Source organism: Vicia villosa, linkage group LG6 (genome assembly GCF_029867415.1).
Source record: "Vicia villosa cultivar HV-30 ecotype Madison, WI linkage group LG6, Vvil1.0, whole genome shotgun sequence".
Classification (NCBI taxonomy): domain Eukaryota; kingdom Viridiplantae; phylum Streptophyta; class Magnoliopsida; order Fabales; family Fabaceae; genus Vicia; species Vicia villosa.
Window position 1 is genome coordinate 64,257,961 of NC_081185.1, and position 72,089 is coordinate 64,330,049.

General features: G+C 37.1%; 2 protein-coding genes across 4 annotated transcripts; both read right to left on the minus strand.

Moving 5' to 3' along the window:
• Nucleotides 1-1,443: 1,443 nt before the first annotated feature.
• Nucleotides 1,444-5,897, minus strand: LOC131609201 (monocopper oxidase-like protein SKU5). The gene is made up of 8 exons (XM_058880856.1): nucleotides 5,518-5,897; nucleotides 3,950-4,059; nucleotides 3,594-3,864; nucleotides 3,377-3,515; nucleotides 2,563-3,289; nucleotides 2,405-2,483; nucleotides 2,099-2,295; nucleotides 1,444-1,988 (listed from the first exon to the last, which is right to left on the minus strand). Exons 1-8 carry the CDS (start codon nucleotides 5,656-5,658, stop codon nucleotides 1,868-1,870), a joined length of 1,785 nt encoding a protein of 594 aa, XP_058736839.1. The 5' UTR covers nucleotides 5,659-5,897; the 3' UTR covers nucleotides 1,444-1,867.
• Nucleotides 5,898-41,852: 35,955 nt separating this feature from the next.
• LOC131611589 (protein RGF1 INDUCIBLE TRANSCRIPTION FACTOR 1-like) lies at nucleotides 41,853-45,011 on the minus strand. Of its 3 annotated transcripts, none has more exons than XM_058883538.1 (6): nucleotides 44,411-44,987; nucleotides 44,115-44,258; nucleotides 43,289-43,435; nucleotides 42,691-42,888; nucleotides 42,315-42,530; nucleotides 41,853-42,177 (listed from the first exon to the last, which is right to left on the minus strand). In XM_058883538.1, the coding sequence occupies exons 4-6, from the start codon at nucleotides 42,799-42,801 to the stop codon at nucleotides 42,094-42,096; spliced, it is 411 nt and encodes a 136-aa protein (XP_058739521.1). In that variant the 5' UTR covers nucleotides 42,802-42,888; nucleotides 43,289-43,435; nucleotides 44,115-44,258; nucleotides 44,411-44,987; the 3' UTR covers nucleotides 41,853-42,093. The 3 variants fall into 3 exon arrangements, with proteins under 3 accessions (XP_058739521.1, XP_058739522.1, XP_058739524.1); XM_058883539.1 differs by having other exon boundaries at nucleotides 41,853-42,225; nucleotides 44,411-44,984; XM_058883541.1 differs by lacking the exons at nucleotides 41,853-42,177; nucleotides 42,315-42,530; nucleotides 42,691-42,888 and having other exon boundaries at nucleotides 43,294-43,435; nucleotides 44,411-44,495; nucleotides 44,543-45,011.
• Between the last annotated feature and the right edge of the window lie 27,078 nt (nucleotides 45,012-72,089).

Below are 72,089 nucleotides of genomic sequence, written 5' to 3' on the forward strand. Positions count from 1 at the left end.
GCCCTTGATGGACTTGAGGCTTGATGCCTTGAGATTGGAGATCATATGTATATGAATGAAGCATCTTGACCTTTATGATTGTGTTGAGGATCATTTCAATCATTAATTGATCCTTTGCCTGAATTTCCTGGCTTGAAACCCTAATCTGAGTATTTGGTGAACAAGTGACTGCTCTAGGTATCTGCTTTGAGTTGTTGAAGTATGTGAGATGCCATATGATGTGAGATCTTAGGGGGGGTTCAAAATTAGGGTATGACATGTATCTTACAAACACACGCCCTGATATCTCATTTCATGTGCAACATCTTAGTAAATATTTGGCTAATCCTTTTGTCTCTCATTATCAAGCTACAACTTATGTTTTGAGTTACTTGAATGCCTTTCTTGCGCAAGGTATTTTATTTTCCAGCTTAAACTCTCTCAATTTGCATGGCTTTGCTGACTCTAATTGGACATAGTGTCCAGATTCAAGAAAATCAATTATGGTTATTGTTTGTTGCTTGGTAACTCTCTCATTTTATGACAGCTTAAGAAGCAAAATACAATGTACAAATCATCTACGGAGGTGGAATATAGGGCCTTAGCATCCTTGACTTATGAGATACAATGGATTTCTTATCTCAATGGATTTCTAAAAACCAGTTGTAGGCACACAAAAAAAAAAATCCTCCCCCTCTTAAAAGTTGTACCGATGGTTTCTATCGCACACTAACTTGTATGAATGGTGTAATTGTTGAGTATCCATAATTAATTTTTATATTTAGTTTCATAGTAGCTTTTTAACTATTAGTTTTTTTCTTGGGGATTATAGGGATCTTAAAATGACTAAATTAAACATATAACAAACATACCTTAAAAAACATTCTCCATAATCGATTTTCTTTAACAACCTAACCTCATGTTTGTTTCCAATATGAGCTTTAGCTCTTTACAATGGCTCTTTAAAGACTCAAGTAACAAACAACATTAAGATGTGCAAATAAAATAATAGGCTTAAAAACAACACATTAATTTTCAACTTAATAGATCGTTATATTGATCTACACAATAACAACTACTCCAAATGCACTTCTGATATTTAGGAGGGGCACAATAATCATATGGACAATCATTGTCATTAATGCAAGAACGAAATTCTGTTGTGAAAAACAAAAATAAAAGAATGTTATTAGTGAAAGAGAATGAATGATTTCTATGTAAAATCACAAATATGTAAAAGATAAGAAAAAGATCTTACTATGGTTAGTTACAACTAGACATAGGGAGAAAAATAAAATAATTGCATAAGCAAATTTGGGAGTTTGATCCATATGCTTCTTCATTTGCATGTACCATAAAAAAAAAATTGTGCTTGGTACTTTAATTGAACAGTTATTAGTATTTATAGAGTTTCTCAGAAACCTTCCAAAAACTATGTTTATTATGAAATGTCTCTTACATATATTCATGTAGTGTTTGTCTCTTTAACTCATTCAACTGATGAGTACTTACTATGTAACATAAATATTTTTATGCACCTTTTGTTAATATTTTTGTATGTGTTTAGACTTTTCATGATAAAGAATGACAAAATCTTTAAAGAAAATAATAATGTAATTGCAAAGTTAGATGTAAAAATAAATAATCAATGAGATTACAGAATGATTTATCATCATTCGAATTCGAATGGCATCATCTACGAGCGAGTATTTCGGGAATAATAATATGAATAACAACAATGTACTCTTCTAGTTTACAGTTCATGATTACATCTATATAAACCTTGTGCAACATGTTATAGACACAAAATTTCCTTTTCAATGATAATTCTCATATAAATCTTTAAATTCGAGTAGCTTGTTTTAGATGCCACTACTAATATTCAAAATTACACATGCCATACAAAACTTTCAGTTAGAGCTATAAATAATAACATGAATAATATCATTCTAGAATTATTGCTTAAAGGTGATGATCCTATAGAGAACTGGAATTTGTGCGACTGCTCCCTGCATAAGAGAATCAAGCACTATAGTTATTATCAAAATATTCTTGTCCAAGCAAGTTGCTTAACTGCGGAGTTCTGATAAAAAATAGATATGTTTTAAGGCGGTCTTACCTTTGAAGGTTGGAAAGTAGGCCACAGTATATTGCATTATCTGGCAAAATATTCTCGTTACTATCATTCTCCGGGTTTACAACTTGCAGATAGACTTCTTGGCCCAGATACCACGAGTTGAGATTCTCCGCACGAAGGTTCCAAATGCCAGCGTTGTCAAGAGATACTAAAATGGCTGTCCATGCTCCAGGAAAGACCTAAAGAGACAGGTTAAAGAATTTCGGTATTATAAAATGCCTACTCTTGCATATCATGTCGAATTCATGTTTCAATTTAGGGACATAGATAGTATTGAGATAGCAATACCTGTGTCGTACATCGCGCTACACCGTCCCACTTATTGTAAGTACTTCTGCTATTTTCAGTCCATACTCCATAATCCATGCTACAATTCAAATGAGAAATTCACTCACTTTTATGAAAAATAAACATGTTATATCAAAGTTTTAGAATTTAAATCTCACCCAACGACGAAGAAAGCGTAGCCATCCAAATGGTAGGTTTGTACCGTGGTGTCATTGTTTTGAAAGATTATTTCCACAAAACCTTTGTAAGTCCCATTAATGAGTGAAACATCAACCTTAGAAGGCCTGTTCATGAATCTATTTGGGAAATCAAGCTTGTACACTCCGAGAATTTTAAATTGTTGCGCAAGCGTCAAGGGCGTTGAAGGTGGTAAATATGATATACCATTAAGGGTAGTTCGCCATTTTCCGTTTATAAGCTCGGGAGGTCTATTGAGAATAACATATACGTCTGTGACAGTAATGTCGCCGTATCTGAAGGAACCTTGCGGGTTTGGACGTGCAGCACCGGCAGACACATTCCACCTTATAGATCTTGCTTGATTGATAGAGAAAGAAGGATTGTCTTGTTCAGGAAGACTAGGAAGAGGACCTGAAGCGGGACCCTGAGAATTGGAATAGTGCAAAATGGAAACTCCGGTAGCTTTAGCCCATGAAGAATTAACAAACCGAGGACTCGCAACAATATAGTAATCAGTGCTCGCGTTTTGGTCCATTGTAACCAAGAATGAATATGACTGACCAACATGAATATCCATGTTTGTGTAGTTTTGCTGAACTGTGTATGATCCTTCGGTCTCCACTAAAAGCAAGTTGTGATTCTGTATCCTAAAATTCAAGCTCGTTGAGATGCCGACATTGTGAACCCGTATGCGGTATGTTTTCCCTGTTTAAGACAAGATTGTTGTCATGTATATCACGTACTTGTCTCGCACCTATAAAAACAGAAAGTAAAATAGGCCTATATTCTTACCAGGTTCCACATTTATTATTTGGTAAGAAATGCCATTTGGGACGAGTGTGTCATCGTAGCGATAAGGACCTAGTCCGTTGATAAGTACACCGTCAGGAACTCCAAGATCAACGCCATTTTCCACATCCTTCCTGAGATCCTATGTCAGTATATGCAACAGTCAAAACCTCTAAATTGAATTTATAAAAAACAAGCAAGTCGAAGAAAGTGGTAAGACCTTATGACTCTTGGTGTACCAATCACTCAGAAATATTGTAACATCACCATCTGGTAATCCAAAGGGAACAGGAATAACTGCTCGATTGTTTATGATAACTCCTCCGTATCCACCAGAAGCTCTCTGGAAATTTAGCGAAGGAAAGTAGAAAAAACTCCCTATCTGATCTTTGACTTGAAACTCGTATGTCCAATTCCAGCCAGCCGGAATTGGACAATTGGTTCCTGAAACTCCATCTTGCCAGGTGTCTTTCCTATGCTGTACACCGTTCCTGCATTTAACTACCCGACATAATCATCATCATCACCAATATTAGTCATGTATCGTTACTCTAGAAATAAACACAATTTTGCTACCATGTCAGAAGTAAGGGTTCATCAAGATCATTCTTCACATTGACAACTACATTCCAGTTTGTTGTGACATTTAGAATTGGTCCTGGGAATTGCTTATTGATCCCAATTACCTGAAATAGAAATATTTTGTTAAAAAAAACTACATTTCTGACATGTGCATATCTGGTAACAATGACGCGTATGTTTAGTTCTGCAGTGAAGAAAATTGACTTTAAATGAATTGAGTTTGACTAAAAGTGATTCGAAGGTAAATTGATTTATGTTGGGATAAGATTTTGCAAAAATGAGTTGAACAGTCAATGAAGCACGGACACTCTAAAATCTATATTGTATTGTATCCGATACGTACCAATTCGCCGCTGATACATATCGAACAAGTATCCGAAATTTTTAATTTAAAAAATTCGGATACGTCCTGATACGGTGGAACACGTCGCGATACTTTGGCGACACGTCTCCGATACGCTGCGGATACGGCTAGATAATCTCATGACTATTCATATTTCTAGAACATGAATTAATCTTCCTCATCCTTAATTCTTCTTTTCTAAACTTTTATTCCCTCGTCACTTTCATTTTTCTATTGCAAGAATCAAATTTTTCCTTTAATTACTTTTCTCTCAAGTTTAACTATCTTTTCTTTTTCTCATAATTCCTTAACTAATTACTATCAAATTTTGCAAACTCAATTGATTTTTGTTAGAGAATGATTTAACTAATGTTTAATTTAAATTTTTTATATAGGTACCTTAAACTTATCGTATCTTAGTTTTTACAATGACTGACATATTTCCGTATCGGATACATATCGTATCCAATAACCATATTGTGTTCATGCTTCATTGTGAACAGTAAATTTCAGTGTAATATTAATAATCACATTTAGACTCAAAAGCTACAATTCATAGCTCAAGTAAAATCAATTCTACTAGAGAATAACCAAACATCTCAGAATCAATTATGGATGCTCCAAATGTAAAATCAAACATAATCAAGCTAAGCGCACTAAGTACAGTATTCATATGTTTGGTTATGCGATTAAAAAAATTGATTTTGAGTGAATCGATTCAGTAAGATTTATTTTGAGTGAATCGATTTAGTAAAATTGATTCTAGTTAAACGTAAGTTGAATGTGAAGTGATTTATGTTTGGATAAAATCATTTTAATGTAAAACTCACGTTTAAATTCAAAAGTCGAGTAAAATTAATTTTGAAAGAAGAATCAATTCTACTTTATGAGAACCAAACACCTCAAAATCTTTTCAAAATCAATGCTTTTGTCTCTTCCAAAAGCTAAATCAAAGATACACTAGATAAGCAAACTTCAAACAAGTTCAAAAGGCTCTTCTCAGCACCCAGTAGCAGTAAAATTGCAGTATCATAACTGAATTTCATAAATAGGAATAACCAAATAAACAAGGGGTTTGAAAATTGGAATCTTTTTACCCTCCAACTGACAAAACAAGGATCTAACCACCCTTTATCCTAAAAGCAAAACCCTAAACTTAAAACCCTTAATATGCAATGCAAGTAAGAAAGGAGTAGAGAAATAAAAAGAGAAAAGAAACCTGTTGTTTGACTCCAAGTGGGGAGAGTGTGGTGTAGGAAACAGTCCAATCAAAGTAAACAAAAGGGTCACCGGAAAAAGCAGTATCTGAGAAGAAACATAGAAGTGTTGTGAAGAACCAGCAAGAGGATAATGATGGCATTGAAACTGTTTTGGGTGTGTGTATCCTATCTTCTCAAGATGCAGAGAGAGAGAGAGAGAGAGAGAGAGAGAGAGAGAGAGAGAGAGAAAGAGAGAGAAGAAAATAGGGAGGTGAATGGAAGAAAGAAAGTTGGCAGAGAGACAGAGTTGTGTTGTGAGTGTCACAGCGTCGTCAGATCACATGGGGATGGAAGAGAAAAGAAGATGGAGCCACTTTCTGACTTTCATGTCCTGTCTTGGGACCCAATACTTGACTTACTAATAGATTTGTTTCTTTTTTTTTTTTTTTTTGAGTTTGGGAGAATGAGACCAAGATTCATGAATGAATAATAATAGTGTAACATTAAAAAGAGTTTCTTACTTCTAATTTTTAATTTTTCAGCTCAAATCAATAAAAAGAAAATTTGTTTGATAGTAATTGGTACTATATTTAGCATTTAACTTGTAGTGCTTTTTTATTAATTTATGGTTTTTTTTTTCAAAATTATTTCAAGGAGTTTTTTAATGGCAAAATATTTATTTTGATCCCTTAATTATATTCTTAGATTTAATTTGGTCCCTTAACTTTTTTTCGTGCCAAAGTGCCTTTAACTTTTTAATATATGCATATGAGTCCTTTCCGTCAACTCCGTTAGTCAAAATCTGTAATCTAGTAACACCTTGAAGTATCTTTTTCCAAATTTATTTGGTAGTTGTACTTCGATGAGTTATAAGGTGGTTGATATGGGTTATTGGGTTGGTGAGCAGTGGATATGGGATTTTAGCAATGACTCTCTGGATTCTTTAGGGGAGTTACTTGCGGATTGGCTTGGTTTGTTCTCCTTGGTGGCCTCTATTGCTCCTAGACAGGATGTCGGAGATACCGTTGTTTGGTGGCGGAATCATGATGGTTTTTCGGTGAGTAATGGCTTTCGTAGGTTGTAGGAGTTGAATTATTCTGGTATCATGGTGGATAATGGGCGTCTTCAGATTATTAGCACCATTTGGAAGGCGAAAATCCCGAGCAAAGTGAAGATTTTTGGTTGGCGCTTTATGCTTAATAGTCTACTGATCGGAAAATAGCAAGTGTATTATTTTCACCGATGTAGTAATAATGGGTTTTAACCCAAATATCGATCTCGAGGACTACGTAGGAAATACTGCTTCTTAATCTTAATTCAATTGAACAAAAACAATAGTTTGTGGAATATGGAATAAATCCGTACACATAAATAAAAGCGGAATAATAAAGTTGGTTCTTTTTACTGTAAAAAACATGCTAGGGTGAGTGGTTGCTTTGGCTTGCAACAACCCTGAATTCAGATCTCTTCAACAAGTTCATGGTATTCTAATACCAAACCTCTAGGATGTTTTCCCCTAAGTCCTTAGTGGGAAAACCTTTGGTCTTTCAACCTAATACCTAAGTCCTTAGGGAAATAAGCTGAAACCAAGCCTTTATTTTATCAAGATTTAATTGGTGATTTTAGGGTATCCCTAGTCCTAGGTGATATCTACTATAATCAAATTATGCACAAACCCTAACAACTACAGTCCTGTACTTGTTAGCCATTGATTAATCCTTATTTGACCGATAAAGAAAACATTAAGAACATTGCATAATTTCACTGAATAACATAAACCAATGTATTGATGAAATCAAGAATTCAGAGTCATTACATAAACCAAATCAGGACCACCCCCTAGCATTGGGGGGGTTTAGCCTCTCATAATATTCAAGAAACACAAAGCAAAGAATTTAGACATTACAAAGATAACTGGGAACTTTGATCTTCAATGGTGTCCACCGTTGAATCTCTCCGTCTCCGAAACCCTTGATGAAGCTATCTTCTCCTCTTTCTGGAATTCTATCGTCTGATCTAAAAGTGCCTTCTCCTTGTCTCTCAAATCACTTTTAACTTCTCTAGGTTTTCAGATCCCAGCCAGAATACCAAAAATGCCCCCGGGACTTTAAAAGTATCACAACATAAAAAATACAGAATTTCTGTCCGCACAGGCTGACGCGGCCGTGTCACTTGACACGGGCTGACCGTGTCAGCTTCTGCCACTTTTGGGGAGAATTCTTCAGCAGGTTGGACACGGCCGTGTCATCTGACACGATCTGACCGTGTCGGCCTCTGACTTCATAATTTTGATTTGACTTCAACATCAAAGTTGTAGCCCTTTTCGTTAGCGAAATTTTGCCACCGGAACCGCGTCATTCCGAGTTACGAAGCTCCAGTTATGAGATCAAAATACTACACGCTTGTCACGATTTTCAGCTTCTTTTACACCAACACTTGTGAAATTTCCATCTGATCCAGAATTAACCTACAACCACCAAGTAGAGAGATCAAAAGCACCTAATAGACAAAGATAAATGGCACAAAAACAAAATGCCCACAAAATAACTAGAACTAGATGAATCAAAGAAAAACACTTAAAAACAACCACAAAGTGTTACCAAGTATGACGATCTTATGCCGAATTTATGACGAAATTAAGTAGAAATGGTGACCGATCACAACCCCAAAATTATCTCATTGCTTGTCCTCAAGTGATGCAAGAGATCAAACCGAGGTCGCCTTAAACTTTTCTTTTCCACAACATAGTCGATGTCTTTCGCAACTTACTTCTCTTTCTTGATTAAGTTTTTGGGTTTATCGAACCTTGTTGTCCATCACACTTCACAACAGAGTATATTTCACCTGCAAACTTTTTACACTTCTCACATTGTCTTTCGGGGTTAGAGTGATTTTCGCTCAACATCACGATATGCAATATCAACCCTTGACTTTGCATACATCCTACTTTCACTACACACAAAAAATTCACACACTTTTGAGGACTTTTTAGGTTGTAACGGGGCTGAGGTGGAAGGAAGGATAAACAAGAGATTGATATGCAAATGGTTTATGAACTAGCACTTATGTTATTTTTCTTGTCTTTGTGTTCGGTTTTGTGTGAGGGGGTTTCTTCTTAGACTCTCCTTTTTACCTAATTACCGAGTAATCAACATCGTTCGAGTCTTTCAAATCTTTTTAGGCAAGTGTTTCAAACTATTTTTTCCTTTTTTTTTCTTGTGCTTTACACATTTTTCTTATCTCTTTTTTTTTTCATATCACACTTGCCCTTTATTTTCTTAAGCACCACCCCAAACTTACAATTTCACACAAGTTCAAAAGAAACAATAATTACACAAGTGCCAAACAAAAATGATAGAATTATGGTTAAGGATGACATGTGTGGGTTTAAACAAACAAGGGGGAATGGCTCAACGGGTTTAACGAGGGATAAAACAAAAATAAATGAAGGACGGAAAGGCTTTGGGGCGAACAAACAAGTGCCTCAGTGTGTGATTTCATATTTGTACTGTGTCGGTAGGACAAACGCAAAATTAGAGAGACAAACTCATACCAGATTTCACTCTCATGATGATCTTTACACGTGTTTGGCTTTTTATGTTCCTCACCATGTAGGCTAAGCTTGCAGCTTCAACACACCCTTTATGTCATGTGACTTTCCTTTCCGGCTCGATTTCACCACTTACCTTCTCAGTCCAGTTCTTCAAGTTGCGTCCGACACTTTCGGCTATGTCCACTTCCAAAGTACCTCGAGAGATTAAGTTCAGGTTGCACCTTTCATCCACTAACTACCATTCATCATTCATTCGGCATCCATCACTCAATCTATAACACAATGTCAACACAACACACAAACAAAAACAAAAATGGAAAACAACTAAAAGCAAATGCAAAGAACCCCTCCCACACTTGAACTAAACATTGGCCTCAATGTTTTAGAACAAGCCTTGGAGAGGTTACTTACAGAGGGTATTGCACTCCAATGATCACTTCTGAGCTTTCACTAGAGATGCCCTCTTTTATTTCCTGAAAATAAAACAAACAAATAGAGAAATTAATTATTAAAACCGTGGGTTGCCTCCCACTGAGCGCTTCTTTTAACGTCGCATGGCTCGACGGTCCATTACCCTTTATTATGGAGGGTATTTCCTTTTCCAAACCTTGTTGCTTGCCACTTCCGCAACCACGAACTCATGAAGATGAAAAGCATGGACAACTTTTCTCTTCAACTCACTACCCACATTCTTCTTCTCGCCTTGCTCTTTCTCTTCCACCTTCTTCTTGACTTCCTTAGCCTTCTTAGGACTTTTCATAGTTACATAATTTGGTTCCACCCTAGAGGCTATGCTTGAAACTTTTTGTTGGAGATGTTTAGGACTTTTGTCTTCTCCCTCACTTTCGATCATACCAACAGAAGCTTGATCATGTACACCTGCACTTTGTTTCTTGACTTCTAACATCTACAAGGTTACTTCTTCATCAAATGATTTCAGCGTTAGTGTCCCTTTCTCAATGTCAAAGTTGCAACGACTTGTTAACAAAAAGGGTCTCCCAAGAAGGATAGGAGTTTCTTCATCTTCAGGAATGTCCATGATGTGGAAGTCAATAGGGAATACAAACTTATCAATCTCCACCAGTACATCTTCAGCTACCCCATATGATTTCTTGATGGTGTGATCAGCGAACTTTAATTTTGTCTCACTTTCGCTTATCTTTCCCAATTCAAGCTTTTTAAAGATAGATAGTGGCATTAAACTCACACTAGAACCAGAATCAATGAGTACCTTTTTAAACATTCTGTTCTTGATTGTGCATGGTATCGCCACTGCTCCAGGATCTTTCTTCTTGATGAGGATCTTCCTTGCTGGCGAGACTATACCACACTTTTCAGTTGCAATTTCTGGTTCTCCTCCCACGGGTCTCTTTTTAGCAATCACCTCCTTCATAAATTTCTTATACAACGGCATGTGCTCAAGTGCTTCAAAGAAGGGGAGATTGACTTCTAACTTTTTAAACAAAGCTGCAAACTTCTCAAAATCCTTTTCTGTTGAATTCTTCTTTGTCACTCTAGAAGGAAAAGGTAGCTTGATTGCCGGTTTAGCATTTTTCTTATTTTTCTCTTCAAGTTGATTAACCGGTGGTATCACAATTTCGGGCTCTTTCACATTCTCTCTTATCTCCAAATCTACCTCAATCACCAAGGGATCATCCATTTCCTCTTTTTCTTTTTCTGATTCTGCCACTTTCTTACTCCTTGTAGTAACAGCATTAATCTTCTCTTCGTCTTTTGGATTTTTCACAGTTGAACTCGGAAAGGTACCTTGTGTCTGTAGAGTGAGATGCTGTGCTATTTGACCCACTTGAACTTCTAGATTTTTGATCGAAGCTGTGGTGTTCCTGTGGTTGTTTCTGGTTTCTTCTTGAAACTGAGAGCATTGTCCAGCCAATCTCTCAATAGCTATTTCCCACTCTGCCTTTTGAGGATTTTGTTGTTGATCTTTCCAAGAGAAGTTGGGATGATTCTTCCACCCTGGATTATAGGTGTTAGAATACGGATTGTTTTGCCTTAAGAACTTGATTTCTTCAATTTGCTTGGGAGTAGCAACACAATACACAGTTTGGTGAGGGCCATTACAAATTTCACAGATTACAGGTTGAGCGTGTTGGACTTGAGCAACCTGTTGAGTACCTATATTCATAGCCTTTAATCTCTTTTCTACCTCTGCAGCTATAGCATCTTCAACCCGAATTTTGTTGGTGTCTAGATTCAGATCAATGACTCCTTCAGGTTTGCTCGTATACCTGTCATACAACTCCAAATGCTCATTTGCAACTATTGCTTCAATGATCTTGATGATACCAGAGGCTGTTGTGAAATTTGTTGAGCCTCAAGCTGCTGTATCGATCAACTGCTTTGTCTTGATTCTGAGCCTGTTGACAAACATTTGCATCTGTTCAATTTTGTCCATATTGTGTGTTGGACATGCCACCAGAGTCCTCTTGAACCTTTTATAGGCATCGCCTAAAGACTCACCCTCCTTTTGCTTGAAGTTCAGAATTTCATACCTTTTTCGTAAAAAGACTGACGCTGGAAAATATTCATTCAGGAAAGCCTTTTCCATCTCTTCCCACGATGTGATACTACCCGCTGGTAGAGAATAGAACCACTCTTCTGCCTCTTCTGCTAGAGTGAAAGGAAACATCCTAAGCCTCTTTGCTTCTTCCGTGTGACCGTCAATTTTTAGAGTGGTGCTCATGGTCAAAAATCTCTGCAGATGCTTGTTTGCGTCTTCGTTAACCTTTCCGGTGAAAGGTTTTCTTTCAAGCTGATTAATGGTGCTTGGGTGCAATTGAAAGTTGGCAGCATTTACCGGTTGGTTTACAATTGTTTGTCTTCCCCCCGGTGTATTTGCAACACCGTAGTCACCAAGGAGCCTCTCAAGAGGAAGAGGATTTTCACCCATGACTTCTTCTTCACTTTCAAAACCTGAACCTGAATGAACTGTAACAATTTCTTCTTCAGATTCCCGCTTAGCCGACCAAGCTTGTCTACGCCTTGCGTGCAAAGTTCTTTCAATTTCTGCGTTAAAAAGAAATTCAGTTGAGGCCTTACCTCACATACACAGATTAGACAAATATAATAATTAGAAATAAAAAATAAAATAAAAAGTGCAGAAAATAAAATTTTAGGCGCAGAGCAACAAAATTTCAATTGAACTTAAGTTAAAAATCTGTATTTTAGCAGTCCCCGGCAACGGCGCCAAAAACTTGATCGGAAAAATAGCAAGTGTACTATTTTCACCGATGTAGTAATAATGGGTTTTAACCCAAATATCGATCTCGAGGACTACGTAGGAAATACTGCTTCTTAATCTTAATTCAATTGAACAAAAACAATAGTTTGTGGAATATGGAATAAATCCGTACACATAAATAAAAGCGGAATAATAAAGCTGGTTCTTTTTACTGTAAAAAACATGCTAGGGTGAGTGGTTGCTTTGGCTTGCAACAACCCTGAATTCAGATCTCTTCAACAAGTTCATGGTATTCTATTAACAAACCTCTAGGATGTTTTCCCCTAAGTCCTTAGTGGGAAAACCTTTGGTCTTTCAACCTAATACCTAAGTCCTTAGGGAAATAAGCTGAAACCAAGCCTTTATTTTATCAATATTTAATTGGTGATTTTAGGGTATCCCTAGTCCTAGGTGATATCTACTATAATCAAATTATGCACAAACCCTAACAACTACAGTCCTGTACTTGTTAGCCGTAGATTAATCCTTATTTGACCGATAAAGAAAACATTAAGAACATTGCATAATTTCACTGAATAACATAAACCAATGTATTGATGAAATCAAGAATTCAGAGTCATTACATAAACCAAATCAGGACCACCCCCTAGCATTGGGGGGGTTTAGCCTCTCATAATATTCAAGAAACACAAAGCAAAGAATTTAGACATTACAAAGATAACTAGGAACTATGATCTTCAATGGTGTCCACCGTTGAATCTCTCCGTCTCCGAAACCCTTGATGAAGCTATCTTCCCCTCTTTCTGGAATTCTATCGTCCGATCTAAAAGTGCCTTCTCCTTGTCTCTCAAATCACTTTTAACTTCTCTAGGTTTTCAGATCCCAGCCAGAATACCAAAAATGCCCACCGGAACCGCGTCATTCTGAGTTACGAAGCTCCAGTTATGATCAAAATACTACACGCTTGTCACGATTTTTAGCTTCTTTTACACCAACACTTGTGAAATTTCCATCTGATCCAGAATTAACCTACAACCACCAAGTAGAGAGATCAAAAGCACCTAATAGACAAAGATAAATGACACAAAAACAAAATGCACACAAAATAACTAGAACTAGATGAATCAAAGAAAAACACTTAAAAACAACCACAAAGTGTTACCAAGTATGACGATCTTATGCCGAATTTATGACGAAATTAAGTAAAAATGGTGACCGATCATCTACCTTCTAAAGTAGAGTTGTATAGGAGAGGTGTCATTCTCGAAGCTAGTACCTTACTTTGTTCGGTGTGCTCAGAGTTTGATAAGGAATTGAACCATCTCTTCTTTAGTTATGTGGGTGTTAGGCGCGTTTGGGAGCTTGTCTTTCTTTAGCTTTATGGAGACTACACTTCTTTTGGTCCTTTTGATTTGGAGCTTTCTTTGGTTGAGCAGGTTTGTGATAGGTTTTCCACCTTGGTTCATCCTTCTTTTTGATGGTTTTTTGGTTGTTGGTTTCTTGGTGTATTTGGTGGCGTAGGAATAATCTTGTTTTCATTAATAAGAGTTGGGTTATTGGGGATATCCTTAATAGTATTAAATCTTTTGGTTGGGATTGTAACACCCTTCTAAACCCCGCAGAAAATTAACATTAAAATCAGAGTAAAACATGAAGAAGGGTATTACAACGCCAACAAAATAAACAAATATTCATGTCATACCATAAAGGAACAATAAACCAAAAATTATTCAGGTAGCATGTTAACACAGCAGAATATTCTTAACAACTGAATAATCAAACATCTGGAGTCGAAGACTCATAATTCAACCATAAACCATAAACAAAACAGAAGTTTATCAGCCAATTCTAAAATAACGTTCCCGGTGTTACACGACCAGTGCATGACACAGACCCAACTGACTCTAACGAACTACTTGACGAGCTATTCCTCACCAAGTACACAAGCTACTCCTCAATCTGAAAAATAACAACAGTAAGGGTGAGTTTCATTCGCATTAACAAATGTTATAGGAATATAAACAATACAACTTCATCCATACATTATTCACCCAAATCAATTATATTCAGATAATATAGCGACATTCGTCAATTACAGTCATTCATACCAAAATACACACAAATTATAACATTGGATAACTTCCATTCATGTTACAATTATACACAACAACCTAATGCAATGCAGCTAAATGCATGTGGTACCAAACATGGGATAACCCATCTCACCGATCCACCACCATAAAGATTCGGCTACTTCTCTCACCAATTCCACACAATGGGAATTAGCTACCGCTGTCCCACCACCATAAGGGATACAGCCCACAATATGATTATGAAATGCATGCATCACATACCGCATGCTAATCATCAACACCAAACAGCTGAACAATCATAATCATCAACCGATGCAATAACAATATGAGCCACCACAACCAATTAAATCAAGTGTTTTAAATTAAATTCGAGTTACCACTCAAAACTCTATTTTATTGCATAAATCGCTTAATTAGCTTCACTGTGCTCGAAACTGCACATCAAACGGACTAACAGTTAAAAATTTATACATTGTTAAACTTAAAAAAAAATTCCAAACAGCAACAGCACGCGGCGCCAAGCTTGGTTCGCGGCGCGAACTGAGCGTTCCAAAAATCCTTGGCTCTCTGCCAAGCTGTTCGCGGCGCAAACATCTACACGCGGCGCGAAGCGAGGAAAAAGTTACGCCTTCGCGGCGCCAACACAGGTACGCGGCGCGACCTGTGCGTATCAAAACATCCTGACATTCTGCCCACCTGTTCGCGGCGCCAACCCTGTGCACGCGGCGCGAACCGGCGATTTCAGAAACCCCAACCTGCAGAAAACAGCATTCTATACCTCCCAAATGCTCTCAAATCATACCAGTACGAATTTCAGAAAAATAAACCACACATACGACATAAATTGCACGTTTACACATACTTCTAATCATGTTTAACATCATTAGTCATCACCAATCATCATTCACAACCTAAATTGAATCAAAGTTCTATAAACCCCAAAACCCCAAACCCGACATACAATCCAATTCGGAATCCTAACATACGAACTCTATTGAATCATTCATACAACCCATAATAGAGGTTAATGAGAAGAATCCCCCCTTACCTCGATGTCGAATTCTTGGATACCCTTGCTCTTCACACTTGCTCTTCTCCCAATTTCACGTTCAGCTCTTTTCCTTCTCCTTTTTAGTTCTCTTTTCACAAAATCCTCCTCTTTTCTATTTTATGAAAAATATAACCTTGTTTTAGTAAAAGGCTTTGCAATTGACACACCCCCCAATTGCTACTTGCGACACTGGCCCATTAGCCTCATCAGTCCATATTTCTCAAATAATTCAATTAATTCTATTATTTAAATAATAAAAAAAATTAATTAAATTAAGTAAAGAAATTTATGGGGTGTCACAACCCTCCCCCACTAGAAAAGTTTTCGTCCTCGAAAACATACCTTAGGCAAAGAGTTCCAGGTAGGAGTCCTTCATCTGGCTCTCCAATTCCCATGTAACATTTCCACCGGCTGGTCCTCCCCAAGCTACTCTGACCAACGCTATCTCCTTGCCACGCAATTGTTTCACCTTCCGATCTTCAATCCTCAGAGGCAAGACTTCAACTGTCAGATTATCCTTTACTTGTACATCATCGACTTGGATCACATGAGATGGATCAGCAATGTATTTCCTCAACTGCGATACATGGAATACATCATGCAGATTTGCAAGCGTCGGTGGCAACGCAATGCGATACGCCACATCTCCTACTCTTTCTGAAATCTGAAACGGACCAATAATACGCGGAGACAACTTTCTTGACTTTAGAGCTCGTCCGATACCAGTCATAGGAGTAACTCTCATAAACACGTGATCTCCTTCTTGAAACTCAAGTGTTCTCCGTCTCTTGTCATGATAACTCTTCTGACGACTCTAAGAAGCCTTCATCTTCTCCTGAATCATCTTAATCTTTTCCGTCGTTTCTTGAACAATATCTGGTCCAATCACCGCACTCTCGCCTGATTCGTACCAACATAAAGGCGTCCTACACCTCCGACCATACAAAGCTTCAAACGGAGCCATACCAATACTCGAGTGAAAACTATTATTGTAAGTAAATTCGATCAAGGGTAGATAACTATCCCAAGCTTAGTACCCAAAGCCTTCTGCAAAGCTTCCCAGAATCTGGATGTAAACCTTGGATCTCTATCTGACACGATACTCGAAGGAATACCATGTAAACTCACTATCTTCTCAATATATAATTGAGCCAGCTTCTCCATCGAGTAATCCATTCTCATTGGTATAAAGTGAGCAGACTTTGTCAACCTGTCCACAATAACCCAAATAGCTTCACAATTCTTCGCCGTCCTCGGCAAACCTGAAACAAAATCCATAGATATACTTTCCCACTTCCATTCCGGAATAAATAAAGGTTGCATAGCTCCATACGGTTTCTGATGCTCAATCTTTGACTTCTGGCAAGTCAAACAAGCATAGACAAATTCAGCTATTTCCTTTTTCATTCCAGGCCACCAAAACAGCTTCTTTAAGTCATGATACATCTTGGTAGCACCAGGATGAATGCTCAATCCGCTACGATGTCCTTCTTCAAGAATACTCTTCCTCAATTCGGCAATGTCAGGAACACAAACACGACTACCAAACCTTATTATACCATTCTCGTCGATTCTGAATTCACCTCCTTTATCTTGGTTAATCAGAGTCAACTTATCAACCAACTCTACATCAGTCTTCTGGCCCTCTCGGGTTTCCTCAAGAATACCACTAGTCAGCTTCAGTATACCCAATTTAACACTGGTAGGAGTGTCTTCACATACTAAACTCAAATCTCTGAATTGTTCAATTAAATTCAATTCTCTCACCATAAGCATAGACATATGCAAGGACTTCCTACTCAATGCATCGGCAACAACATTTGCTTTACCCGGATGATAATTCAGTTCAAAATCATAATCCTTGAGAAATTCTAACCATCTTCTTTGTCTCATATTCAGCTCTTTTTGATCAAAGAGGTACTTCAGACTCTTGTGATCGCTAAACACTTCAAACCTCGAACCATACAGATAATGTCTCCACAATTTCAATACAAATACCACTGCTGCCAATTCTAAGTCATGAGTCGGATAGTTTCTCTCATGCACTTTGAGTTGTCTCGACGCATAAGCGACTACCTGTTGATTCTGCATTAATACACCTCCTAATCCCAACAACGAAGCATCACAATATACAACAAAAGATTCCGCCGGATTCGGCAAAATCAAGATCGGCGCACTAGTCAACCTCTTCTTCAACTCTTGGAATCCTTCTTCACATTTCGAATCCCAGACGAAAGCTTGACCCTTCCTAGTCAACTTAGTTAACGGAAACGCTAACTTTGAAAAACCTTCAATGAACTTTCTATAGTAACCCGCAAGACCAAGGAAACTACGGATTTCGGAAACTGACCTCGGATCTTCCCATTGAGACACTGCTTCTACTTTCGTTGGGTCAACGGCAATACCATCCTTGGAAATTACATGCCCCAGAAAGCTCACTTCATTTAACCAGAGCTCACACTTTGACAGTTTTGCATAAAGTTTCTTTTCCTTCAATAGTTCCAATACCACTCTAAGATGATCTGCATGCTCTTCTTCATTCTTAGAATATATTAAAATATCATCTATAAACACCACCACGAACTGATCCAGATAAGGATGGAAGATCCTATTCATATACTCCATGAAAACCCCCGGCGCATTGGTTACTCCAAATGGCATCACTGTATATTCGTAATGACCATACCTTGTTCTAAATGCCGTCTTCTGAATGTCGTCCGTCTTCACCCGAATCTGATGATATCCCGACCGCAAGTCAATCTTGCTGAACACACAAGCTCCAACCAGTTGATCCATCAAATCATCAATCCTCGGCAAGGGATACCGATTCTTGATAGTAACCTTGTTCAGTTGTCTGTAATCCACACACAACCTCATTGAACCTTCTTTCTTCTTCACTAGTAACACCGGTGCACCCCACAGTGAGACACTAGGACGAATAAATTTCTTCTCAAGTAACTCTTCCAATTGACTCTTCAACTCAGTCAATTCCGATGCCGACATACGATAAGGTGCCATCGACACAGAACTAGTTCCAGGAATTAATTCAATAGCAAATTCTACCTCCCTCTCTGGCGGTAATTCTCTTACATCTTCTGGGAAAACTTCCGGAAATTCACAAACTACCGGTAAGTCAGTACTCACCGCTTTCTTTTTCACCTCCATGGATGCAATCAACATAAACACGGCAGCCCCGTCCTTCATTGCTTCATCCACCTGTCTAGCAGTCATTGCTAAACTCTCAACACCGACATCTTCCGGAAAAATAACCGTCTTCGTGAAACAGTTGATATGAATCCGATTAAATTGCAACCAATTCATACCCAGGATGACATCAAGTTGTTCCAACGGAAGGCACACTAAGTCCATTCCGAACTCTCGACCAAAAATATCAATTGGACAGTTCAAACAGGCAAACGAAGTAGTCACTGAACCCGACGCAGGAGTGTCAATGATCATACTTCCATGAATATCAGATATTTCCAAGTTCAGACATTTAGCACAATCCAACGAAATAAACGAGTGAGTTGCTCCAGTATCTATTATTGCAATTAAAGGAGTGCCATGGATAAAACACGTACCTTTAATCAATCGATCCTCTGGAGTAGTCTCTGAACCTGATAAAGCAAAAACTTTACCCCCAGCTTGATTCATCTTTGGCTTAGGACACTGTGGACTAATATGACCTTCTTCACCACAGTTATAGCAAGTCACAGTCCTTCCCTTGCAGTCAACCGCAATGTGGCCTGCTTTACCACACCTGTAGCACTTCTTCTCTTCGCTCTTGCACTCGTGAACACGATGTCCAGGTTCCCCACACTTAAAGCACTTAACAGGAGCACTAGAGTCTCCCCCACTAGGCTTCTTCCAACTCCCAGCTTTATAATTACCTCTACCATATGGTTTACCACAGTCCATAGGCTTCTTCCCTTTCTTGTCGACTAACTCGCGAGAGTGAGACGACTTCAGCTTGAGGTTATCCTCTTCATAGATCCTACTACAATCCACCAAATCTGTAAACCGGCGAATCCTTTGGTACCTGATTCCCTGCTTAATTTCATCGCAAAGACCATTCTCGAACTTAACACATTTCGAAAATTCGCTCGCTTCATCATTGTTATAGTGGACATAGTACTTGGCCAGCTCAACAAACTTTGAAGCATACTCCGGCACCGTCATGTTGCCTTGTGTCAGCTCCAAAAACTCAACTTCTTTCCTGCCCCGAACATCCTCAGGAAAGTACCTCCTCAGGAATTCTCGCCTGAATACAGCCCAAGTGATCGCTACACCTGCAGATTCAAGTTCATCTCGACTAGCCATCCACCAATCATCAGCTTCTTCAGACAGCATGTGAGTCCCATACCTCACCTTCAGATTTTCAGCACAATCGATCACTCTGAAGATCCTTTCGATTTCCTTCAGCCACCTCTGAGCGCCTTCGGGATCGTGCGTGCCTTTGAACAACGGAGGATTGTTCCTCTAAAAACTATTCAGCTGCCTGTCAGCGCCAATACCAGCCCCATTGGCATTCCCTCCTAATACACCAGCAATCATGCCCAGAGCCTCAGCAATCGCGTCGTCATTTCTTCCTCCTCTTCCGGCCATTGTTCTGCTAAATATCATACAATATTCATTAGAACAAGAAGTATCGACAGTGTCAACCTTACACTAATCGTATACGAAGGATTAACCGACACTAAGACTCTGACTCAACGACCGACTATGCTCTGATACCACTATTGTAACACCCTTCTAAACCCCGCAGAAAATTAACATTAAAATCAGAGTAAAACATGAAGAAGGGTATTACAACGCCAACAAAATAAACAAATATTCATGTCATGCCATAAAGGAACAATAAACCAAAAATTATTCAGGTAGCATGTTAACACAGCGGAATATTCTTAACAACTGAATAATCAAACATCTGGAGTCGAAGAATCATAATTCAACCATAAACCATAAACAAAACAGAAGTTTATCAGCCAATTCTAAAATAACGTTCCCGGTGTTACACGACCAGAGCATGACACAGACCCAACTGACTCTAACGAACTACTTGACGAGCTAATCCTCACCAAGTACACAAGCTACTCCTCAATCTGAAAAATAACAACAGTAAGGGTGAGTTTCATTCGCATTAACAAATGTTATAGGAATATAAACAATACAACTTCATCCATACATTATTCACCCAAATCAATTATATTCAGATAATATAGCAACATTCGTCAATTACAGTCATTCATACCAAAATACACACAAATTATAACAATGGATAACTTCCATTCATGTTACAATTATACACAACAACCTAATGCAATGTAACTAAATGCATGTGGTACCAAACATGGGATTACCCATCTCACCGATCCACCACCATAAAGATTCGGCTACTTCTCTCACCAATTCCACACAATGCGAATTAGCTACCGCTGTCCCACCACCATAAGGGATATAGCCCACAATATGATTATGAAATGCATGCATCACATACCGCATGCTAATCATCAACACCAAACAACTGAACAATCATAATCATCAACCGATGCAATAACAATATGAGCCACCACAACCAATTAAATCAAGTGTTTTAAATTAAATTCGAGTCACCACTCAAAACTATATTTTATTGCATAAATCGCTTAATTAGCTTCACTGTGCTCGAAACGGCACATCAAACGGACTAACAGTTAAAAAGTTATACATTGTTAAACTTTAAAAAAAAATTCCAAACAGCAACAGCACGCGGCGACAAGCTTGGTTCGCGGCGCGAACTGAGCGTTCCAAAAACCTTGGCTCTCTGTCAAGCTGTTTTCGGCGCAAACATCTACACGCGGCGCGAAGCGAGGAAAAAGTTACGCCTTCGTGGCGCCAACACAGGTACGCGGCGCGACCTGTGCGTATCAAAACATCCTGACATTCTGCCCACCTGTTCGCGGCGCCAACCCTGTGCACGCGGCGCGAACCGGCGATTTCAGAAACCCCAACCTGCAGAAAACAGCATTCTATACCTCCCAAATGCTCTCAAATCATACCAGTACGAATTTCAGAAAAATAAACCACACATACGACATAAATTGCATGTTTACACATACTTCTAATCATGTTTAACATCATTAGTCATCACCAATCATCATTCACAACCTAAATTGAATCAAAGTTCTATAAACCCCAAAACCCCAAACCCGACATACAATCCAATTCGGAATCCTAACATACGACCTCTATTGAATCATTCATACAACCCATAATAGAGGTTAATGAGAAGAATCCCCCCTTACCTCGATGTCGAATTCTTGGATACCCTTGTTCTTCACACTTGCTCTTCTCCCAATTTCACGTTCAGCTCTTTTCCTTCTCCTTTTTGGTTCTCTTTTCACAAAATCCTCCTCTTTTCTATTTTATGAAAAATATAACCTTGTTTTAGTAAAAGGCTTTGCAATTGACACCCCCCCCCCCTTAATTGCTACTTGCGACACTGGCCCATTAGCCTCATCAGTCCATATTTCTCAAATAATTCAATTAATTCTATTATTTAAATAATAAAAAAAATTAATTAAATTAAGTAAAGAAATTTATGGGGTGTCACAGGGATTGGTTTTCAATTATTGCCAAAAGAGGTTTAGATGTGGATAAGGAATTGTGGTTTTCTCACCCGGTGGAGTTGGTTGATGGTTAGGTTTTTTGTCGGCTGTGGCTTTCTTTGTTTGGTTTGTGTGTTTTTTGTATTGGGTTAGTACCCCTTGTGCTATTTAATACAAAAGTTACTTATCAAAAAAAATCTACGTGGCAGTGACAAGTGGATTTGAGCAACTCTTGTGATGGAGTTAACGTTGGAAAAATCGACGCTAAAAATTATTTCTGGAATTTTAAGTTTTGTTCATCTTCCTCAAATTAAATGACATAGGAACATCTATTGTAAGGTTCCTCAAATTAAATTATTTCTGGACTTTTAAAATCTGTTCATCTTCCTCCAACTTTCCTTCATTGATCTGCAGCTCTCTTCCTCCACAAAATATCAACGCCCTTACCTCAAAACCCTTCCATATAAAATTCGGTTCATGAACATGCACAAGTGAAGTCCGCAACACAACAACTCCATCAACAATAACTAAAGAATTTTCCAAATTCAGAATTTGCAGCAACTCAGATACATAGCAAAACCAACACATAACACAACGCAGCCGAAATAGCTTCAACACAACAACCCCACCAGCAGCCAGAATTCGAATCAGAAGAGAAGAGAGAAAGAATAAATATGAAAAGTAGAAGAAGAAGAAGAAAATAAATCAGAGCTTATCGTGAAATCTCACCGGAAAACCGCCGGAAAGTAAAGTGTGGAAGTTGGTATTTCTCTTTCTTCTTTATAATTTCTTGTTACCATGTCACTTGATTTGCTTCACTAAACCTATTCCATGTGCCTATTGATTGAAATCATGCTCTGTTTTCGTTTAATTTGAGTTTTCAACTTAAGAGTTTTGGGATAAGAATTAAAATTAGACGTTACTGGTCTTAAATATGAGGAATTAGGGATTTTTTCGTTTTGGGAAGAAGAAAATGAATTGGATGGTGTGATCACTTTTTGGTGTGGTTGAGTTTCTTCTTTGATGCATCAATGGCGAATAATGTAGTTTGTTACGCAAAGAGAGAGGACGGTCGAGAAAGATGGACCGTATGTTGAAAAACCAAAGTATTATCACGTTTTTCTCTCTTTCCTTTTCTTTGTAATGTTTTTTCTTTTCATTTGTTTTTTAATTCATTTAATTCATAATAACTACTTACATTAAATGTTTCTATGTCATTTAATTTGAGGAAGATGAATAAAATTTAAAATTCCAAAATTATTTTTAGCGTCGGTTTTTCCAACGCTAACTCCATCGCAAGAGTTGGCCAAATCCACTTGTCACTGCCACGTAGATTTTTAACATACTCTGACTAACAGAGTATATGGAAAGGACTTATATGCATCTATTAAAAAGTTAAAGGACCACTTTGGCATGAATAGATGCATACAAGTCCTTAAGGGACCAAACTGAGTCTAGGGTATAGTTAAGGGACCAAAATGAGTATTTTGCCTTTTTAATTTGTGGTTCTTACATTCATATCTCTTATTATTTTAACAAAAATGTATACTTTTCACCTCATTATTAATTCTAGATAACGGCCGTCCACAAAAATAGAATAGCGAGATAATTTTTTGAACTAAATATATGAATACTCTATCTATATAATTAATGTTGATTGTTGGTGCGTGAGGCACTTTGAGTGAGAAGAGAATAAGAGAGAATGAATAATAAGCATTGTTGTATTATTGAATCTTTTTTAATATAAAAGTGAATTACAAATATATATATATATATATATATATATATATATATATATATATATATATATATATATATATATAATATATATATATATACACACACACACACACACACACACACACAAAGTAACTAACATAACAAGCCCTAATCCTAACTAACTTAGACTTGGGCTACAACTTGGATTATCTCACAACATACCCCTTTTATAATTCAAGTCGTCGAACAGACTAATCATAGTTGATCCAAAATATTCCTAATTTATTTCTTAAAGTTAAGAATTTGTTGATCTTCAGTTCTTTGGTAAAAATGTCGGTCAATTGTGCTTCACTCGAGCAATGTCTCACTTCAAGTTCACCCTGATTTACCTTCTCCCTTAGGAAATGAAACATAGCCTCAATGTGCTTACTCCTTCCATGTTGAATTGGATTCTTTGCACAATTAATGGCTAACTTGTTGTCGATCTGCAGTACCAGAGTTTATTCACTTTGACCTTCACCTCTTCAAACATAAATCTGATCTAAATTGCTTAATATGCAGCATAAAATCTTGCTATATACTCAGTTTCACACGATGATAATGCCACCACAGGTTACTTTTTCAAGCACCATGAGATTGGGGTACCAAATACTTGAAAGAAGTAACTAGTTGTACTTCTACAGTCTACCTTATCTCCATACCAATCAACATTTGAACAACAACTAATCGTAGCTTTTTGCTTTCAGAATCTTGTGGAAACAGAATTTCACAATTTATTGATCCTTTTAAGTATCTCATAATTCTTCTTGCAGCCTTCATGTGTGACACACTTAGTTCACTCATGTATCTACTCACCAATCCAACTAAGAAACCTATATCAGGTCGACTATTTCACACATATCTCAGAGATCTGACAATTTGTTTGAACAAAGTGACATCGACTTTGTCTTTCTCTCCATGCTTCTTTAGCTTCAAATTTAGTTCGACAGGTGAGGATGCAGGATTCGAATCATCCATTGTGAATCTCTTGATTATTTCTTTTACATGCTTCCTTTGATGCAGCATCATACCTTGCTTGGTAATTTGAAATTTCATACCTAAGAATACGACAAATTTCCCAGATCCAACATTTCAAATTCCCTCATTATCAGCTCTTTGAACTTCGAAAAATTCTCCAAGATATTTCCATTTACCAACAAGTCATCGACATATAAGCAAATGATTGTTATATCTTGTGTCACAACCTGGACATGGACACCATACTTAAACTTTCATTTGATAAATCCTAATTCGACTAAGTATGAGTCGATTTCTTGTTCCATGCCCTATGTACCTGTTTGAGATCATAAAGGGCTTTGTGCAACTTATACGCTTTCCTTTCTTCCTTCTGTATCACAAATCCAAGAGGTTGTGTGACATAAACTTCTTCATCTAAAGGAACATTCAAAAATGCTTATTCCACATCTAAGTGAAATGTCAACCAGCCTTGCTTACACGTTAGGGCTTCCACCAATCTGACAGTCTCCAATCTTACGGTCGGTGCATAAGCTTTAGAGTAGCCGAGTCTTGCTCTCTAAATAAATCCTCGAGCTACTAAGCTTGCCATATGTCTTGTTATCGATCCATCAGTATTGTGCTTCAACTTAAACACCCACTTCACTTCGATGGCTTTTGTGTGTGTTGGAAATTCTACTGACTCCCATGTGTTATTTCTTTTGATTGCTTGTAACTCTTCAGATGACTCATTTATTGTCGGTTGTCACTCCACACTTCTTCAAGAACCTTGTTCTTCAGTTTCTTCATAGGGCACCTATTTAGAATATAAACAGCAGTGGTGACTGCTTCACCCCATAAGAATTTTGGCAGGTTCTTCTGCTTCAGCATGCATCTAGCCATATCCAATATGGTCCTATTTCTTCTTTATTCTTTTCCATTATGTTGAGGAGTATAAGGAGTAGTTACCTCGTGATCAATACCATGTTCTGCACATAACTCTTCAAATAGCTTGGATGTGTATTCACCACCTCCATGTGTTCACAAAACCTTGATCTTGTTTTCGCTCTAGTTTTCGAAAAGCATCTTGAATATTTTAAAGATTTTAAATACTTTGTCCTTTCGCTATCACATAGATCCAAAGCTTCCAGCTATACTCATCGACAAAAGAAACAAAATAACAATTTTCACCAATGGTATGCTCCTCGAACGGGCCACATACATCTGAATGTAAAACTTTGAGTATGCAGGAGGATCTCATTGGCATAGACGAAACAAAAGACTTTCTGGGTTGCTTCCTTACTAAGAAGCCTTGTTAGCTGCAAATTTAATGCTTATTGAAAAGAAGATTCTGAAGAAAAAAAGGATTGAATATTGTGAAGAAGGACTGGCTTCGACGAGGCTGGAGATATCTTCGACAGGTTACTTGGCGGGAAGATAGTCACATTAATAGGCTGATTGTTCTATTTGGGACTTAAAAAATATTTTAAGTCAATCCGACTTAGAGTTCGACGGAGAGGATTTCAAAATAGGTCAATGACAGGATTTTTGGCCTTATATGTTCCTTGAGAAGGACGCGTGGAGGCTTCCAAGAGACGAAGCACATGCAGACAAAAATGTGTCATCTTATGAGTAGAATACCGTTGTAGTCGAATTAGTATATATAGGAGTCTTAGTAAATAGATTTTGTATGTTCAATATTATACTATACTAAAAAACACTCAAAGTATCTAGCGTGTTGAGAAGCGATTTTCTCTAATAAATTTACGTTTGAAACACCCTTCTTTTTCAGTTATAAAGCAGTTTTATTTACGTTCAAAGTCATTTACATTTTCTTTGTGTTCTAGTCGAAACCTTTACTTTTTTGTCAATTTATGTTCCTTCGCTATTTACTTTTTCCAGCAAACCTTTTACATTCATTCGCATTGCCTTTTAAGTTTATCAAGCACCTTCGTATCTAGAAAACTAAAAAAAACACATTACCCCTATACACATATGTCCTAGGATCAATCTAGTCGATCTTACGAGTAACCAGAAATATTTTGGAAGACTAACGCTTGTTTACAAAAATCAAGGGTAAACAAACCTTCACAGAGTTTGGCGGGCATCACAAGATTTGGTATACCTGTTATCATACCTTGAGTGATAAATTGATTGAGAGAGACCTAAGGTTCAGATGGCCAAAGCTCAAATGCCACAACCAGCTTTTCATATGGTCAACAACTGTTTTCAAGCATTGTACCTCAATCAAGGCCGACCTAATACATCTTAAGGCCTAAGGCGAAACTTTAAATTAAATATTTTATTATGCTAAAAATATTTTTATTTTAAATTAGTTTATTTTAATTTTATGTTTTTTAGATGTAAAAGCATTAAATTGTTCTAATTAATTTTATTTAATATTTCTTTTCAATTGGTATATAAAATCAACACATCTAAACACACTTCTCATCATTTAAAAAGAAATCATAATTGAAAAACATTACCAAAGTTTTTTAAAAAAACCTTAAATTTCAAGTATTTTTTCATTAAGAGAACTTAAAGTGCAAGGAGGACTATCGCACAAGGCTCAAAATATTTTACGATTAAATCGTGGTTAAAAAAAAACCTAAAAAAATATTGATTAAATAATAATAAAATAAGACTTTTGTTTATTTTCCACAGTTAAACCATCATAAACTTACACACAACTTTGAAAAACTTAAAACGACTTTGATTTTTAAATTAGCCATGCAATACAAATTCTAAAGGATTGGTATTATGATAAATTCTTAATAGATATTATTTAAACAGAAAAAATAATTTAATTTTTTTATAAAAAAAATAAATTAAATCAAACCATATAAATATACAAAAAAAATAGGCCCTAGGCAGTAGCCTCGGTGGCCTACCTCTAGGGCCGACCTTGACCTCAATCGAACTATTCGTGGTCTTAAATATCCTATTTTTCGACAGAGAAGATTTCAAGACCAAATTGTTTCAAATGTGAAACAACTCCAAGACTCCATGTTTCATAATCACTTAAAAGGCTTCTTCGACCAATTGTCTAACACTTGGCAAATTGCACTTTATTCCAGATATTTTCAAATATTTAGAGTATATCTTTCTTTTAATACTAAGACATAGGTTAAGAAATCTAAAAATAAAATATAAGTTACGTTTAAAATAATTAAATTTAAATTTTTGAAAAAGTCATTGCACCATTTTCAAAACATTTTTTTTTAAGCAAGTTATATTGAAGAGAACAAAATATTTAGAGTATATCTTTCTTTTAATACTAAGACATAGGTTAAGAAATCTAAAAATAAAATATAAGTTACGTTTAAAATAATTAAATTTAAATTTTTGAAAAAGTCATTGCACCATTTTTAAAACATTTTTTTTTAAGCAAGTTATATTGAAGAGAACAAAAGTTCACAGAACAAGATTACAAAAAGGGGGCTAAAACCCCGGGGGAAAATTATCCACCAATTGAAACCTAACTTAAGTAAAACAAAGGGTTTTTGTCAAACTCATAAAAATTACAATTGGTATGGGGAATATGCCCAATAAAGGACCACCTCCAAATGAGAGCTTTGCAACTCCAAACCATGTCGCGGGAATTCCACACTAAATTCTTAAAAATCAAAACATTCCTACAAAGCCATATACTCCATATAATTTCCAACCACACACATCCCACCTTTCCTTTACTAACTTTCTTTGATATACAAAAGGATCTCCAAATCCAAAAACTCTCCTTAAAATCCACCTCTTTATAATTAGATAAACCAATCCAAATAGCCATTTCCTTCCAAACTTCATCCGCCTTTCGACACAAGAAGAAAAGATGGGCGGGAGACTCTAAAGCATCATCATATAAAACACAACTAAGGTTAGAATTAGAAGGTAAAATACCTTGATTCTTTAACAAAACCTTTGTAGGAATCCTATGCTTGAAACATCTCCAACCGAAAGCTTTGACTTTTAGCGGAAGATCACCCTTCCATACAAAAGGAGCCACAAAGTCAAAACGATTAGGCGGACCAAACAACAAAAAATCTTTCTCCATAATGCTATAGCATGAAGAAACGGAAAAAGACCCGTCAACCAACGGACGCCACACCACACGGTCCTTCACTCCAACCCCTGTCGTCGGAGACACCACAACCGGTCGGTAAGGATCCAACAAAGATCTCAACAAAACCACTTCACCCTCCAAAGCCGAAGGGACAAAAGGGATCCCCAAATCATTCCACACCCACACGTCACCTATCCAAGCTCCCATACAAGCCACGGAAGCATCCTGTAAAAAAGAAATTGCAAATAAAGACGGAAATAACACCTTTAAAATTCCCTCCTCCATCCATAAAGAGTGCCAAAATGAAATAGAAAAACCATCACCAAACCGAAAAGAAACACTATCCACAAAAAGACCAACGAGCATTCTTTTCTCCAAAGACAAAATATCCGACCACCACACCGATTTCGAACTATAACTATCAATCTTTCCACCTTCAATTACCATCCTAAGATTGATGTCCCCGTAACGAGCTTTAAGCATCCGATACCAAATGGAATTAAAATCCTCCAAAATTCGCCACTTCCACTTAGAAAGAAGTGCCAAATTAAATTCTTCTAGTCTCTTAATACCTAACCCACCCTTTTCCGTCGGAACACAAACATCATCCCATCCCACCCAATGAACTCTTTTCTTCTCCTCCGTACCCCCCAAAGAAAATTACTTTGAATTTTATTAATCTCCCGAATAACCTTCTTAGGAGCCAAGTAGAAAGAGAAAGTAAAGATAGGTAAACTTCCTAACACCGATTTCAAGAGAGTTAATCTTCCCCCGAAACTAAGCTACCTCCCTTTCCAAGAACTCAAACGCCTCCTAATATTATCGACCAAAGGACTCCAAAACTTTACCCTTCTAGGATTAGAACCAATCCGAATGCCTAGAAAAGAAAACTCCTTATCTTCCCTTTTGCAAGAAAGGAAAGAAGTTGCCACATCCAAGAAACGAGAATTAATATTTATACCAATAAGCCTGCTCTTGTTGAAATTGATACCGAGACCCGACACCATCTCAAAACCTCTTAACACCGCTTTAATGGCCCACAAATGCTTCCAACTACCATCTCCTACCAAAAGAGTGTCATCCGCAAATTGAAGGATGTCGACAAAACATCCACCTTTTACATCACAACCAACAAAATCCCCATTTTGCACCGCCTTATCAACCATAATTTTAAGCCCTTCCACAACCAAAACAAAAAGAAAAGGAGATAAGGGGTCACCTTGCCGAAGCCCCCTTTCAACCATAAACTCTTTAGTAGGGCTACCGTTAAAAATAACTGACATTTTGCTTGAAAAAATTAAAACTTCCATCCACTTCATCCAAAGCTCCCCGAAACCCATCCTTTTCGTCATAAATCTAAGGAAATTCCAACTAACTTTATCGTATGCCTTTTCAAAATCCACTTTAAAAAGAAGACAACTCCTACCTTCCTTCAAAGAAAAATCTACGGTATTTTTGGCAAGAGGTGGTTTCTAAGCATTTGATGGGAGATATAAACTAACTTTCAAATCTAGTTCTAAAAGTTCAAGGGTTATTTCATACGGGGAATACCTTAAAGGAAGAGGGGGGGGGTGAATTAGGACTTTGAAGATTTATCCAGTTTTTGAATACTTGTTGTTCTTATTTTTCTGGTTTGGTGCAAGAGTTTAGAAATATGTTACTTTCTTTTCTTAGAAATTTTTCAAACTTTTTGATAAACTCATTATCTTCTTCACTAGTGGATTCATCCTCTTGATTGTTATCATGATGTTTGAATCTTGTCTTTAAGGCAATATCTTTTGAATCTTTTATTTGAATTTCATGCGTTTCAAGTCTTTCGAGTTCTGTTTCATATTCTTGAAGTTTTTCGAACAAGGTTGCAGAGGTCATCCTTGATAGATTCTTTTTCTCGGATATCGCCGTTACTTTCGGTTTCCATTCTCTTGTTAATGATCTAAGCACCTTTAGATTTTGTTCCTTGGTAGAGACTTTCTTTCCAAGAGCACTCAAATGATTTATTAAGTGAACGAATCTTTTTTGTAAATCAAGGATTGATTCTCTGGGCTGCATTCTGAATAATTCATATTCTTGACTTAAAGTACTTAAACGAGATCTCTTAACTTCAACGGTTCCTTCATGAGTTTCGACTAAAGTATCCCATATTTCTTTTGTTGTTGTGCATGCCGAGACACGGAAGAATTCATCCATACTAAGTGCACCTTGAAGAAGATTGATTGCCTTTTTATCATAGAGGACCTTTTTCTTATCATCATCATTCCATGAAACTTTAAGCTTTGTTGATTCAACGCCATCGACAACAGTTGTAGGAACAAAGGGACCATTTTGGAATGCTTCCCATACTTCTTCTCCTTGTGCTTCTAAATGAGCCTTCATTTGGATTTTCCAAAAGTCAAAGTATTCACCACAAAACAATGGAGGCTTGTTGTTACTACCACCATCTTTGAAAACAGGATTTTGATTTGCGGAAGCCATTATGGATCTTTAGGAACAAGTTACCTATAACTTGCTCTAAAGCCAATTGTAAGTATGTGAGTGCGCCTAAGAGGGGGGTGAATTAGGTTCTTTAAAAATTTTATCGGTGTTTGGAGATGATGATAATATTTTTCTGGTTATGATGATGTTATGAATAATGTAAAGGCAGAAAAGTAAATGATACGGCGATATATAATGGTTCCCCTCACAGTCCGAGAGTACTGTTGAATGCAGTATAGGGCAAGCAACAAAGAAGATTTGGAAATATTGATCCGGGAATTATCGTCCTCAAAGATGGAGAGATGCCATTCAACAGTTTCTACGGTTTCGAGCTCGGGTTTGAATGAGCAAAAAGTAAACAAAGATATAGACAGGAAAAGAATAAACACATTCTTAGAAGAGAAATAACTTATCAGGAATGTAAATATATTCACTCTTCACAAACATACACTTACCAACCCATTATACTCAACCTACGATACTCATCTATGTCATCACGTATCTCTCACATAAGCGTCCATCTCTGGAGCACAAATGAGATTATCTCACAACTAAGGTTATCTCTAACGCGAAGTAACGAGAACATCCGTATTCTCGCGTCGGCGATCTCTCGCGCGCCGCTCAAACACGAAAGCATTAAGTACAGATACCCACAGTGAATGCTAGCTCTAAATCTATCTCTAGAGTTCAGAACCAACAGATTATCATCCTAGATAAGGATTCAAGAAGTTTATCTCTAAAGCACCCCAAATCCCCAGCATAGAGCAAAAATCCAGGATAATATCAACACAGATTTGTAAAGCAAGTTAAATATAACATTATAATTGGTAAATATACATAAGATTCAAGTAAATATACAAACAAACCCAACCAAAGAGAAATACACAAAGAAGAAGAGAAATGAACCGAAAATCTCCCGGTTTGTCAGCTCCGTTCGACGCTCAATCCACCCCCGATCATCCTTATGCAACCTCCGAAGTTGTTTTCTAAGCTAATTTTGATCTAAGAATGAAGTTGATGGTGTTGGGACTCAAAAATATCCAACCCATAACCTAAAAATGTGATTTTTGCCCCTTTTAACGAGCTGCTGTCTTAGCAGGTCCGCTCAGCGGACTGACAGCAAAAGTGAAATCTTGTTCTCGCCATAAGTTGAGAACCGTAACTCCAAATTGTGCCCGGTTCGAAGCGTTGGAAAGCTTATTCAATGCTCTATCCAATAATGAATGAATGGAAACCAAAATGATAATTTTTATCATCCTTATTTTGAGCCTTATTCTTTGATGAATTGGTAGAATTTGCATTCTTGAAGCTTAGCCTTTGGTCTTTATTACTCAATGCTCCAAAGATGCATGAATACCTATAAAATGAATGGAAAACTATTAATTGGTATAAAAATGAATCAAAAACACAAGTATGCACATATTTACACAAAAGTTATGATTTTATTACAAAAATCATAAGAATAGGATCGATAAGTGCCACAAATATATACTCAAAATATCGACATTTTGGCACTTATCAAACTCTCCCCAACTTGAAACTTTGTTTGTCCTCAAACAATGTCAAATAAATCAAAGAATCAAAAGTAATAAACCAAAGAATTGTGAATCAACAAGTTTTGAAAACCAAAAACAAATGTATGGCTTAATACAAAAACGTATAAACAAAGTAAATACTTACCACTATACTACAACGAAAACATGTAAACGAAACGAATCCTAAGCACAAAAAGCATACAAAACATTCTAACACAATACATGCTCACTTCATGAATCACACCTAGCAAAAATTCATCAATGGATGAAGAACGCACAAAGGTGAAGGACTTTTAACACTCATCCAACAATCTTGCAAACAAAATATTAAATTATGCATTCATCCAAAAATCACATTGAAGATATAAAAGCAAGAATCACAAGGGCTTTTCAAGGTTGTAAGGTGGTTTGGTTAACAAATAAGGGATAAGTCCTAAGGCTAATCGAAACAAAAACTTGCCTAAACCTAAGAGAGTGATCAATCCACCAAAGATTCAAACAACAAAAAATTCCGATTAAACTTTTTCCTTAACCACAAGTTTCTCAAACCAATCACAATACTTATTAGCACAATTATTCACTTCTCTTTTCTTTTTCTTTTTCAAAACTTTTTCTCTTTTTTTTTTCTTTTCTTTTCTTTCTTTTCACTTTTTTTCTTTTTTTTCTTTCTTTTCAACCTCATAGCAACAACCAAATAAGTAGCAACCATTTCTCTTCCCAACTTGAATTCAACCACACCATCATATGAATACTCCCTACTTTCTAAGGCAAGGTAAAAATTCATACCAAAAGTCATGGTTGAGGGTTCAAGAAAACAAAGAATCAATCATCCATGCAAAAATGAGAACTAAACACTCAAAGATAAGGATTTAGCAAAAACAACATGGACATTGACAAAAAGGCTCAAAAGGGTTAACAAATGATCACACATTCACAAGGTGAATTGACTATTTGGTTTTGGTGGTTGTGCTCAAAATGAAACAAAATGCCTTGATCCTTTTCATGCTTTCATAAAATCAACATAAACAAAAGATTAAGCATAATAAAATCCAGTTAAAACAAAGATTGTGGCATCCAGCATATATGAACAATGGAAAGCTTCCTCACATTTATGGTTTGGTAACTAAAGTGATTCAATCAACAAGCAAGTAATGCAAAAGAATGAATGGTATGGTAATTGTACAAATGAAAAGTTTCCTAAACATGTTATGCTATAGAAAGCGATAAATGAGTACCTTGAATGATACAACTTCAAAAACAATATCCTACCATACATTCGCAAGTTGAAACACCCAATCTTTGGAGAATCACCTAAAAAATCTTCGAATTACCGAACAAAATTTGAGTATAAACAACCAATAAAAGAATTAGAAAAATAAAACTAGTATATATTACTAAATAGCCTTGGTGAAAGTGGGAAAAATGAGTGAACCAAGTGGAATGGGAACCCCACTGGTACAGAGCAGAAAAACAAAATTCTGCTATGCTCGCTTAGCGAGCTCTGCTCCGCTTAGCGGACACAGAAAAAACCAGAAAAATCAGAACAGAATCTGGTGTTCCAGCTCTCTCCACTTCACCTAAATACCTAAAATATTGAAATATATACAAAAATTTACAACCGTTGGGGTGCCTCCCAACAAGCGCTTGTTTTACGTCGTTAGCTCGACGCCTTTATTGTTTTGGTGTTTGGAAAGTAGCTTCCTCCCGTCATGCCATGGTGACATCTCACCGCACAAGCCTAAAGAAAGTGTCCTAACCAAAACACTCAACAAACGTTATGAGTACAAATATATACAATGATTAAACGAACATAAAAACAAAAGTATACTACTATATACACAAACAAACACATATGCACAAGTATGGAACAAATACAATTATTATCATACAAAAAGAGAAAATTGGTGAATGTTGGATTCACAAGTTGAAAAGTGAATATTTGTTATTAAAGAGCTCATCCGAGATCAACATGTTTCACCAACATTCATCAATAAAAGTATACTTATATGTAACATATACAAGTAAACTTATATGGTGAACATAAACAAGTAAACATGTACAAGTAAGTATATATACAAGTGAAACTATACAATATATACGTTATATACAAAGCTCAAAACCACGAAAACTATTGCGATGCAATCACAACCATCCCCGGCAACGGCGCCATTTTGTTGAATGCAGTATAGGGCAAGCAACAAAAAAGATTTGGAAATATTGATCCGGGAATTATCGTCCTCAGAGATGGAGAGATGCCATTCAACAGTTTCTACGGTTTCGAGCTCGGGTTTGAATGAGCAAAAAGTAAACAAAGATATAGACAGGAAAAGAATAAACACATTCTTAGAAGAGAAATAACTTATCAGGAATGTAAATATATTCACTCTTCACAAACATACACTTACCAACCCATTATACTCAACCTACGATACTCATCTATGTCATCACGTATCTCTCACATAAGCGTCCATCTCTGGAGCACAAACGAGATTATCTCATAACTAAGGTTATCTCTAACGCGAAGTAACGAGAACATCCGTATTCTCGCGTCGGCGATCTCTCGCGCGCCGCTCAAACACGAAAGCATTAAGTACAGATACCCACAGTGAATGCTAGCTCTAAATCTATCTCTAGAGTTCAGAACCAACAGATTATCTTCCTAGATAAGGATTCAAGAAGTTTATCTCTAAAGCACCCCAAATCCCCAGCATAGAGCAAAAATCCAGGATAATATCAACACAGATTTGTAAAGCAAGTTAAATATAACATTATAATCGGTAAATATACATAAGATTCAAGTAAATATACAAACAAACCCAACCAAAGAGAAATACACAAAGAAGAAGAGAAATGAACCGAAAATCTCCCGGTTTGTCATCTCCGTTCGACGCTCAATCCACCCCCGATCATCCTTATGCAACCTCCGAAGTTGTTTTCTAAGCTAATTTTGATCTAAGAATGAAGTTGATTGTGTTGGGAATCAAAAATACCTAACCCATAACCTAAAAATGTGATTTTTGCCCCTTTTAATGAGCTGCTGTCTTAGCAGGTCCGCTCAGCGGACCCCCTCCGCTCCGCGGACTGACATCAAAAGTGAAATCTTGTTTTCGCCATAAGTTGAGAACCGTAACTCCAAATTACGCCCGGTTTGAAGCGTTGGAAAGCTTATTCAATGCTCTATCCAATAATGAATGAATGGAAACCAAAATGATAATTTTTATCATCCTTATTTTGAGCCTTATTCTTTGATGAATTGATAGAATTTGCATTCTTGAAGCTTAGCCTTTGGTCTTTATTACTCAATGCTCCAAAGATGCATGAATACCTATAAAATGAATGGAAAACTATTAATTGGTATAAAAATGAATCAAAAACACAAGTATGCACATATTTACACAAAAGTTATGATTTTATTACAAAAATCATAAGAATAGAATCGATAAGTGCCACAAATATATACTCAAAATATCAACATTTTGGCACTTATCAAGTACTCCAGTCCCCTTTCAACAGGAAAGAGATTTCACTAATGTAAGCACCTTACAATAGCCTATGCAATCCACAAGAACAATCCTCTTGTGATTGACTAACAAATAATCAAGAGAGCAATCCTCTCCTTGATCAATCCAAATGATTAAGAGAATAATCCTCTCCTTAATCAAATAACTCTTGCTTCTAACAGTCCTAGAAAGCAAGTCAATAATAAGCAATCTTATTTTCAACAATCCTGAAAAATAAGATATAATTCTAAGTATAATTTGACTAGAAATGTTGATGAACATATATCAATCATTAGGATTGATCTTCTCTTTCAAGCAAGACAATTTTCTCAATGGTATACAAGTGTTCAATGAATGATATGAAACTTATGATAATTTTCAATGAAAATTAAGTGTAGAAAGTTTCACTAAAAATGGATATGAAAACACTTGTAATTTTGAAAGATGAAATGAATTTAATTTGTTTTAATTGTAAATGAAATAGGTGATTTTTAATTTGAAATTTAATGTATTTATAAGAGCATAACACCTTTATGAACCATGGTGAAGTCATGAAAAAATGTCAATTTAAAATGAAAAGGTTTCATGAAGAGTGCATGAAAATGTGTTAAAAAGTTGTTGTTTTTTTTTTAATAAATTCGTACAGTACTTTTTAAGTCGGTTCCAACGTTTACCTGACTTAAAAAGTTGGCAGCAAATTTCAAAATTCAAATAAAACATTGTTTCAGACCGGTGTAAATTATGGCCGTTATTAGTGCTATTACGGCGGCTGAAAACGCCATAATTTATCAAAATCTGCATGTTTAAAAATAAAAAATATTTAAAGAATTGTCTAAATATTTGAACCAACCTTAAGCAATCATCTATTGATTTATCTAAGTAAATATATTATATTTAAAAGTAATTCATCATGGTTCAAACATGAAAAATAATATATAATACATGATAAAAAATAAGCATTTTATGCATTTGAGTCAAATATTTTGATGCATGATAATTTGAGAACTTTAACATAAATGACTTATGCATGCAAGTGAATAATAGAAAATATTGAGCACTAAGTTATCAACATAAATTGCATGCTTATACCTCAATAAATCAAGATCAATGCTAGTCTTCAAAATATAATTCTTGAATTCCTTGATGCTAGCTTTCACACATGATGAGTCTTGAACACTTGAATTGATACATTGTTCTTGAAGCCTTTTTCCATACTTTTTGATATGATTATTTGACATTCATTTTTGTTTTCATCAAAACACATTGGATTGAGAGTCTTGACTTCACAGTTCCCCCTCTGGAGAACGTATCGGGCGGCCCTGGGCATGACGTCCTCGTACTAAGGATCAAAGCGGAAGCCGTGGATGCGGGGGAATTAGGAGATGATCCAGCTCTGAAACACAAACACGATAATGTATTAAAAATAAATACGAAACATAAATAAATGTGAAACAATTAAAATGAAACGTACCGTCAGTAGTGTGCAGGATCCGGTCAATTGCCTGGTCCTCCAGTTGGAGGCCTCATTCAGCTTCTGGTATAGGTATACCAGAATAGCTGACCCCCAGTTCCACTGGTGAACGGTAGTCAAGTCCATGAAGTAGCGGAGGTAGGTCACGTCGACATATCTTGCACTCTTGTCCACAAAGAGTGCAGCGCCTACCACAAACATGAACCAGCACCGGAGAGCGCAGGCACGGTGATACTCCACAAGTAGGGCATTATCCGCCTCCTCGGATTCGGCCGCCGCCACCAGGTGGTTCTCAAAATAAGTGTTCAGTGTGGTGAACCGGATATGAGGCCCATTTTTCGTCTGGCACTCAAAGTCAGCCATATCTGGCTCCATACCCAGATAGAGCGCCATCCACTCACTGGCTTCGATCCTTATGATCCGGGAATGGTCCAGCAGCATCCCCCTAATCGGCAGGTGGAGAAGACATTACACATCGTGCAAGGTGATCATTATCTCCCCAATCGGTAAGTGGAAAGAAGACGTCTCCCTATGCCACCTCTCCACAAAGGCCCCCTGCATGTCGTGGCTGATGGTGGTATACCCCGTCATGCACAGCCCACCTAGCCCTGAAGCTGTCACCGCGTCGTTAAACCACTGCGCCTCTGGTTTAAAGAGACTGAAAATCTTCCGGGCGTGGTTCACCTGTTTCAAAGTCTGTCTCTCCTGTTACAACAAAAACAAAAACACTGTTAATTAGACCGTTAAGAAAATGTTGAATAAAAAGCTAAATAAAAAACGGTTAAATAATAAAGTCGGGCAAATTATAAAAAATACCTCTCCCCCCAGATACGTCGAGCGACGTGCTCGTGGTAGGTAATCAGCAAGGTCGTATCACTGGGCCCTCCCGGGTAGCCCTCCTCCTCCTCGTCCTCTTCCCCGTGTGGAGGGTCAACATCCGGTACCTCCTCCGCCTCCTGGTATGTAACTGCCTCCTCCTCCTCCTCCTCCTCTCGTACCTCCTGCTGGTGGGAAGAAGAGACCCGATCCAGACGACTCCTGGATCCAGATGAGGAAGTACCCTCGTCCATCTGCACGGGTACTCGCACACGACCCCGTCCCTGCATCGACGCCAGCTGGGCCGCCCGCTCGCGTCTAGCCGACGCTGTCTGGGTCTCTCTCCCCTGTCTGATACGTGCTGGGTTGCCTGCCATGTTCCTGAAAACAATTGCAAACAATAAGAATGCGAAACAATTGAAAAAACAAAAAAAAAAGAAAAGAAATTCTGGACCACTTCGGAAGTTCATTTCCGAAACTGGGAATTGACGTGTTTTCGGAAATGAACTTCCGAAACACCCCTGCGAAGCTCCCTTCTGCAACTTCCATTGCAGACCCCAAAATCCAACATTAAAACAACTTCTAATGATTCTAAACAACCTAAATACCACTACCAACCTACCCCTATATCATTTTTGCAATTTCTAAACACCCTAACAGAAATTTGAATCATAGATCTAAAGTTTGAAAAACTTACCAATTGAAGAGATTGAGTAGCTTTAGGTTGAGATTGAGTAGCTTTAGGTTGAGATTGAGTAGGATTCAAACTTGGTTATGCAAAAATTCTGAAGAGAGGAAGTTTGTTTAAGATTTAGGGTAAAAATGAATGGGGAGGGGGCTGTTTTGCTTAATCTGCAAAACGCCCATTATTTCGGAAATGCACTTCCGAAATGCTGTTTTCGGAAATGCATTTCCGAAATAAGACAAATTTTGAAAAAAAAAGACGTTTTCGGAGATACATCTCCGAAAACAACATTTTTTTACATTTCGAAAATGCATTTCCAAAATAAGGGGTATTTTGAATTTTTCACCAGAGATGACCAAGAAGACATGGGGTGTATAAAGAAATTTTCTACTTTTAACTTTGTTAAAATTCTCTTATATATTAAGAGACGGTGGGAGTATAAAATGAAAACGTGAAACATTGGCATGGTGGACCTTAAAAAGATAAATATATTTTATAAAATTATTACTCATAGGGAAACGTGAAACATTAGCATGATGGGCCTTATACAAATAAATATACAATATTATTGCTTTTTCTATTGAAGTAAGTTTATTTGAGATGTATCCTGCATTAAATATAAATATTCTCAATTATGATCTACTAGACTTTCTTTTGTCATACTCATAGTATGGGAGTTTAGTCGTTTCTTTAAAATTCAACTTCGTTGATGATTTTATAAGTAGAGTTTATCACAGTACAAGTACAATCTTAACCGTTTTCGTAATTACGAAAATTAACACAGATATACACTACCTTCATAACTTGAGCAGTAAATAATTGAGGTACAAATCTCAATGTAAAATTGTGATTCTGGCAGACAGTGTGGGGAACCATGTACACAAATTCAAATTGAAAAAGAATTCTACTTTGTTGTTGGTGGTCAATAAAGACAATGGATACGGAGTATTAAAAAGAAACCGACATTGAGGGTGTGGTTTCTAATTTTGTAAAGTAAACGGTTATTTGTTTTTTTTTTATTACTCTCCTTTATAATTGTCATTATTTTTTAAGTAATGATTATTCTTTTTTCAATAATATCCTAAACTTTTTAATATTTTATTTAACTTTTTCTCTCTTTATCATAATAATTAGGGGTAATTTTGACAAAACAACAAAAATACTTTCTTGGATTTTGAAATGTGACACTTAAAAAAAAAAAAAAATTTATCACAAAAGTGACAATTATAAAAGAACGGAGGGAGTAATATTAAATCGTGCGTACGTACGGGTTTTGGTCTCATTTGTATATTTGTTCTCATAATATATTTATTTTAAATAGAAAACTTAAAAAGAAAAATTTAGATAAATAATAACTTTTTTCGTATATAAAAACACTTAAATCAATAATAATTTTTTTTTCCGTATGTCAATTTTAAATCATAAATATAATTTTTCGTATATAAAAATATATAACAATAATAAACTATTTTTCTATATGTCAATTTTAAATTATAAATATCATTTTTCGTATATAAAAAAATATGTAACTCAATAATAGATTTTTTTTTTCCTTTTAGTTTATTACAAATGTACATCCCTAAAGAAAATAACCTTGTGTAATTTATAAAACATACACAATAAACTATTATTTTAAACTTATGAGAACCAAAAATTTTGAAAATTTGTTGAGAATAGAAAACTGTATGATGCTAGAAAATGGCTCAAATCGGCTAATTTATAGCAGTAAGACTTAAAGTAAAACATTGTGGTTCAGAGTTTAATAGTTTTGTTTATACTATTGTTAAACAATTCCAGTAAAAAGGGCAACGTTGATTTATCAATGGAAATATAAAGTTGAATACATTGACAAAATATGACAAAATAGTGAATATTAGCCGAGGATATATTATGTTCTACAAAGGTGGTCTGAGAGACTGAGATCATAACTTAGTATATTACAACAACAATATGAAATCAGTCCTTAAGTTGTCAGGTTAAAAAAATGTGAAATGTAAAGACAAAGAAAAGATCTAAAATTCTATTACTTCTCCAATTTGATATCTTTGTTAACTTTAGTGAAGGGCATAAGTTATTCAAAGTTAATTCATTGGTACCATGAGGAGCAACCTTTTTTGATATTGCAGTTGGTGTCACCGATTATGGGTTATGCTTTGATGTTATTTCCAAGTCTTGAAAGAAGTCTTTAAAGAAAAATACACCGTAAGTAGGTAATCAGTCTAATGTTGCATTTTTCTCACCAACACTGGAAAAAACTAAAAAGAGAGAAGAATGTAATAATTATATCGTAACTACACCCCAATCTTCTATTGAATTGGCACACTACTAGAAATACTCGAATTTCCTGCGGATTTACCTGCGGATTTTAACTAAATTTCCGCAGGAAACATGTTACCTGCGGATTTTCCTGCGGTTCTGCGTCCCCAGCTAAAACCTTCGTGGGTAATATTTTCGGCAGGAAATTCCGCAGGTAATTCCGCAGCTAAATCCGCAGGAAACATCCACAGCTAAATCCGCAGGAAAATTTAAACCTAATTTTTTTTATTTTCTGAATATTATTCATTGTATACTTAAATAACCATAATTTAAAAATTAAATTTAATTTAAAATAATTTAAATTTAAATAAGATAAATTCATAGAACAACTTGTTACTATAAAAAATGCTACAAAGTTAGTAAAAGTACTTACATAATCACATTACTAAAAATGACTCAAACAACCAAGCTACTAATGATCATTTGTCCACCCAAGTTAAAAAGATACACCAAGTCAACAAGAAAAATAATACAAATTAGAATTTATTACTAAGGTCTTCTTCATCTAATTCATCGACTCCATCTTCATTTGTTTGATCACTTTCATTTGTGGACTACTAGCTTCGTCCTCTCCCGGAATAGTTGGATTCTGAGAAGAAATCCCCAACTTTGCTCTGAGATTTTGCTCTGAGATTCATATCAGCAAGTTGAATGTTCATTTCTGAATAACCATAGCTAAATAACAAAAATTCAAATGGTAACCTGTATTAGCATTCACTATTATAACAAAAGTCAGCATATTTTGTGGTAAGCAATGTAAATACCTTGCAACCAAGAGAACAAAATCGAAACGAGTCGAGAAGGATGCGCTCGCAGACTTCGCAAGTGTTGGTGACGCCTTTGCCGGGCCTTGGCAGAGGTCTCTCATTCAAGAACACATCCCTAGCACTGTTGATAATATATGTTTGAACCCCGGAAATGTCCAACACCTTCTGAATCTCATTCACCCTAATCACATCATGGTATGAAGACCTCCTTATCTATATAAATACACACAAAAAACAGAGTTCATTAGAAGTCAATAACCATTAAACAGACATTTTATCTCAAACAATTATTATATGAACACAAACACAGGACATAACAATGACACTAACAAACTACACTAACAAACTAATTGAATTAACGGTTGAGACAAACCTGAATAGCGCGATGATCTTTATGATAATTGAGACACAGAGAACAAAGAGCACCATTCATACAATCCAAACAGTACATGTTACACTCACTCTTATGTGAATCAGCGTGCATCTTACATTGAACAAAGAAACGCTCTTTCAGTAGAGGTTTCAACCATGGCGGCTATCTATTTTCTTCATCATCAGGTCCTCCAGCACCCTTCACAAGAAAATCAAATTTTGAATCAGACCAATATCTCAAAAACACAAACAAAACACAAAAACACAATATTCTTAAAAAATTGAAAACACTACTTTTGTATGGTTATTTTGAAACTGATTGTGTAACATGAAAGAACGGTGCCCTTGCATTGAATGTCAATATAAACTGTTTAATGTTATTATGGTAATCCATTCCTTCCAGCAACCCATTTCTAATGTATTTTATGTTACTCTGGTAATCCATTATTTTTGGTTAACCATTTCCAATGTTAGTTTGGCTATAAAGATTGAGAAACTAATGATGCAAAACATCTGGACTATATAGAGCTTAATGGTTATTTACTGCAGGGGAATTTTGATTCGGACATTGACTGATGCTAAAAACCAATTCATATTACCTTTTAATCTCCTGGTAGGCCACCATCTAATACGCAAACTCTGTCATGCCCAAACACTCGGAACATCCTTTTAATCATTGAAAAGAGAACAAATGTATTGATGAGAACAAAGGTAGAAAATTTCATATAGATCTTCAGCTGGCCCATCTGGAAAACCAATAGCACACAACACAACAAATGAGAAATTCAACCACCTATTTTCTTCTTATTATGACCTATTTCGCAAATTAATTTCATTTTATCCGTTACTCATTGAATTATCGTGTCTAGGAGATTAGTGAATTCCAATTACTGTCAAATTAGCGAGTTATGAAGCAAGAATACGACTAATAATAAGTAACCACATCAAGAGAAACCAAATTACTGAATAATAACACAGGCTGCCATAAAACACAACAATAGCTGGGAATAGAAAAAGTTGCAGCCAGATGAAACTGAAAGAAGGAAACGTAAATTATTTGTCTATATATAAAGCACCTAGAATTGGAAAAACAATAATGTGGAATTCAACCACCTATTTTCTTCAGTAGATTATGACAGAAAAATGGAAAATATAGTCGATCACAAGGTGTTAATCATAAATTTAAATAGTTAGATCCATTTTTAGTAAATCTAGAATTTCAATAGAGTAAACTTTTAGAAAGTGAACAACTTCAAGGACCAATTTTATAGACAAAAACTTTCAGTAACAAAAGCAACATATCTTCACATCTTATTATTAACAGATAATTGTAAATAACTAATCACACTTTCCCTCTAAAAAGAACAGGCTGAATTCCAAAGCCAAATCCTTAAACAATACATACAACCAAGTATCTATGCTTACCTAGAGCAGCTAGTTGTTGTTTCCTTCCACTTCCAGGTGGGCGTCCTCTAGGCCGTTTCTCCGAAATAAAGACAATTGAGTTGCAACAACAAAATGCGAGTTGCAAGATGGCAATTAACGGCAACATCGTACACAATTCACAAGCTGCAATGTGAACATAATCATCAACAACACAACATCACAGCATAAGAAAATCAAAACCGAAGCAAAAAGAAGAAATAATCTGGTTGGGACATTTCATCGAACATCTTACGAGGGAGAACGAAATCCGCATTTCAAAACTCTAGAAACAGTACCTTCACCGATGAGTCTCAACCTCTGGTTAAGATCCACATAATGCATCAAAACGACAGCTTCCACATAAGAATCTACTCTTATCAGCCAAAACGCTCATCTGAACTTCTCCGCGAAGAATCTACTCTTATCAACCAAAACGCTCTTCTGAACTTCCATCGAAACCTTCAACCCTTCCTTCCCGACCACCGTCAGCTTCACATTGACGCCGCTAAACGAAGCATCTTCTAGAAGCTTCTTCACCCGATATTGCATTTTCCGGCGCTTTTTGTCGGAGAATTTGGCGTCGCGGTTTTGATCCTCTGACATCATGTCAAACAGTGACTGAGTTTGGGGTTGAGTTTGACTCGGGCGAATTGTGGATGGTGGTGGAGATGGGGATGGGGATGGAGAAGAGAAGGTTCTAGAAGGTGAGAAGGAAGAGATGGTTGGGTCAGGTATGAAACCGTGTCTTATCATGGTTGAAACTTTATGTTTTGATTTCATTGAATCTGTAATTGGAATTGAAGAAGGGAAAATGTGGAAGAAAGTGAGTGAGAGTCACAAAGTGCTACATTTTTTTTTGCATTAGAGAGAAAGAAAATCTAAGACAACTTCTTTCAATATTTGATCATTATACTATTAGATAGTAGAAAAGATGAACCTCATCATATTTAATGGATTTATGCTTGTGAACGCCAAAATTCTCAAACACATTTTTGCATTTAAAGTTTATTAGAGTAATAGGATTTCTAAAATTAAAACTTTATAATAATTAACAATTGAACACATATAATTTTCTATAACTCAAAATGTATCATTGATAAAAGAGATTAAATTTAAAATTTAGAAACAATTTTAAAACATATTAAAAGAAAAAATGATATTAAAAGTGAAATTAATAAAGTATATATATATATATATATATATATATATATATATATATATATATATATATATATATATATATATATATATATATATATATTTGTTTCAGTAAATTATTTTCTCAGTGGTTGATTATTTGGTCCAATATATGATAGATAGTAGGTTCGATTCTCATTCTAGAAATTTTATCAGATTTTTATTTTCAATTTTTCTTATAAGAATTTTATTCTAATTTTATAAATTATGAAATCGTCAAATATATGTATTAAATGAGAATAACATATACTAAAATTATCTTTAAAAAAATTAAACAAATAATTTTGGTAAAATTTAAATAAAAGACTATTATTTATTTTTAGTAAATATTTAAATCAATTAAACTTTTAAAAAAAATTATTTTATTTTAATATAAAAAATTATATTATTTTATTTTAATATAAAAAATTATATTATTTTTTATAATCAACAATTAATATTATTTTTAGAAAACATTTAAATCTATTAATTTGTTTTGGAAAAAAATATTTTATATAAAAAAAATTTACATTATTTAATAATACAAAATACATAAAATTAAACACAAAATTTAATCTGCAGAAAAGTTTCCTGCGGAATTACCTGCGGATTACGTAATGTAGTTTGTTTTATTCAGAACAGAAATTTCGCAGCAAAATCCGCAGATATATTTCCTGCGAAATTACCTGCGGATTTGGTAAAGTAGTGTGATTTTTTACTCAAAGTTTATATTCCGCAGCAAATTCCGCAGGTATTCCTGCGGAAGTTTCTGCAATATTGTGATCCGCAGCAAAATTAATTTTATTTAATAAAGTAGCAGGAAAATCCGCAGGTATACCTGCGAAATAATTTCCGCAGGAAATTCCGCAGGTAATCCGTGTATTTCTAGTAGTGGCATCATTGACACAGGCTAATTAGATGTTGGAAAAATTATGTTTTCATACCATAAAAGTTGGAAAAAGAAGAGTTAATTGCAATTATGACATATCCATAGGTTAGAGTTAGGGAAAAAACACAGAGGAAATTTATAAACATAATTTACTTTGCTTTAAAAATACCAAAAACTAATTAGATGTATGAACGAACACTAACCCTAAATCTTAACTTCAAACAAACACAAATTCTAAAACTTATTGAAAAACTCTTCTTGAAAAACCCTTTCAAACCACCAATTTCTAACCCTAAACCCTTTCAGAAGAAATGAGAACTCAAAATTGGAGCACCTCCAAACGAAGACTCCCTCTGCAGCACCACAAAACAGTGGCCTCCGACGATTGCTTCAACCCAGAGTTTGACACACCTACAACCAACTTCTTCTCCAAATCTGCAGTAAATCAATGACTAAATTAGTTCAAAAAAGTGGCATATGAATAAATCAATTACTAAATCTCCAAATCTACAGTATATCATATTCAAATCTTCAAATCATGTGGTTTCTATTCTCCTCTACATTTATTGTTTCACAGTTCCAGCAGCAGCATATGCCTGTAAATTACAAGCATGACTTTTTAGAACTACAAACTGAGAATATCCATCAATGAAGAAATATCATATGGACAAAATCATATAATTTGGAATTGACTTGCCCACTGTCAAAATAAATTTGTAGATGCTAATTTTAAAAAGGAAAATTAAACGATATCATCATTGTATGTCCATGTTAATATAAGAAATTTGAAAGGAAATAAACCTTAAATTGAGAACGTCAATCAGCTTCCAACTTCTTGTAGAAGGCCTGTTGTTCATGCGAGAAATCCACGTTACTCAAATTAATTGTTTTAAGAGGTAAAGTTATTATCGATTTTCCATCAACTAAAGTTCTTGAACAAATAAAACAAACTGAAATTGAATATATAACCCAAAAGTAGATCTTGTTAGCTGAAGATTTCGTTTTATATTGTTTGTCCTTCGAAGGAGTTGAGAATCGAAGGAAAGATGGTTACTGATGGCCATCCCTTAAAAAGTGAAAGAATGGCTACTGATGGTCATGCCTCGAAGATACAGACTTCTAAGTTCGTTGAAGATAGTGAACACTGAAAAACTAATGAAAGCATATGTCTTCGGGACTTAGACAAAATTTATAAAGTATGTATTCAAGTATTACTACTTAGCGTGTTTTTTAGTAGTGTTTGTTTAATACACTGCCACGCGTCGAAGACGGACTCAGGCGGGAAGATTTGAAATTCGAAGACGGTTTCGTAACCGTTCAATAACAGATGGCTTCGCTGGAAGTTCTGATGAGAAACGTGGCAGCAGATTAGTGTAGGACCGTTAAGGTTGAAACTAGTATAAATAGGGGTCTTTATGTTAGGATTCCGTGTGTTCATTTTGTACAAATCACTCACATATTTACTCAAGTATCAAGTGTTACGAGAAAGAGTTCGCTGAGAAAATGTACGTATGACACCACCATTTTAATACATGTGTATTGTATTTCATTTTCGAATGCATTTCTGAATTACTGCATTTCATTTATTTCTTGTCATTTACATTCCTGTATCTTTATTTTACTTTCGAATTTACTTTCATGATCATTTACTTTTAAAGTCCTTAACATTTCTGCAGTTTAAGATTCTTCATGTTTTAACAATCTTTAAGTTTCATATGTTATGTTATTTATCTTTCTTGTTGAAGTTATAATTACGTATAACGAAGCAATTACCAAGATTCTTGAATCGAACAATACTCATCGAAGAGGACAAATTACGAATATGATTCAAATGAACATTGATAACAATCTTCTTGACTATGTGTCCTAGGATCAATCTAGTCGATCCTGCAAGTAACCAAATCATATTTATTATAGTTTGGAAGACTAGCGGTTGTTTACCGGAAATCACCGTAAACAAATTGGCACGCCCAGTGGGACAGTGTCACGCGGATTGTTTTAATCAATTGTTTTGTTTTTGTCTAGACAATATCAAGACCTTGTATGAACCTTAGGAACGGTAAATTAAAAGACAGTGCACAACCGATTCCCAAACGAAGGTACAACAGGAAAATGGTCGTTACGGCCAGTGCAGGGGGTAATCAAGATCCCCCACAAGGTTCAGGATCAGGAGCGGCAAATTCGACTTCTACTCAAGAAGCGCGAGATGCAACGGGTCCAAATGGATCGAGACCTGCAGACAATTCCCAGACTGCGCCTGAAAATACTACAGGACATTCAGGAACTGTTCCAGTTTCGGCATCGACAACCGCACCCTCATCTACAAGTGCAGATGATGTACTGTATCCCTGGACAAACGCTGCAAACAATTCAATGGGTCAAGGCACAAGTTCTAGCTTCGAATGGAGACCAAATACTCCATATGGAATGCCATACCCATTCCCATTTGGAACAGACGTCCGAGGGACAAGACCTATAAACACCTCAACTAATAATACGACATTTTCACCAAATGTTAGTTCAGTGGGTCGAAGTGGACGCAACACTAATTTTTCTACCCAAATACCCAATTTCACCACAAATAACCAAGCAGCATTCCGACAAGAAATGGATGCAAGCAACCATGATATGGTAGGGGTTTTGGCCAGAGAACTAACTTCAGTCTTGAACCCACTAATGGCAAATGTTACTACAACAAATAGAGAAAACGTAGAAATTTTCCAAAAGATATCATCGCAAATGAATCGTATGGCAGAATTCATGGGAGTACCACCACCTAAAAGGAAAGACAAACAGCCTGTGAATCAAGAAGAGAGGCCTATTTTGGAACGTGTGCAAGATATGGTTCCCCCACCTAGGACGGTTCCTAGGGATATAGGCCCCTCACGAAGGACGGAGTCGTTCGAAAAGACTCCGGTAATTAACTTGGAGGATTCAAGTCAAAGGACCGTCCCCTTTCGACAAGAAATGGAGGAAGAACGACCCAGATTGAGGATTTTGGGTAGGGACGATCATCCAGACGAGATTGTCCAAAGAGTTAGAAGAGAAAATCTGGCCACAGAAAATAATTTAACTGCCATGATAGAAAGGGTTATGGCCAATAATGGCCTTAGTACTGGACTCAGACGTCCAAATTATACATCCCCTATATCAGATTATATCATGCAAACAGAATTGCCTAGGGGAACTAAGGTTCCTAAATTCACAAAATTTTCTGGCGAAACTAATGAGTCAACTGTGGAACATATTGCTAGATATTTAACAGAAGCAGGAGACTTAGCGGGAAACGAGGATCTAAGGATTAAATATTTCCCTAGTTCGCTGACAAAAAATGCGTTTATTTGGTTCACTACTTTGCCACCAAATTCGATAGACGCATGGGCATACTTAGAAAGGTTGTTCCATGAGCAATTCTACATGGGTCAAACTAAGATAAGTCTGAAAGAATTGGCCAGTGTTAAAAGAAAATTCGCAGAGACAATTGATGACTACTTAAATAGGTTCCGCCTGTTGAAATCAAGATGCTTTACAACGGTTCCGGAACATGAACTCGTCGAAATGGCTGCGGGTGGTTTGGATTATTCAATAAGAAAGAAACTAGATACCCAATACCTCAGGGACATGGCCCAATTAGCAGATAGGGTTCGACAGGTCGAACGCCTGAAGGCAGAAAAAGCTAGGGCAAATAAAAGCTATAAGAAAGAAAGAGTGGCGTACGTCGAAGCCGAGAATGTTGATGAGGAGTCTTTCAATGATTTATATAGCCCTGAAGAAGTCGAAATAGACTTGGCTGAATTAAAAGAAGCGCCACCTTATGCTTGCAAATTGTTAAATCCAGCAAATGGAAAAAACCCAGTAGAAAATGATAAGAATGATAGGTTCCCTAAGAAAACTTATACATTTGACATTACCAAATGTGATGAAATATTTGATTTACTGGTAAAAGATGGCCAAATGATACTACCCCCAAATTCCAAAATTCCTCCGTTGGAACAACGGAAGAAAAGAGGTTTCTGTAAATATCATGGTTTTTTAGGCCATAAAACTTCTCAATGTTTTCTTTTCAGGGATCTAATTCAAAATGCTCTCAATGATGGAAGGTTGAAGTTTGCTGACAAAACCAAGAATCAAATGAGGGTAGATTCAAATCCTCTGAACATTGCTGACGCTAGCCTCTGTGAGGTAGAAGATATCAACATGGTAGAGGCGTCTGAAGTCGAAGTTGTAGAAACTAAATCAAGGTTCAATGGAAAGCAGGCTACTGAAAGCCCAAATGATGACATAATCTTCAATACTGATGTTGAAGAATCTTCCAAGGCAGAAATAACTGAAGCCTCGAAGGAAGAAAGCAGCGAGGCCACTGAAGACCTCAGGATGAAACTCCAGAAAATACAAATCTCTGAAGTTCCTCCAGTAGCAGTTAACATGGTCAGTGCCAGACGCCCAGTGTCTGAGTTTGGCGAATTAGAGACTTGGTTAACAAGGCAAAATGGGGGCATCGAAGCTCCACAAAAAACTGAAAGCCTCAAAGAATATCTTTGGAAATGTCACGAGAGAAGCGGTGGTAAGCAATGGATGTGTCCAAGGTGCTCGATCATGCTGAATCGAAGAGTCGAAGCCAACTTCGAGAGGGCTCGGCGCGAAAGATGGGAACATCCAGGAAGAGAGCCAAATCCCCTGCTACAACTATATCCAAAGATGGATGAAAGCTTGGTAGGATTTTTGGTCAGATGCCACAAAGGAAACACTGAAGTTGCTCTGTGTCCCAGATGTGGGGCAATCTATGATGAAAGACTCGCACGATCATTCGAACGCATATACTGCCATATGAATAGGGAAACTCAGGGGTTGCGTCCTAACCTTTATGGTTTCGACATATGGACTCCGACAAAGAGGCCTGATAGTCCACACTCTAGAGCTCGAAGAGTGACTTTCAAAGTCCCTGCGAATGCACCCAGAGATAGGTGGGTACAAGCTGATGCAAGAACCAACAAATGGCGAAGCTGGGACCAAGGAGGAAGAACTGCAATGGCATATAGGAAACAATTTCAAAGACCAAATCGAGAGGCGAATCGATTGGAGAATTATAAGGGAAAAAATCCTATGTCTCGATCCCAGTGGAGAAGGCATCAGAGGATAAAAAAGTCTCAGAAGGAATACAGGCCAAGAGAAGTTGGAGAATCTAGTAGCAACCAAGTCTCATACCAGGGGGCAAAGTTAAACAAACCTCCGGTGGAACGCAGGTTGTTCGAAGCTGAGAAACTCTTAGATGAAGAAGAGAAGATGCGTTCAAATTCCTGGAAAGAAGAGGATAGAATGACAAATGATTTTGATTCCGATGGAGTGTCATCCATAAATCTTAATTGTAATGTAGTATCTGTACTCCCTCACGAGTTTAACCAGGAAGTTGAAGTAGAAGACTGCGAAGAGGCTGATATCGAAGAAATGACAAAACACAGACCTGTGTGTTACTATGTGCTGAATAATGGTGCAGTAGAAGAACAGAATGCTTTCTTCGAAAGACCAGATGAGGGTATGCGAAACCACTTGAAGCCACTTTACATCAGGGCGAAGATTGAGAATGTTGGTATTAATAAGGTCTTAGTTGATGGAGGAGCAGCAGTGAATCTAATGCCTCAATATATGCTGAAAAGAATTGGTATGTTCGATACAGATATAAGGCCACATAACATGGTCTTATCTAATTATGAAGGCAAAATAGGACAAACACTGGGAGTTGTTCAAGTCAATTTGACAGTAGGCTCAGTTACGAGGCCAACCATGTTTATGGTTATACCAGCAAAAGCAAACTACAACCTTTTGCTTGGTAGAGAATGGATTCATGGTGTAGAAGCTGTACCCTCAACAATGCATCAGAGGGTGACGATTTGGAGAGAAGATGGTATAGTGGAGAATATCGAAGGTGATCAGAGTTACTACATGGCTGAAGTCAACCAGGTAAACAGAACCAACTTCGATAGGAACCTGGCAAACATAGGTCCTTGTCATGCTGCTGAAGAGATGTATGCTCCAAATAGAAATGCATTGTACTATTTGACTTTGCATCCAAATGGATTCCAATGGGATAGAGAGATCATGGATGGTCCACCAGATCCAGCAACATTGGAGAATTATCAGACAGTACGGCCAACAGGCTGGGATGACGACGGTAATAATGTCTGAGTCTATGTTCTTCGAAAAGATTTCGGCCTATGTGGCCGAGAACAAAAGAAAGGCGGCTCTCGAAGCCGAACTATCAAGTACAAAGATAGACACGGTTCCAATCAAGGAAGGAACAACAGAATTGGAGATATGTACGAGTTTCGAATTCCCTGAAGACACGGCTCCAGTTGAAGAGATCATAAGAGAAGAACCAAGTCAGAGGTTAGATGCAATATACGACGAAGAACCTTTGGGATTCGAGAAAGACCCAATGGCGTCGAACATAAAGATGTTGGCCCAAGATCCTCTTGAAGAAGTAAATCTTGGAGACAATGATCAAAAGAGAATAACATATATCAGCGCGAAACTAGAGCCTGAGTTGAAAGCAACGATCATCAAAATGTTGAAAGACAACAGAGATTGTTTTGCTTGGGATTATGATGAGATGCCTGGTCTCGGAAGAGACTTAGTCGAATTGAAATTACCGATAAAAGAAGGGAAGAAGCCAATAAAGCAAACTCCCAGAAGGTTCGCGCCAGAGATTCACTCGAAGATTAAGACAGAAGTCGAAAGACTCTTGCGTTGCAAATTTATCCGAACTACAAGGTATGTCGAGTGGATTGCTAATATAGTACCTGTAATTAAAAAGAATGACTCATTAAGAGTATGCATAGACTTTCGTGACCTTAATGCAGCTACTCCTAAAGATGAGTATCCTATGCCTGTAGCAGAAATGCTAGTAGACTCAGCCGCAGGTTTTGAGTACTTAAGCATGTTAGATGGATATTCAGGATACAATCAAATTTTTATAGCAGAAGATGATGTATCCAAGACAGCATTTCGTTGCCCAGGAGCAATAGGCACTTACGAATGGATTGTGATGCCTTTTGGTCTGAAAAACGCTGGGGCAACTTATCAAAGAGCAATGAATTCTATATTTCATGACTTTATAGAAACATTCATGCAAGTGTATATAGATGACATCGTGGTAAAATCTACCTCGGGTATGAGTCATCTCGATCATCTAAGCCAATCATTCGAAAGAATGAGGAAATATGGCTTGAAGATGAATCCCCTTAAATGTGCTTTCTTTGTGCAGGCAGGTGATTTCTTGGGTTTCGTAGTCCACAAAAAAGGGATAGAAATCAACCAAAACAAGACAAAAGCCATTATGGAAACCAAGTCTCCATCCACGAAGAAAGAGTTGCAGTCTTTATTGGGTAAGATAAATTTCTTGAGAAGATTTATCTCTAACTTAAGTGGACGCACCCAAGCTTTCTCGCCCCTATTACGGCTTAAGCAAGGAAAGTTCGAATGGAGTGCAGAACATCAAGAAGCTTTCGATCAAATAAAGCAATACTTGACGTGTCCACCAATTCTCATTCCCCCGAATGGGAAGAAGCACATGCGCCTGTATATCTCAGCATCAGATAAAACAATAGGCAGCATGTTAGCCCAAGAAGATGAGAACGGCATCGAAAGAGCCATTTATTACTTAAGTAGAGTACTCAATGATGCAGAGACTAGATATACTGATATAGAAAAACTCTGCCTTTGTTTGTATTTCTCTTGTATCAAACTTAAGTATTATATAAAGCCAGTTGACGTCTACGTTTCATCTCATTGTGATGTTATTAAACACATGTTATCTAAGCCAATACTACACAGTCGGATTGGCAAGTGGGCTTTAGCCCTTACTGAATATTCATTAATATTTCAGCCTCTCAAGGCAATGAAAGGTCAAATTGTGTCAGATTTCATTGTTGACCATGCGGTGGTTGAGAATCATCAGCATTATGTGGATTTGAAACCTTGGAAGTTATATTTCGATGGTTCAACACATAGAGAGGGTACTGGTGTTGGAATATTGATAATTTCTCCTGATGGAATTCCAACAAAGCTCAAGTATAAAATTGAAGGTCCATTATGCTCCAATAATGAAGCTGAGTATGAAGCATTGATTGCTGGACTTGAGGCTTTGTTAGAATTGGGGGCAACCAGAGTCGAAATTAAAGGAGACTCCGAATTGGTCATCAAGCAATTGACAAAAGAGTACAAGTGTATCAAAGAGAATTTGATCATGTATTTTGTTATTGCAAATAGGCTGCTCAAGAAATTTGAATATGTGGAATTAAAACACGTATCAAGAGTGAATAACCAGGAAGCAAACGACTTGGCACAATTAGCCTCAGGATATAAAGTATCAAAAGAAAAGTTGGAAGAATTGATTGAAGTAAGAGGAAGAGCAATGTTTACTAAACTTTCGCCAAGTGATCTGGAGAACTCACGATTGGGTTATGCCAACAAAGAACAATTCGAGGTACTGAATATAGATTCATTAACAGACACAGATTGGAGGAGTCCAATTATCAACTATCTGAAAAATCCTTCGACGAATACAGACAGAAAAATCAAGTATAGAGCCCTGTCATATTATCTGATGGGAAATGAATTGTTCAAGAAAACTCCTGAAGGGGTATTGTTAAAATGCTTGGGAGAAGCAGAAGCATACTTGGCTCTGTCGAACATACATAGTGGGGCATGTGGTGCACATCAAGCAGGGCACAAAATGAAATGGCTTTTGTTTCGATATGGGATGTATTGGCCTTCGATGTTAAAAGATTGCATAGAATTTGCAAAAGGGTGCCAAGAATGCCAAGAACACGCAGGTATCCAACACGCCCCAGCAAACGAACTAAGTACGATAGTAAAACCATGGCCTTTTAGGGGATGGGCATTAGATTTGATTGGAGAAATTCACCCCAAGTCCTCTAAAGGTCAAAGATACATTTTGGTGGGAATAGACTATTTCACAAAATGGGTCGAAGCAATACCGCTGGCAAATGTGGATCAAGAGGCTGTGATTGAGTTTATTCAAAAACATATTATATATAGGTTTGGAATCCCAGAAAGCATAACAACGGATCAGGGATCAGTCTTTACTGGACGAAAAATGCAAGACTTCGCCAGAGAAATAGGTTTCAAGTTATTTACTTCTACACCTTATTATGCTCAAGCAAATGGCCAGGTTGAAGCAGCAAATAAAGTAATAATTGGCCTTATTAAGAAACATGTAGGAAAGAAACCCAAGAATTGGCATAAGACTTTAGATCAGGCACTTTGGGCTTGTCGAACATCTCCAAAAGAAGCCACAAATACAACTCCTTTTCAGTTAACGTTTGGACATGACGCAGTACTTCCAATTGAGATATGTCTGCAATCAGTAAGAATACAAAGGCAAGCAGACATTCCTCCCAACGTATACTGGGAATTAATGATGAACGAGTTAGTAGATTTGGACGAAGACAGGCTTCGAGCATTGGAAATGATAAAGAGGCAAAAGGAAAGAGTGTCCAGAGCATATAACAAAAAGGTGAAAGGTAAAACTTTTGTTAATAATGATCTAGTTTGGAAAGTTATTCTACCTATAGATCGAAAGAATCAGGCACTTGGTAAATGGTCCCCACATTGGGAAGGACCCTTTCGAATCTTAAAAGTATTCTCGAACAATGCCTACGAAATTGAAGAGTTAGCAGAAGATCGCAGGATCTTAAGAGTAAACGGGAAATACTTGAAGAGATATAAACCTAGCATGCATGAAGTAAAGATTGCAAAGACGTAGACACTCAAAGTACTACGAAAAGCCAAAATGGTCAGGCATGTGTCAAAATATACTTCACATTGATCAAAATGGCTTTAGAATCAGAAAGAATTATGGAAAGAAAAATCAAAACACCAAAATATTCTTTTCATTACAAGCATGGAAATGCATTTCATTACAAAAAGATCCAGAAATAGGATCTGAGATTACAAAAAGAGAGGAAGGCATAGACATATAAAAAGATTAAACCTAGACTCGCTAGTCAATTCTGGCGTCTAGACTGTCCAGAGATAGCACAGGAACAGGTTCAGCTTCGAACATGTCCCTAGCCCCAGAATCACGCATTCTTCTCACTACGCCTTTCTTGAGAAAAATGTAACTAAGGAGTCTCCCGTATGGAAGACAAGTTACACTTTCTCGACGGTCCACGCCGATAGCAACAGCTTTGACAAGACCTTTGAAGATCATCAAAGGTATGTTAATCTTTCTTCCCCGAATACCACAGAGAATAAACTCCAGATCTTCAACCATGATGTTATTCTCATCAATCACCCGAGGTTGAAAGTTGCCTACGAGCATTTGGTGCCAAATCCTGATGGTTTGTGCGCTGTAGCGATCACTGTCCATGAGTGTTCTCAACATGATATGAGTAGTCATGCTGAGAACATTATCATCAAAAGTTGCTCCGGTGTTATTGCATCTTATGAGATTGGCAATAGTGGTGGGGGTAATGCTAAGGTGAGCATGTCGAACGGATGAATCAATGGTGGCTCTACCTTCAGGGTCCATGCGTAAAGACGCATTCATCCAAAACTCTGCCACCATATTAGGGTAGATGGCACCCTCCAGGACTTCCTCAAAGTAGAAGTTCAGTTCCTGATTAGCAAAGAGATTTTCAATGTTAATGAAATGACGAAGGAGTTCATCCTCATCAAGTCTGAACTCACCCTTGATGAGAGCTTTGAGATCGTTAAAGGAAAGAATTCCAGCCATTTCAGGGAAAAATGGTGTTTGAGAGGAAAGAGTTGTGTTTTCTTTTTTTTTTCTGTGTTTCGGTTTGGGGAAGAAATACTTGAATGAAGAAATAAAAGTGATATGGAACCCTTTATATAGAAGGAGAATACTGAAGGTTGGTTTTACATTTTTAATGAGTGATTAGACTGCGGTTCGTTTTTCAAAGTAAGAAGTTATGGCCTCCGCCGTTTCCCGCCCTTGGAAGTTGAAAAGTAATCATTAAACTGATGCACGCACGTCTTAAAAACCGACGTTTTGGAGAAAATGGCGTCACTTTTAATAATGATTATGGCTAGAAGAAGTGGAAACGTCAAGTCTAGAGGCAAGAATGCTGCGAAGGATGTTCAGGTTCTACATGTTGTATTTAATAAAAGCACTGTAGGAAACCTAAAGATATATTTGGCAGAAAATTGAAAGATTTGTTAAAATTAATGCAAGCAAATATTATAGATAGAAATGGGAGTCGGGCGTACAAATATTATATGTCTCGATTACAAAATAAAAATCCAACAAATGAAACAAGATTGAAGACATCTAGCTAAAGTCCTCAGGGAGATCCCTTTTGATCTTCAGATATTGAGTTTCCCATGAGGACATTCGAAGTTCAATTAGTGCCCTTTGTTTCTTCAACTTTTCGATCTCTGGCACTAACTTCTGTGCAGTCTCGAAATGTTTGATTCCTGACTGCACCACTTCGAGCAAATCTTGTTGGTTAGATTCTTGGAGGGCTGCTTGGCTACTTTCAGCTTCCTTTATCTTGCCCTCGAGCATTTTTATTTCTTGTTTCAAGGAGCTGATTTTCTTCTCATATTCATCAATGGCTTTTTGATTCGCCGAATGTTTAAGCTTGAGGGCTTCACCTTGTTTTGTGGCTTCCACAGCAGAATTCCATGAAGAGTCATGAGAGGCCACTATCTCAGATAATTCTTTCTCGACGTTTTGCTTTCGAAGAATGTCAGCTTGGAGTTGGTCAAGGAGAGAGCCTAGCAGAACAATCATCTCTGAGACTTTTGGGGAAACTTGAAGCAAATCTACTTTCTTTAAAAGTTGATTTAAGTTGTAGCTTTTAACAGGGTCCCGGTTGAGAACATCTACAAGATTGACCCCAAAGAATCTCTCTTTTATCTGTCGAAGAAGATTAGGAGTATCTTCCTTGTCACTAGAATCTGCAGTTACAGCTGGAGAGACATCAGGCTCCAAAAGTGAAGAAGTATTCACATTCATGATAGCCCTTAGGAACCCAAGAGGATCAGTTTGTTTAAGTTGTTCAAGCTCCGAAGGAGTAAGCTTCGTAGGAGCAGGCGTCGAAGTTGTCTCAGGAATAGTTTTTACATCAGGAGTCGAAGTTCCCTGAGAAACTGGTTTTTCTGGTTGAGAAATCTCCTCCATGGCATCTTTTTCCGATGCAGAATCTTCGTTGCCATGAGATTGCTGGTTCACATTGTCGCTGCCGGAGAATGGATGATCCTCTTCCAAATATTTGCCTTGATGAGTAGGTGGGGATTCGTCAGTAGATTGGCTTTCTTCGATTGGCTCATTAGGCAATATAGTGGCAATTGGCCTAACGTCTTCGAAGACTGGTGAGAGAACATGGGTTCTAGCTTGAGAAGTATCTGTTTCGAATGAAGCCAAGATAATCATGAGGTTAAGCCTTCGAAAGTTTTAATTGACGAAAGTTGAAATTTAACAATTACCATAAAGTTTATCAACATCAATGGTGAGGCCAGGGTCTTTGAAACCAGAAGTAGCAGTGCCAGCATCATCCTGCAATAACAAGGTAAAATGCCAGTGCAATTAGTTAGTTAAAATTACAAGATAATATGTAAGACAAACGCAAGATACCTTAGGTGGATTATTGTCTGGGCTTGAGTTATGACTTTCCAAAACAAGAGCATTGCTGGCAGTCTTCAAAGGAGACTCTTCAGAAGACGCCTTATTGCCAGGAGAAGCAGCTTTTGAAGGACTTGCCTTTTTCCCTTTTCTTGAAGGGGTAACAGCTTTGTGTTTCTTTTTCTGTCCTTGTCTAGTTTGAGGAGGAGATTTGTCTTCACCATCTGAGGCATTGGTCGAAGAAGCTTTACGCTTCGAACCCGTTGGGGGTTTCGAGCTCTGGCAAGTGAAAGATGAGTACCAATCACAGAATTGTACAAGATTTAGAGTATGAGATAAGTATTTACCGTGGGCTTCTTGTCCGTGACGATCAAATCACTTTCGTTTGGTTTGTCGCTTTTAGATGTCTCAGACTCTTTTGGGGCAGAAGCTTCTTTAATCTTCCTCCTTCGTGCAACAGCTGTAGTTGAGACTGAAATCAGTATATCAGTAAAAGAAAAGAAAAGTCAGTCGAAAAAGATTGCCTTAATCCAAACCTTCAGGTATTGGAGTCAGGACACGAACGTGTTTAAGATCTATATGAAGATGTCCTTTGAAAGTATCCAAGGTATGCTTAGTCGGGGCCACTCGTTCAGCGCGCTTTTTGGCACTCTCTTGAAGAATTTTGAGAGCATTCCCACACACGAACCAGTCTGGGAAAGGAGGACTTAGAGCCACACCAAAATCAGCACTTGGTAGTGGAGGGAATTTTGGAGGATGAAGTTTGAAAGCCACTTCATAACGTAGTTCTGGTCGAACATACGAGGGCAATTTCAATTTATTTAGTTTGGTGGAAAACTTTTCGCGCAAAGTGACTGCAGCCTCACGAACGGTCCGACTAAGATCATCAGGCCTATAGATAGTTTCAAAGAATTTTTGAAAAGCTTGGATTTCTTTAATATGAGTTGAAGTACCTTTTTTGAAGTTCTCCTGCACATCAGTGAAAGCTGTAGTTAGTTCTTGAGCAAGGCTATCAGCATCAAAAATTTGAGAGCTATAATACTCTGTCCACCATTGATGGAAATCTGGTGTAGAGTAAAAAGAAGGTTCGAAAGGAATAGGAGAAAGGTTGGCGACGCCAGTATATTTGTTGATTTTTCGTTCACATTCTTCTTCAGTCAGATACAAAGTGTGGAAACACATATGTGTTAGAACAAGATTTGTTCTGATCAATTATCTTAGTTTTGATGATAACAATAATATGAATTTTGCTTAAGATAATATGGTACTCTAATCCATTGCAATTTCCTTTTCAGGAAATATATAAAGAGTACGCATAATTCAGCGCTCAGAAGCTTTGTCTCAAAGGGTTCAGCATGCAACATCAGAACATGGTCTGGCAAGACATCAGAAGATGGTCGAAGCAGAATCAGAACATGGGTCTATGGAAGCATCAGAAGAACAAGAGAACAGAAGCACTGAAGTTCTGATGGTATCACGCTCAGAAGCACTTCAAGGTCAGAAGATCAGAAGATGCTATGCACCAAGCTGTTTGACTCTGATGATATTCAAACGTTGTATTCACAAACATCAGATCAGAAGGAAGTACAAGTGGCAAGCTACGCTGACTGACAAAAGGAACGTTATAAGCTATTAAAGGCTACGTCAGTAGACACAGCGTGAACAAGGCTCGAGGTAGTTGACAAAAGCGTATAACATTAAATGCGATGCTGTACGGAACACGCAAAGCATTAAATGCACTCAACGGTCATCTTCTCCAACGCCTATAAATATGAAGTTCTGATGAGAAGCAAGGTTAACGATTCTGCACCAAAACAACTCAAATCAACTTGCTTAAACTCTGTTCAATTCAAAGCTCAGAATCTTCATCTTCATCAAAGCTCACTACATTGCTGTTGTAATATATTAGTGAGATTAAGCTTAAACGTTAAGAGAAATATCACAGTTTGTGATTATCGCTTTTAAGAAGCATTTGTAAAACTCTTAGAATTGATTACATTAAGTTGTAAGGAACTAGAGTGATCGTGTGGATCAGAATACTCTAGGAAAGTCTTAGGAGTGAACTAAGCAGTTGTAACTAGAGTGATCGTGTGGATCAGTATACTCTAGAAAAGTCTTAGGAGTGAACTAAGCAGTTGTAACTAGAGTGATCGTGTGGATCAGTATACTCTAGAAAAGTCTTAGAGGGTATCTAAGCAATTGTTCCTGGAGTGATCAGTGTGTGATCAGAAGACTCTGGAAGACTTAGTTGCTGACTAAGTGGAGAACCATTGTAATCCGTGCGATTAGTGGATTAAATCCTCAGTTGAGGTAAATCATCTCTGCGGGGGTGGACTGGAGTAGTTTAGTTAACAACGAACCAGGATAAAAATAACTGTGCAATTTATTTTTGTCTGTCAAGTTTTTAAAGCTACACTTATTCAAACCCCCCCCCTTTCTAAGTGTTTTTCTATCCTTCAATTGGCATCAGAGCGCCGGTTCTAAGGTGCAAGCACTTAACCGTGTTTAGAAAAGATTCAGGAAGAGAAAAACGCTTCAGTAAAAGATGGTTGATGAAAGTGAAAAGTCTACACCTACACCTGCATCTACATCTGGCTCTGCTGAGCAATACAACGGTAACAATGGTTATACTAGACCGCCGGTATTTGATGGTGAAAACTTTGAATACTGGAAAGATAAACTGGAAAGTTACTTTCTTGGTCTAGATGGTGATCTATGGGATCTTCTGATGGATGGTTACAAACATCCAGTAAATGCCAGTGGCGTAAAGCTGTCAAGGCAAGAAATGAATGATGATCAGAAAAAGCTTTTCAGGAATCATCATAAATGCAGAACTGTTTTGCTGAATGCTATCTCTCATGCTGAGTATGAGAAGATATCTAACAGGGAAACGGCCTATGACATATATGAGTCCTTGAAAATGACTCATGAAGGAAATGCTCAAGTCAAGGAGACTAAAGCTCTAGCTTTAATCCAGAAGTATGAAGCCTTCAAGATGGAGGATGATGAAGACATTGAAAAGATGTTTTCAAGATTTCAAACTCTTACTGCTGGATTGAGAGTTCTTGACAAGGGATACACCAAGGCTGATCACGTAAAGAAGATCATCAGAAGCTTACCCAGAAGATGGGGTCCTATGGTGACTGCATTCAAGATTGCAAAGAATCTGAATGAAGTTTCTCTGGAAGAGCTTATCAGTGCCTTAAGAAGTCATGAAATAGAGCTGGACGCAAATGAGCCTCAAAAGAAAGGTAAGTCTATTGCATTAAAATCTAATATCAAGAAATGCACTAACGCTTTTCAGGCTAGAGAAGAAGATCCTGAAGAATCAGAATCTGAAGAAGAAGATGAACTGTCCTTGATCTCCAGAAGGCTAAATCAACTCTGGAAGACCAAGCAAAGGAAGTTCAGAGGCTTCAGAAGTTCAAAGAAATTTGAACGTGGAGAATCTTCTGATGATAGAAGATTTGACAAGAAGAAGGTCATGTGCTATGAATGCAATGAGCCTGGACACTACAAGAATGAATGTCCAAATCTTCAGAAGGAAAATCCCAAGAAGAAGTTTCATAAGAAGAAAGGTCTTATGGCAACCTGGGATGAGTCAGAAGATGATTCAGACTCTGAAAATGAGCAGGCTAACTGTGCGCTGATGGCGACAGAAGATGACGGATCAGAATCTACATCAGAATCAGATTCTGAAGAGGTATTTTCTGAACTTACTAGAGATGAGTTAGTTTCCGGTCTAACTGAACTTCTGGAACTCAAGTCTCAGATTAGTCTCAAATACAAAAAGCTAAAAAAGCTATTTGAATTTGAAACAAAGAAGCTTGAGTTGGAGAATTCTGAATTAAAAGAAAAACTTTTAAAATTACCCAATAATGTTGGATCTCCTTCTGATTCAGAACAATCCACTCCTAGTCTAAACCATATTCTGAAAGAATATGATTTAAGTTTCAGGAAGTTCTTATCTAGAAGTATTGGCAGAAGTCAGCTAGCTTCTATGATATATGCTGTGTCTGGAAACAAAAGAGTTGGCATTGGTTTTGAGGGTGAAACCCCATACAAGCTTGAACCTGTTGATGAAATGAAATTTACATACAAGCCGTTGTATGATCAGTTCAAGTATGGCCACTCCCATGATATTAGGCACACTTCACATGCTCAAAGTTTTCACATAACACACACCAAAAAGCATGTGACACAACCTAGGAAATATCATGAAACTCACATTAAAAATTATCATGCTGTTCCTCCTATTGCTTACAATGTTAAACCCAAGTTCAATCAGAACTTGAGGAGAACTAACAAGAAAGGACCCAAGAAAATGTGGGTACCAAAGAAAAAGACTATTTCTTTTGCAGATTCTCTTGATGACAAAGAAGATAAAAGTCAACATGACATGTCTCCTGGACTAAAGTTGGTCTCAACACTTGAAGGGAAGAAAGACTGTCTTCCAAGTTCTGGTACTTAAATCGGTTGAAGAAACTTTGTCTGAAGGAGATCAGAAAAGATAGTTTATCAGTCTTGAAATCATTTGTCTTGTTTGTTTCTCAAGCAATGGTGTTTTGTTCTTGAGTATTCTAAATGCTCTAAATGCTACAGAATATACAAAATTGAAACATTGATTGTGGTCGAATCAATAAACATCTGGTTTGATGATAAACTTGTTTCTGATGAATCAAAGAGCTTAAGAATTTCTGCAGATACAGTTTTGTCTTATCAGAAGCTGCAGAACAAAGAAGTGAACCTCCAGAAGCTGTGTATATCAGAAGTAATGGATCAGAAGATCATTCAGTTTTATATCAGCACACTTCAGAAGGAGCGTTTCCAGAAGAGAAAGTTGATCAGATCAGAAGCAGTGATCAAAATCTGAAGGTGTAAAGTCTATTCTGAAATTTACAGCTGTCATCTATTATCTGATGGTGAACACGTGTCTGTACGGTTAGTACAAAGCGTGCAGTTGAAAAGACGCCTACCTAGGTAACTGTATTTAATCATTTCATTTACCATGCTATCTCTCCTAATGTCATTTCTCATTTAATGCAAAATGATTTTCAAATCTTTTAAATAGCCCGCTTCAACTTCATTCTTTTCTCCGTTTCTCTATTTTGTCGTAAATTTTTTTTTCGCTGCATCTGTTTCTTTCTTTTTCAAACCCTAGTCCTTGATCTAATCTTTCGACATAATCATCATGGATTCTTCCTCTTGTTCTTCTTCCTCAAAGGAAAGCCTTACTTCTTCACAAATCCTTCTACGAAAGTATGAATATGCTCCTTTGAAAACTTGCTTAATACCCACGAAAGAACTGGAAGTTCTATGTGAATCTGCTGTGGACATCAACAATCTTAAAGCAAATGGCTTTCAGTGTGATGCGAGAATCCTTGAGCAAGGATGGTCCAAATATCTTGATAGATTGGTTGGTCCAATTTATCCTGAACTTGTGAAGGATTTCTGGGTACATGCAACAGTTACTCCAACTGCCATCATTTCATTCGTTCTAGGGCATGAAGTGGTTATCACTGAGAAGCTCATCAGGAAGATGTACAATCTTGATGATGAAGAAGGTTGGTCTGGTCTTCAACCCAATACAGTTGACTGGACTCCAGTTGAAAAACAAATCTCTACGGTTTTTGGAATTGATTCTCACAACACGGGCACCTTAAGGCCTTTTTATAAAGTATGGGCTGAGATTATTCTGGGTTCTCTTCACCATAGAAAAAGGATGCTCTCCTCCTCCTACATCAGTCCGACTCACAAGTACACTCTTTTCTGCATTGGCAAAAAGATAAAGATCAACATCTCTTATATTCTGTTTGAGAATCTGAAAACTTCTATCTTTGAGTCAAGAGAAGATGAAAGGGCGAAGTACCCTCATATTCCAAGAACAACCATTCCATTCGGAAGGATGATTTCAGACATTCTGATTGAAAGCAAAGTGGTGAACTCCATCAGAAATCTCAATGCATCTCATTTTCTTGGAGTAATTCAAGGTCCCATCTTCAATGGTGTTGATTTGTTCAGAATGGAACTCATTAAGAATGTACCTTCTGTGTGCACAAGCTTTCCTGACATTCTGTCAAGAAGAATTGCTGTTGAAGGTTTCATCTCCTTGTTTCATAAAGAACTTGATCTTGTTGTCAAGCTTTACTTGGAAGATTGTGTTAGGAAGCAATCAGATGTTGATCCTGCTTGGATCCGTGGCAGAGTACTCCCATCCAAAGATGATATTCTGAAGAAGGATAAGAAGGAACGACAGGCAAGGCTAAAAAGAAAGGCACAAGAAGATGAGGCTGAGAGAGCCAAGAAGTTGAGGGTCACCTATGATCCTGACAAGGTGGACTCTAAAGAACGAAGAGATAAGAGAATCAGAGATTCCTTTCGCAGAACCAGATCTTCTTCCTCTGTACAAATCTCCAGAAAGGTTTTTACTCCACCTCCTTCTGTCCCTAAACCATCTCTCCAATCACCTCCATCTGAACCAAAAATAAACTTTACCTTGCCAAATTCTTCTCCATCATCCTTCTCTTCTCCCATTCTAAACCCCACACCTTTAAGTATTCTTCTCCCAACTCCTTCTGATAAATCTTTCTCACCAATTCCCTTTACAAACACTCCATCCTCGTCTCAATCTATCATTTCTGATATTCCATCCTCATCAATCATTCTCTCAGATATTCCTTCTTCCTCATCCACCGTACCTCCACCTTCTATATCCCATCTCTTACCTACCAGAAAATCCAAACCTTACTGTCTTCTCTACCCTGACTACAAATTCACCTTCAATCCGCCTGAACCTGAACCCTATACCTACCTGGAACTTTTCAGACATGAGGTGATTAGCAGTCTAGACCTTCTGAAGGATGCATTCCTAAATGGTCTGGATGATGTTTCTACAAGAAATCTCTGGAGAAGATTCCGCAAGGATTTTCAAGTGGAAGCAATGGGAGTACAGAGAAGACTAGTGGCTGCTGCCCCTGGTTACCTTCTGGAGGAAGATAATGGTATATACTACCATCCTCTCAGAAATTGTGTTGCTGCTGAGGAGAAGCCCTTTGTGGATGAATTGGAAGTATTAAGACTGGCTGCTGAAATGGAAGCAAATCCATGCAGGGATATTGTTATCTTTATTCCTCAATATCCTGTTCTGCTAGGAGACTTCAAGACTCTCTTTGACTTTCTGAGGGAAAACCCTTCTAAGAAAGACCCAAGCTTGGTCATTCCAGAAGTTGTTGACCCACCAGAAGTTGAAGGTCCTTCTGCTCCCAGGAATCTAGCTGCCATTCTTCAGGCACTTGAAAATGGAGAATCGGAAATTCCTGTTGCAGAATATGGAGATGCTTCTATGCAAGAAGCAGATGCTGAAGATCATGTTGCTAAAACTGTTCCTGTTGAGGAAATCCCTGCAAATGACCTATCTATGGAAGCTGCAGATCAACATGCTATTCCTGTGGTTGAAAGCGGTGAAGCTTCTTCTGATGAATCTTCTCGTCTTGCAAGGACTCTGGAAGAAATTCAGAAAAGACAGGATGAGCAAAGCTCACTCAATGCTGAGTACAGCGCTTTCATGGTGAGGCAAGAAGGACACAACAATATGGTTCAAGAGATGCTGACCAAGATCTTGTCAAGACTAGGGCCATCTTAGATTGAGTCTGTGTTGTTTCTTTCTTTTCGTTGCATCTGTCTTTGTGCATCTGATCTTTCTTATCTTCATGTACTTCTGTACCTGCTGTTTGAAACTTTAATGAAATCATCTTCTTCCTCCGTGTGTTTCGTTGGTTTATCTCTGAATCTTTTTTGCTTTTTTGATGATATGACAAAAAGGGGGAGAAAGATAAATGATAAATGATTTGATTAATCTATCAGTTGCTGGGCAAAGCTCCCACACATTTACTAACAAGAACTGCAAGTTCTATATGGTTTAAGTGTTTTGCAGGTATAAAGAAGTGAAGAGAATCTTCAAAGCAAACACAAGAAGCAAAACCATGGAAACTGAAGCAAGCTGAGTGCTGTCAAGCTTCAGAAATCAGAAGCAAGAAAGATAATAGAATTTGATCCATATTTGTCTATTTGATCTGACAAAATTCTATTTGCTCTGATACATTATTTTAGCCTATATGGCTCTGATACATATCATGTGTTCAAATATACATTTTATGTTCTGACTCGTTCATGCTGACTTTTATCGTTTAGTTTTTGTTCTGTAACATTTCAGGATGTAGAGATGCTCAGATGATGCTCTGGTACATTCAACAATGTTCTGATACAAATCTAGCATGAAGTGATGTTGGTAGAAATTCAAAGCTCTGAAGCTATCCGAGGGAAGCAGAAATCAGAAGCTGCGAAGGTTCTAAAGATCCAGAAAACTCAAGTTCTGAAGCTGTCCTAAATGGAAGCAGAAATCAGAAGCTGTGAATGTTCTGAAGATCAAAGAAATTCAAGTTCTGAAGCTGTCCTAGATGGAAGCAGAAGTCAGAAGCTGTGAATGTTCAGAAGATCAAAGAAATTCAAGTTCTGAAGCTGTCCTAGATGGAAGCAGGAATCAGAAGCTGTGAGTGTTCTAAGGATCTAAAGAAATTCTAGTTCTGAAGCTGTCCAATGGAAGCAGAAGTCAGAAGCTATGAATTCTCTGAAGACAGAAGCTTATATGATCGTCTCTACCGAAATAATCAGGGAAGTCTTTTATTAAAGTTCTTCGAGTATTTATTTCAGGGGGAGATTATTTATCTCAGGGGGAGATTGTTAATCTCAGGGGGAGACATATTCATATGCTTATGCTATAGCTGTGTAATTTGTCTTTTGCCGTCTGTTCTTTCTGATCGCAAATTCATATCATTTATATATGTTTTTGTCATCATCAAAAAGGGGGAGATTGTTAGAACAAGATTTGTTCTGATCAATTATCTTAGTTTTGATGATAACAATAATATGAATTTTGCTTAAGATAATATGGTACTCTAATCCATTGCAATTTCCTTTTCAGGAAATATATAAAGAGTACGCATAATTCAGCGCTCAGAAGCTTTGTCTCAAAGGGTTCAGCATGCAACATCAGAACATGGTCTGGCAAGACATCAGAAGATGGTCGAAGCAGAATCAGAACATGGGTCTATGGAAGCATCAGAAGAACAAGAGAACAGAAGCACTGAAGTTCTGATGGTATCACGCTCAGAAGCACTTCAAGGTCAGAAGATCAGAAGATGCTATGCACCAAGCTGTTTGACTCTGATGATATTCAAACGTTGTATTCACAAACATCAGATCAGAAGGAAGTACAAGTGGCAAGCTACGCTGACTGACAAAAGGAACGTTATAAGCTATTAAAGGCTACGTCAGTAGACACAGCGTGAACAAGGCTCGAGGTAGTTGACAAAAGCGTATAACATTAAATGCGATGCTGTACGGAACACGCAAAGCATTAAATGCACTCAACGGTCATCTTCTCCAACGCCTATAAATATGAAGTTCTGATGAGAAGCAAGGTTAACGATTCTGCACCAAAACAACTCAAATCAACTTGCTTAAACTCTGTTCAATTCAAAGCTCAGAATCTTCATCTTCATCAAAGCTCACTACATTGCTGTTGTAATATATTAGTGAGATTAAGCTTAAACGTTAAGAGAAATATCACAGTTTGTGATTATCGCTTTTAAGAAGCATTTGTAAAACTCTTAGAATTGATTACATTAAGTTGTAAGGAACTAGAGTGATCGTGTGGATCAGAATACTCTAGGAAAGTCTTAGGAGTGAACTAAGCAGTTGTAACTAGAGTGATCGTGTGGATCAGTATACTCTAGAAAAGTCTTAGGAGTGAACTAAGCAGTTGTAACTAGAGTGATCGTGTGGATCAGTATACTCTAGAAAAGTCTTAGAGGGTATCTAAGCAATTGTTCCTGGAGTGATCAGTGTGTGATCAGAAGACTCTGGAAGACTTAGTTGCTGACTAAGTGGAGAACCATTGTAATCCGTGCGATTAGTGGATTAAATCCTCAGTTGAGGTAAATCATCTCTGCGGGGGTGGACTGGAGTAGTTTAGTTAACAACGAACCAGGATAAAAATAACTGTGCAATTTATTTTTGTCTGTCAAGTTTTTAAAGCTACACTTATTCAAACCCCCCCTTTCTAAGTGTTTTTCTATCCTTCAATATGGTCCCTTTTCTCATATAAGCACTTGGGTGTTATTTGAGTTAGCCCAAACTGCCTCGAGACCAAATTTGGTTGGTAGCACATGAGGGTACATTGACCTTTTGACGGTCGAAGACGTTGGGAAAGCAACCTTGGAGTCAGGAAGGCTTCCCAAATTTCCATGGATTCAGTTTGCTGATCTTGAGATGTTGGTGGAAATTTTCGAGTAAACCATTCAGGACCTATTATTCTGTGTACAAATGGGGCCATGGAAGGATCGAACTGATCACGCCGAGCAAACATCATTGAATACGCCAAGAAATGTTCATGAAGCTTTCCCATTTCTTCTTTTGGAGTTAGGTAAGCTAACCTGGTCCCTTCTATAGTTCGATTTTTGATTGTGCTATCTTCCTCATTGACATCTCCTCGAAAAGGAAGATAAGTTTCGAATGTGGCATTGAGCCACAGTTGCAATAACCAAAAAGGACCAGCATAAAGTAAACTGCCAGATTTGAAATTCTTGGTAAGATTCGCAGCTTCACTAAGGTTTTCGTAAAGAGACCCTAGAAGTAGTTGGCTGAGGTTGATTTTTCTACCAGCGTGCAACTGATTAGCCATGCAAAGGTACCTCTTTGCAACCTGGATAGATCTCGAGCAGAAGGCGCACCGTGAGAGCCATAATGCTAGAAAAGCAATATGCTCTTCGTCAGATACTGTCGCTTCGGTGGTAATATGGTGTTTCTGGATGAATGCCGTGTAAGTAACTTGCAAATCGTTGAAACCTATAGTGTCATTATCCATGTCATTGGGATCAAAGGTTTCGCCAGTTGGTCGAAGTCCCGTAATAGCAGCCACATCAAAAAGCGTGGGGGTAACCATTCCACAGGGAAGATGGAAGGTATTGTGAGAAGCATCCCAGAAATGAACCGCTGCTACTAACATGGGTTGGTTGTATTCTAAACCTGTTTTTTACAGTTGGATCAAATCGTATATCCCTAACGATTTCCAAAAGGACCCTTTTTGTTTCTCTACCTTTTCTAGCCAAGCATAATACAAGTCAGGATCTTTGGCTAAAGGGATTGACCTAAAAACTTTTACAGAATTGGTCATATAGTTTAACCTAATTTTGGTTAAAGCTAAAGGGGTTGCAGTTGAAGTTTCCTCAACATTAGCAGATTTGCCTAAAGGAGAACGACCGTCTTCATCTATCTTAACTTTGCTAACTAATGGTCTAGTCTTGTAATAAGCAGGGAAGAATTTATTCACAGATTGGATACTTTCACTCGGTAACAGACCCATAAAGGCAAGAGTTTTTCCAGAGAGTTCAAAGGGAATGATTACCTGGGAAGCGTAAATAGCGCGTATTTCTTTAGTGTTAGGGTTTGGAACGAACTCTCGTTCCCCAGAACGTGTTGTTGATTGGAGCTTCACAGCGGGTTGAAGAACATTTGAAGATGAAGCCATGGAAGAGTTTTTGCTAAAGAGAGCAAGATTTTAGAAAGAGTGAAGATATTCTTAGTTTTCTCGGTGTAGAAGATGAATGGAAGGCGGTATAAAGGCACAAGGTCAAATATTTAAAGGTTTAACGGAAACCCTTTTAAAATCTTTTGGGTAAAACTCGAGAGACACATGGCGGTTGGTGATTTAATCCAACGGTGGTTGAATAAGTTAGCCTTACTCCTAGTATATAGGAATAATGATCAGTAAGTAAGGTTAAAACGTGGGAATGTAAGTCATGAGAAGACATCTTTGAAAATGACAAGACGTTTCGGAAACAGTGTTATCAGTGATTATGACGTTAGTCAGCAGTCTTGGAACTTTCAAAGATCATAAAAACGAAATCTTATAATGACAAGAAACGCCTATTTCTGTTGATTCTCGAAACAGGCATTTATTGGGGGCAATTTGTTAGCTGAAGATTTCGTTTTATATTGTTTGTCCTTCGAAGGAGTTGAGAATCGAAGGAAAGATGGTTACTGATGGCCATCCCTTAAAAAGTGAAAGAATGGCTACTGATGGTCATGCCTCGAAGATACAGACTTCTAAGTTCGTTGAAGATAGTGAACACTGAAAAACTAATGAAAGCATATGTCTTCGGGACTTAGACAAAATTTATAAAGTATGTATTCAAGTATTACTACTTAGCGTGTTTTTTAGTAGTGTTTGTTTAATACACGGCCACGCGTCGAAGACGGACTCAGGCGGGAAGATTTGAAATTCGAAGACGGTTTCGTAACCGTTCAATAACAGATGGCTTCGCTGGAAGTTCTGATGAGAAACGTGGCAGCAGATTAGTGTAGGACCGTTAAGGTTGAAACTAGTATAAATAGGGGTCTTTATGTTAGGATTCCGTGTGTTCATTTTGTACAAATCACTCACATATTTACTCAAGTATCAAGTGTTACGAGAAAGAGTTCGCTGAGAAAATGTACGTATGACACCACCATTTTAATACATGTGTATTGTATTTCATTTTCGAATGCATTTCTGAATTACTGCATTTCATTTATTTCTTGTCATTTACATTCCTGTATCTTTATTTTACTTTCGAATTTACTTTCATGATCATTTACTTTTAAAGTCCTTAACATTTCTGCAGTTTAAGATTCTTCATGTTTTAACAATCTTTAAGTTTCATATGTTATGTTATTTATCTTTCTTGTTGAAGTTATAATTACGTATAACGAAGCAATTACCAAGATTCTTGAATCGAACAATACTCATCGAAGAGGACAAATTACGAATATGATTCAAATGAACATTGATAACAATCTTCTTGACTATGTGTCCTAGGATCAATCTAGTCGATCCTGCAAGTAACCAAATCATATTTATTATAGTTTGGAAGACTAGCGGTTGTTTACCGGAAATCACCGTAAACAGATCTCCATCTATTTGTTCGCTTGGAAAAAATCCACAACTCGTAAGCATATGCATCTGATATAAAGAATATGAACATAAAAGGTTGAACTTCTTACCACATCAAACACATATTTTCTACCATCATCGTTTTGGGTGTATGGAACCCTTAAATTTGCAGATAAATGTATGGAGAAGAAACCCTAAAATCTGCACATATAAAATACCCATTAATATATACACACAATATATGCAAAAAGTTTGGAAATCATCGAAATCAGATATACACCGTGAAATCAGACACCGTTGTGAAATCGTCGA

Coding starts and splice junctions, on each gene's coding strand:
- LOC131609201 (XM_058880856.1), bottom strand. CDS start 5,658: ATGCCATCATTATCCTCTTGCTGGTTCTTCACAACACTTCTATGTTTC. Junction 3,290..3,376: donor AATAATAAATGTGGAACCTG/GTAAGAATATAG, acceptor TGTCTTAAACAG/GGAAAACATACCGCATACGG. Junction 1,989..2,098: donor CTACTTTCCAACCTTCAAAG/GTAAGACCGCCT, acceptor TCTCTTATGCAG/GGAGCAGTCGCACAAATTCC.
- LOC131611589 (XM_058883538.1), bottom strand. CDS start 42,801: ATGCACGCTGATTCACATAAGAGTGAGTGTAACATGTACTGTTTGGAT. Junction 42,531..42,690: donor AAGATCATCGCGCTATTCAG/GTTTGTCTCAAC, acceptor GTATTTATATAG/ATAAGGAGGTCTTCATACCA. Junction 42,178..42,314: donor TTTGTTCTCTTGGTTGCAAG/GTATTTACATTG, acceptor TATGAATCTCAG/AGCAAAATCTCAGAGCAAAG.